We start from the raw sequence: 72,089 nt of genomic DNA on the forward strand, positions 1-72,089 counted from the left end.
TGATTAACCTTTAGCCAGGCTCATTAAGAAAAAAAGAGTGACCAAATCAATGAAAACAAAAATGAAAAGTAGTGCTACCACCAACACCACAGAAACATAAAGGATCAGAAAAGTGTATTATGAGCAACTACACACCAATAAAAGGGACAATTTAGCAAAAATGGACAAGTTAATAAAAAGTTTCAATCTCTCATGAATAAATCAGGAAGAACAATATGCAGGTTCCTTCAAAGACTGAAAATAGAATTATCATAAGATCCAGCAATCTCATTCCTGGACGTATATCCAGACAAAATATAATTTGAAAGGGTACATGCACTCCAATATCCATAGCAGCACAATTTACAGTAGCCAAAGCATGGAAGCTAAATGTCCACAAAATATTAATGAATAAAGATGATGTGGTGTATATATACATTCAATGGTATATCACTCAGCCACAAAAAAATATAATGCCATATGCAGCAACATGGATGTACCTAGAGTTTATCATGATAAGTGAAATAAATCAGACATAGAAAGACAAAAATCATATATCACTCATACATATAATCTAAAAAAAAAAGGTCAAGAGAACTTATTTACAAAACAGAAATATACTTACAGATATAGAAAATAAACCTATGGTTAACCTAGAGGAAATGGAGGAGGGATAAATTAGTAATTTGGGATTGACATAGATACACTACTCTATATGAAATACATTTACAATGAGGATCTTCTACATAGCACAGAGAACTGTATTCAATACTTATTATTTAAACAAATCTGATAATTTGTACATATAAATTTATATATACATAAAACTGAAGCAGTTTGCTATATATTTGACACCAGCAAAAATTTTTAATTGACTATGCTTCAGTTAAAATTTGTTTAAAGAAGAATTAACAACAATCCTCTAACAATTCTAAAATTTGAACTGAAAGAAACAGTTGGAATGCATTATATGAGGCCAGCATTACCCTGATACAAAAGCTAGATGAGGATACTAATAGAATAGAAAACTATAGTCCAATATCCATGATGAATATACATGCAAAGATTCTCAACAAAATACCTGCAAGGTGAATTCAACAGAATATTAATAAGATCATATAGCATGATTAGTTAAGATTTTATACCTCAGATAAAAGCCTCTTTCACAAACACTCATCAATAAATGTGACATATAACATTACTAGAATTAAAGATAAAATTTATATGATCATCTCAATAAATGAAGAAAAATAATTCGACAAAATTTAATATAATTTCATAATAAAATTTTCAACAAATTATGTGGAAGGATGTACTTCAACATAATAAATTACACATAAGACAATGCTAACAACATATTCAATGATTAAAGATTAAATTTTTCCATTTAAATTATGAACAAGATCAGGTTACTTCTCATATAACTGGTATGTAGCATAGAATGGGAAATTCTAGAAAGAGCAATGAGGGAATAAAAACAAAGGCATCCAAATCATAAAGAAAAAATGTAAAATTTTCTCTGCAGATATTATAATCTTATGTATGGAAAATCCCAAGGGATATACTAAAAATCTGTTAGTATTTACAATAATTCAGTGAAGTCTTTAAATAAAAGTCAACATACTAAATCACTAGTTCATTGACATACTAATAATAGGACATTTGAAAAGGAAAGAAATTATGTCATTTACCTTAGCATAAAAAATAAGACTTTGCAATAAGCTTAAGAAAGGAGGATTACACTGAAAATACAAAATGTTGAAAGAAACTGAGGAGACAAATAAACAGGAAGATATCCTGGGTATTTTTTGGATCAAAAGAATTAATATTGTTAAATATCCAAATACAGGTATTCATCTTTAGATTCAATAAATACCTATCAACTTTCTACTGGAATTTTTATTGAAATAGAAAGCACAATTCTGACATTTATATGCACCCATGAAAGATAAGATAAAAATAACAGTGGACTAAGTAATCCTTAGAAGGTACAACAAAGCTAGAGGCATCATAAACCCTGATTTCAAATTTTATCAAGGTATAGTAATGTAACCAAAAGACTATAGCACTGGCATAAATACACAAATAGACAAATGGAACAGAATTTAGATACCATAAATTAACTCACACATGTACAGTCTACTAATATTTAACAAAGAAGCAAGAATATTCAATGGGAAAGACAAAAAATTTAATAAATTGTGAGAGGAAACTATATAGTAAATGCAAAATGATTAAATTGCATGAAAAGGATGAAATCCTATATATGTTAGGTATATTTCCTCTGTGGAGCCTCCCAGACTTTGGTTTCTGAGAGTATTTTGATTACTAACTCAATTTCACTACTAGTGATCAGTCAGTCAGACTGTGTGTTTCTTTTTTATTCTGTCTTTGAAGACTGCATTTTTCTATAAATTCATCCATTTCTTCTCGGTTGTCAAAATTTTAGAGTATAAGTTTTCATAGACAAAGAGGAGGCCACATCAAGAGGTAGGAGGGGCGATTTCACTATATTAACAACCTCATACCACCCAGATGGGAAGACCCACAGACTGGAAACTAACTGGTTCACAGAGACTCACCTACAGGAGTGAGAGTTCTGAGCCCCACAACAAACTCTCACATGCGGGGATCTGGCACTGGGAGAAAGAGACCCTGGAGCATCTGGCATTGAAGGCCAGTGTGGCTTTTGCTCCTGTGCAAAAGCTCCATGGGACTGGGGGAAAGAGAGATCCTATTCTTAAAAGGTGCACACAGACTTTCACATGCAAAGCAAAGTCTCCATAGGAATCTGGGTTAAACCTGACTTCAGTTCTTGGAGGACATCATGGGAAAACAGGGGTGAATGTGGCTTGTTGTGAGGGAGGGACATTGAAAGCAAAGCTCTCGGGGATATTCAGCAGCGTGTCTTGCTCAGGAGGTGGCCATTTTGGGAAAATCTGGCCCCAACCTTCAGTCAGTCAGTGGCTGAGAAGCCCCAGAGCAAACAACAATCAAGGTGGGATCACAGCCCTGCCCCTCAGAAAACAGGCTACCTAAAGACCCCTCAGGCACACAGCTTCCTCTAATCCCATCCAGAGACTAAGCCCACCCACCAGAGGGATTAGAATCAGCTCCACCTACCAGGGGGGAGGCATTAGCCCCTCCCATCAGGAAGCCTACAGCAAGCTCCCATATTGACTTCAGCCACAAGGGGGGCAGACACCAGAAGCAAGAGAGGCTACAACTCTATTATCTGTAAAAAGGTCACCACACCAAAAACCTATAAAAATGAAAAGACAGAGAACTATAGCTCAGATGAGGGAGAAAGGAAAAACCCTAGAAAATTAGCTAAGTGATGAAGAGATTCTTAGCCTCCAGGAAAAAGACTTTAGATTGTTGATGCTGAAGATGATGCAAGACATTGGGAATAAACTGGAGGCAAAGATGGATAACTTACAGGAAACACTGAGCAAAGAGATACAAGATATAAAACTTAAACAAGAAGACATGCAAAATACAATAACGGAAATAAAAAATTCACCAAAAGCAGTTAACAGCAGAATACAGGAGGCAGAAGAATGAATAAGTGAGGTGGAGGAGAGATTAGAAGAAATTACAGATGCAGAACAGAAAAGAGAAAAAAGATTGAAAGGAAATGAAGAGAGTCTCAGAGAACTCTGGGACAACGTTAAAGGCACCAACATCCATATTATAGGGGTGCCAGAAGGAGAAGAGAGAGAGAGAAGGAGACAGAAAAAATATTCCAAGAGATAATAGCCAAAAACTTCCCTAACATAGGAAAGGATAGGAACCATTCAATCAAATCCAGGAAGCACAACGAGTACCATATAAAATAAACCCAAGGAGGAATACACCGATACACATACTAATCAAATTGACCAAAATTAAAGACAGAGAAAATCTTGAAAGCAACTAGGGAAAAGAAACAAATAACATACATGGGAACCCCAATAAGGTTATCAGCAGATTTTTCAGCAGAAACTCTGCAGACCAGAAGGGAGTGGCATGATATACTCAGCATAATGAAAGGAAAAAACCTCCAACCAAGATTACTCTACCCAGCAAGGCTCTCATTCAGATTTGAAGGAGAAATTAAAACCTTTGCAGATAAGCAAAAGCTGAGAGAATTCAGCAACACTAAACCAGCCTTACAATAAATACTAAAGGAACTTCTCTAGGCCGAAAAGAAAAGACAGCAACAGGAAACAAAAATTCCACAAATGACAAGGCTCACCAGTAAAGGTATATATACAGTAAAGATAAAAATCATCCATGCACAACTATGCCACCAAAATCAGAAATCCTGAGAAGAGGTGGGTACGAATGCAGGACACTGGAGATGAATTTGCAATTAAGACAACTTAAAACAATCTCATATACATATAGACTCTTACATCAATACTTCAGAATAACTTCAAACCAAAAATTTACAATTGATACCCAAACAAAGAAAAATCAACACAAATACAACACTAAAGATATTCATCAAATCAGAAGAGGAGAGAACAAGAAGAGAAGGGAAGAAAAAAGAGCAACAAAAACAAATCCAAAGTAATTAATAAAATGGCAATAAGAACATACATATCAATAATTACCTTAAATGTTAATGGACTAAAAGCCACAACCAAAAGACATAGACTGGCTGAATGGATACAGAAACAAGACCCATATATATGCTGTCTTCGAGAGACCCACTTCACTTCTAGGGACACATAAAATTGAAAGTGAGAGGATGGAAGAAAATATTTCTCACTAACGGGGATCAAAAGAAAGCTGGAGTAGCAATAGTCATATCAGACAAAATAGACTTTAAAATGAAGACTATCTTAAAGGACAAAGAAGGACATTACATAATGATCAAAGGATCAATCCAAGAAGAAGTTATAACAATTTTAAATATCTACACACCAAACATAAGTTTACCACAATATGTAAGGCAACTGCTAACAACCTTAAAAGGACAAATTGACAATAACACAATCATAGTGGGGGACTTTAACACCCGACTTACAGCAATTGACAGATCAACCAGACAGAAAATCAATAAGGAAACACAGGCCCTGAATGATGCATTAAACCAGATGGACTTAATAGATATTTTTAGGACATTCTATCCAAAAGCAGCAGAATAGACGTTCTTATCAAGTGCACATGGAACATTCTCTAAGATGGATCAAATCCTGGGCTACAAATCCAACCTCGGTAACTTTAAGATAATTGAAATCTTATCAAGCATCTTTTCTGACCACAATGCTATACGACTGAAAATCAACAACAAGAAAATAACTGCAAAAACCACAAACACGTGGAGACTCCACAACATGCTACTAAACAACCAATGGATCACTGAAGAAATCAAAGAGGAAATTAAAAAATTCCTATCAGCAAATGACAACGAAGATACGACACTCCAAAACCTATGGGATACAGAAAAAGCCATTCTAAGAGGAAAGTTTATAGCAATACAAGCCCACCTCAGGAAACAAGAAAAAGCCCAAATAAACAAGCTAACTTTACATCTAAAACAGCTTGAGAGAGAACAGACAAGACCTGAAGTTAGTAGAAGAAAAGAAATCATAAAGATCAGAGAAGAAATCAATGAAATAGAAACAAGGAAAACCATAGAAAAGATCAATGAAACGAAAAGCTGGTTCTTTGAAAAGATCAACAAAATTCATAAACCCCTAGCCAGACTTATCAAGCAAAAAAGACAGAGGACTCAAATCAATAAAATTAGAAATGAAAAAGGAGAAGTAACAAAGGACATCACAGAAATACAAATGATCATAAAAGACTACTATATGCAACTATCCACCAACAAAACAGAAAATCTAGAAGAAGTGGACAAATTCTTAGAAAAGTACAAACCAAGATGAAATAGAAAAGATGAATGGACCCATCACAAGAACTGAAATTGAAACTGTCATTAAAAAACTTCCAACAAACAAAAGTCCAGGACAAGATGGCTTCACAGGCAAATTCTATCAAACATTTAGAGAAGAGCTAACACCTCTCCTTCTGGAACTATTTCAAAAAATTGCAGAGGAAGGGATACTCCCAAACTCATTCTTTGAGGCCACCATCACCCTTATGCCAAAACCAGACAATGATACCACAAAAAAAGAAAACTACAGGCCAATATCACTGATGAACATTGATGCAAAAATCCTCAATAAAATACTAGCAAACTGCATCCAACAATCCATTCAAAGGATTGTACATCATGATCAAGTGGGATTTATCCCAGGGATGCAAGGGTTCTTCAGTATCTACAAATCCATCAGTGTGATACACCACATTAACAAATTGAAGAATAAAAACCATATATATGATCCTCTCAAAAGATGCACAAAAAGCCTTTGACAAAATCCAACACCCATTTCTGATCAAAACCCTTCAGAACGTGGGCTTAGAGAGAAACTACCTCAACATCATAAAGGCCATATATGACAAACCCACAGTGAACATCATTATCAATGGTGAAAAGCTGAAAGAATTCCCACTGGGATCAGGAACAAGACAAGGATGTCCACTCTCACCACTACTCTTCAACATAGTTTTGGAAGTCCTAGCCACAGCAATCAGAGTAGTAAAAGAGATAAAATGAATCCAAATTGAAAAGGAAGATGTAAAACTACCACTATTTGCAGAGGACACGATACTATACCTAGAGAATCCTAAAGACTATCAGAAAACTATTAGAGCTCATCCACAAATTTGGCAAAGTCTTAGGATACAAAATAAATACACAGAAATTAATGGCATTTCTATACACTAACAGCGAAAGATAGAAAGAGAAATTAGGGAAGCAATCCCGCTTACCATCGCATCAAAAAGAATAAAATACCTAGGAGTAAACATACATAAAGAGACAAAAGACCTGTTCTCTGAATAATATAACACACTGGATGAAAAAAATCAAAGATGACACAAATAGATGGAAAGATATACCATGCTCTTGCATTGGAAGAGTTAATATTATCAAAATGACTATACTACCTAAGGCAATCTACAGATTCAAAGCAATCCCTATCAAATTACCAAGGACTTTCTTCACAGAACTTGAACATAATAGTTTAAACTTTGTTTGGAAGTATGAACGACCCAGAATAGCCAAAGACATCCAGAAAAAGAAAAATGGAGCTGGGAGACTCAGTCTCCAGGACTTGAGACTATACTACAAAGCGACAGTCATCTAAACCATATGGTACAGGCACAAAGACAGAAACATAGATCAGTGGAACAAGATAGAAAGCCCATAAATAAACCCACACACCTACAGCCGACTCATCTATGACGAAGGAGGCAAGAATATACAATGGAGAAAGGACAGCTTATTCAATAAGTGGTGCTAGGAAAAACTGTACAGCCACATATAAGAGAATGAAATTAGAACACTTCCTAACACCATACACAAAAATAAGCTCAAAATGGATAAAAGACCTAGATGTAAGACCAGACACTATAAAACTCTTAGAGGAAAACATAGTCCAAACACTCTCTGACATAAACGACAGCAACATCTTCTCAGATTCACCTTTTAGAGTGATGACAGTAAAAACAAAAATAAACAAATGGCATCTAATCAAACTTAAACGTTTCTGCACAGCAAAGGAAACCCTAAACAACACAAAAAGACAACCCAAAGAATGGGAGACAATCTTTGCAAGTGAATCAACTGACAAGGGATTCATCTCCAAAATTTATAAACACATTCTGCACCTCCATACCAAAAAAAATCAAACAAACCCATCAAAAAATTGGCAGAAGATCTAAACAGACAGTTCTTCAAAGAAGACATACAGATGGCCAAAAAACACATGAAAAGATGTTCAACATCACTCATTATTAGAGAAAGGCAAATCAAAACCACGATGAGATACTGTCTGGTGTAACCAGCCAGAATGGCTATATCATCAAAAACTCTACAAACAATAAGTGCTGGAGAGGGAGTGGAGAAAAGGGAACCCTATTACACTGTTGGTGGGATTGTAAATTGGTGCAACCACTGTGGAAAGCAGTATAGAGATTCCTCAGAAAACTAAACATAGAACTACCATTTGATCCAGCAATCCCACTCCTGGGCATCTATCCAGAGAAAACCACAACTCGCAAAGACACATGCACTCAGATGTTTATTGCAGCACTATTTGCAACAACCAAGACAAGGAAACAACCTAAATGTCCATCGACAGAGGAGTGGATAAAGAAGTGGTCCATATACACAATGGAATATTACTCAGCCATTAAAATGAATGAAATACCAGCATTTTTAGCAACATGGATGGACCTAGAAATTATCATGTTAAGTGAAGTCAGCCATACAATGAGACACCAACATCAAATGCTTTCACTGACATGTGGAATCTGAAAAAAGGACAGACTGAACTTCTTTGCAGAACAGATGCTGACTCACAGACATTGAAAAACTTATGGTCTCCAGATGAGACAGCTTGGGGGTGGGGGGATGTGCTTGGGCTGTGGGATGGAAATCCTGTGAAATTGGACTGTGATGATCATTATACAACTATAAATGTGATAAATTCATGTGAGTAATAAAAAAACACACAAAAATAAAATTTTTGACAATATATTTTAATTAATTTGATAATATAGATATATAAGGCGTAAATAGCAATTTTAGCTAATCTTTTGTTTAATCATGCAAGAGATTTAGGTGTTTTTAGAGAATTATTACAACTTACATGAATATTGAAATTAGCAAATACATTTTCTTATTAAGAAGTATGCAATTTAATTTTATATGAATGGATTATATATATATACATATTTAAATATACATATATATTTTTAAGGTGACGTTAAAGTTTAATAAATCATTACGGACCTAATTGACTAGTCAGTATGATTTTTTTTGCTTTTTTTTGTTAGTGCTGCAGGTGTGGCATGTGGAAGTTCCCATGCTAGGGGTCAAATCAGAGTTGCAGCTACCAGCCTAGGACACAGCCACAGAAACATCAGATCAAAATCACATATGCAACTCACACCAGAGCTCATGACAATGCTGGATCCTTAACCTACTGAGAAGGGTCTGGGATCAAACCTTTATCCTCATGGATACTACATGAGTTTGTTACCTCTGAGCCACAACGGAACTCCGTCAGTATGATATTTTATTTATAATACTTAATGGTAAGATCAACTAAAGTTGTCAATTAAATAAAATGAGTGGTAAATAATTATATTTCTCTGCATTAGGATATGTTAAATTATTTATTTTATTAAAATTTCCATATTTTCCTATTATACAAGAGAGATTATATTCCAGAAATGAAAAAGAGTGTGTAAGGTACAAAAATATAATTCTGAGAAATAATTCTAACAAAAATGGCTATGGATACAAAGTGGGATTGAAACTTAAAATTAAGAATTAACTTATCTTGCAAATAAAATATATACACTGGCATTGAATGAAAGAATGAATTCTCAACATTGACTATTGCAGTGTTAGGAAAATAGGCTGCTATGAAAAAGAAACATTCTTTTGATTTTATTATAGTTTCAAAAAACTGGAGAATTTCTAATTATCTTTTCTTCTATTCTCATTGTGTGTTTACTCAGAATAGTGCTAAAATTGTGATATATTTAATTTAAACTACAAAAATCATCATTTTGCAATTCTATTAGAAGACAAATATATTCCTTCCTCTTTCTTATAATTATAGAAAATTTAAACATTGGCTATAATTTTCCTGTCTCTATTTTTCCGGTCACTGTTCCCTTAACAATGTTAAAACTGTAAATCTTTTTGCCCAGGGTACTGTCTTGGTTAATCATTTAGTCCTGCAAAAATGAAATAGTTAACACCCGTATAATATATTTAACCAAATGAAAAGTTATTATAAATGATTTAATTTATGACTTTGCCACCTAGCATATAGAGTTTTAGATAGTGGGATGGATAAAAGAAAGAATTTTATTTTCACAACTGTAAAGAAGAAGTGCTATAATTGTAGCTTTTTTGGAGTTCAAAATTCATAAGTAAATTACTATTTACAAAATATATTAAGAGTTAGCTGGACATAGCAATATAATATAAAAGTGATGAATCCTAACAGGGTAAATTTGAATGTTCTCTGAGTAGCATTATCCTGACGCAATTCTTTTGATGGAGGAAAGCTGTTTTATACTTTTTGATTCTATTCATTTCTGTCAGTATCTAGCATCTCTATCAAGGGGCATGACCTATTGCCATCTTTTGATAAAAAATACTATCTCAGTAATATGTCAGAGCTACCTAGGCATGAAGCTTTGGATGCTAAAGATTTTCAAGGACGTTTTAAAGATTCACATAAATTTAATATACTTCTCTACATTGTTTCAGAAAAATGTGATTCATTAAAATAAGAGAGAATCATTTACAAGCAAACAAAAACTATAAATAAATTTCCTTGGAAAGAAATTATGATTTATAAATGAATTAAAGGATAAATGAATTGGAAATTTCCATCATGGCTCAGTGGAAATAAATCCAGTGAGTACCCATGAGGATACAGATTTGATCACTGGCCTTGCTCAGGGGTTAAGGATCCAGCATTGCTGTGAGCTGTGGAGTAGGTCACAGACACAGCTTGGATCCCACATTGTTGTGGCCATGGAAAAGGCCAGCAGCCATAATTCCCATTCGAACCCTAGCCTGGGAACTTCCATATGCCATGTGTACAGCCCTAAAAAAACAAAGCAAAGAAGAAGAAATGAATTAGTGTGATTCTGGCATCACTTTTCCATGCTTTGATAAGGAAGGAAATTGTGAGCTTATTGTTGAGAACACACATATTGTCTAACACAACATTTGAAATAATAAAGAACATCATAGAATCCAGCTGTTTTTCCCTCGAAATAAATTTGAATGAATCACTCTGTGTTATAATTATCAGTTTGTTTTTATTTATGTTACTGCATTTTATTTTAGTTTAGAATTTATGTGTCTGTATGTAAATAATAAAGTCTGTGATAATAGCAACAACAGTGAAAGAAGATGGCATATGACAAATCCAAGCACTTTGCACTGGAATTATATCTGGTAAGCTTGCCAGAATTCATGCTTTGTTATATTTTGTTTTTAATATTTTTAGTTTTATGGAAAGCTTGGGTCTTAACTCCTTATTTTATGTAGTCTAAGAACACTTGTAAATACCAGGTTCTATAAATACACCAAAAAGAAAAGAACACTTGTAAATACCTGATTCTATAAATATACCAAAAAGAAAAAAGCCCTCTCTCAGAGAATATCTTATGGGAAAAGCTGCCTCTCTAAAAATATATGATATTGTAATTGTGCAAAAGAAAAGAACAAACCTGATTTCATATTGAATCTATTCCTTTAGTTCCAAACTTATGATCTGTTGTCTGCTTAGTGATTCTGCCTCTGCAAGTAAAAGAATACTGCCTATTCTCAAGGTTCTGCCACACAGGTTTGACCTTTAAAGGTATAACACTTTTGTATAGAGATAAAAATTTGCAGAACAGTAAGTAACATTTGCCTTGTTACAAAAGACAGATGTTTTTCTCTACAAAATAGAGATTTCCTGTAAACCTGTATTTACAGAAACATCCTGACCAAACCTATATGGGCAGCTGTAAGAACAAAGGATTATCACATCCCCTCAAGGGTCTGGTCAAAACCAAGAAGTTTATAACAACCAGCCTCAAATCTTCCCCTTTTATTATAAAAGAAGCCCAAATTCTAACTCCAGTAGAATGTTCTTTTGGTATACCAACCCACCATTTCCTTGGCCTGCTGCTTTTCCAAATAGTCACTATTTCCTGTCCCAACACCTTGTCTCTCAATTCATTGCCCTGTCATGCGGTGAGCAATATTAATTTTGACTTAAATTTTGAATTAGCAATTGCTTAACCCAGGTGAGCTTTAATAATTATGATTTAGTTTAAGAAACGGAGTGCATCCTAGATTTCAGTTTCAGTTCTTCCTTTGAATATTGAATCTTATTAAAGTGGAAATCCTACTCTGATTTTAGAACATGAATAATCACCTAAATGAAAGCTGTATTATTTCCTGAGTAAACCTCAGGCTCCTAGTTAACTATATGCAGTGCAACATGTTAAATAGGTTTCCAGCAAAAAGTTCAATAAGAGAGTAATTGTCATTTTCAATAAAGTTTTCATCTTCTACTGTTTTGAGTATTGCTCTGCCTGGGCTAATAGGTTTGTCAGAAGGATTCTCTAATAATACAGGGTTGTCATTGTCATTGTCATTGTCATTGTCATACTTTGTCCAATGTAAATAAAATACTCTGTGATATCCAGAAGATGTTAGAATGAATACCAGATAGGCTTCATGTCAGAGGAGAAAATGGATATAACACTCAGAACTCCATCAGAAAACTGAAAGTACAGTGAATTTAGGTGGCTGAGTTGAGATTACTTATGGAATATTTATTAAAATGTGGGCAAGATACTGGCAAACCAAAGTGAAGTTTTGCCAAAATCTATGCTATCTAGAACAAATTTTTTCCCCCTACTCCTCCTTCTGAAGTCATTTGGGGATAGAGTAGTTTCCAGATGTCTTACAGACAGACTATATGAAAATGGCTATCTAATAGGTGTTATGACCCAGCTGGAGTGCAAAGGCAGCAAGCCACATACCAGCAGGCAGGAAGCAGGAGAAATAAATATCCCTCTTCTCTGTCCTCCCCAATCCATGGAAGTGAGGTAGGAGACAGTTGGGATGCAGGCTGAGCAGCAAAAATTCTCCTTCAGATACTTCCAGATAAGACACCAGCAGTAGCATTGGATCCTGACTGGTAAAAGACAAAGCAACTACATTTCTCTAATTCTGTTTTTTTTTCTTTCTTTCTTTTTTTTTTAAGGGCCACACCTGCAGCATATGGAAGTTTCCAGGCTAGGGGTCAAATCAGAGCTACAGCTGATACCCTACACTACAGCCACAGCAACACCAGATCCAAGCCATGTCTGCAACCTACACTGCAGCTCACAGTAATGCTGGATCCTTAACCCAGTGAGTGGGGCCAGGGATTGAGCCTGTGTGCTCATGGATACTAGTCAGGTTTGTTACTGCTGAGTGACAACAGGAACTCCACATATTTTTCTGATTCTCGTGGCCAAGGGGATTCCTCCAACTGACAAATGTGCATAGATTTAGGATATTTGTCTCAGGTTTTTCAGTCTAGGGAAGGTGCTGGAGGAGGTGGAAGAACCAGCCCATAATATGTCCTGCCAACCTCCCAGAAACCATTGCGCTGAAAGATGCATGTACACACCAGGTAAAACCCTGAGTAAAGACGAAATGTGGGCATAAGCAAGATGATTGTTGAGAAATAACCTGGAATAACCAATGTTATATAAGTGATATAAGAAACACTATTGGGCCCAGCTAATTCTGGAAAATTGACTGTGCACACTTCCATATTATGTTTCTAATAACTTCTGCATCTTTTTGTCCATTCTGGTCTCCTTGTTGAATTCTTCAAAGAAGACAAAGACCAAGAACCACTTAACATCAAACTTATCTTGGGTCCCCAAAATAGAGATACACTTGGTAATTCTTTGGACAGAGACTCTAAGACAGAGATGGGCATTCAGGAAATTTATTGGATAGTGTTCTTTGAATCAATACCCCTAGAGTAGAGAAAGCAGAATTGGGCCCAGTGAGAAGCTGAACTGTGATATAGTCACAACAAACATCACAGCTATCACAGAAAGAATTATGAGTAGGCCCTTCCAAGTTATCTGGCAGTTTTGAGGTTTCTTTCTACTGTCCTCCTACTAGGTATTGATTGTATACAGCCTGCCCCCAGGAACGGACATGATCCTAGGCTCAGCAGTTTCCTCAACCTAGAAAAATGCCTTGAAAAGACTTTAACAAAGAGGTGTCAGATAAAAACATTCCTAGCAACTGGGGGAAAAAGTACTGCAGTCCTGAGAATGGAAGTGCAATATATGAGCATAGAATAATACACAGTACCCTCCATGAACTACATTCAGTCATTCAATTAGAAATCAAAGTGAACAGGCTCTGTGGATGCCCTTCACAAGTTGGCTTCCTGCATCATAGAACAAATATGTCATATGTTTGGGCACATAACTAGATTCCAGTTAAAAGGAACTTACTATGTTGCTGATAGAAGCATCACTCCTAAACTGGGAATCTGGACCACTATCCAAAAGAGCTTAAAATAGAGGTGATGGAAGGAACAAATTCCCCCTGTGGGTGGGCAGGTATATTGAGGAGAAGGGCACTCTTTTATCAAATTCTGCTACTGGTAGCTATGAAAAGGTCTCAGAATTAGTTCATACAAGTAGGGCTCTAACCCAATAAGAAAGTATCCTTATAGGAATAAGCAGAGACCAGAGTTCAGATTCCCTCTCGTCATGAGCAGTGAGAAAATGTCTTGGGAACACAAAGCTGTCAGTCTTCTGCAAAACAGGAAGAGAACCAAATCAACCAGCAATTTCATCATACACTTTCCAGCCTCCAAAAATGTGAGAAAATAAGTATCTGTTGTTTAATCTACCCTGTCTATGATATTTGGTTATTGCAGCTCAAGTCAACAAATATACCCTGGTGTATGGCTCAAGTATATTTGGAAAAGAATTGGGATAAGAAACATGTGACTACATTGACATTTTAAGATATTTATGTCAAGTGACTAGATCTCTCATTAGATTAAACTCTCAAAAATGAAATTGACTCTTTATTTTTCTGATAGTGCCTGGCCTCAGTCTTTCATTTCCTACAATTTTGTTAGTTCTATAAGTTAGAAAATATCCTTAGTGCCTGCACATGTATCTCATCCTCACAGAGACTATGTTGGATTCTTAACCCACTAAGCCACAACAGGAACTCTGAAGTTTCTCTTCTCTCTCTTTTTTTCATATTGCAATCTTTGGGATGAAGTCACTATGCATGGGGAAATTTTAAGGAGTCAGAAGTTACATTCCTCCTTACTGAGGCAAGGTATATATAAATTATTTAGTGTTCTTTCACACTGGAATAAGTCCCTCCCCCATCATCAATTTGTTCATTAAATTGTTTTTATTCAGTATGAACACATGGATATTTATTTTATACAATAAGTTGTAATCCAGCATCATTTTAATTTCTTACTCAAATCATTCCAGCTTTGGTTTGGGGGAGATCTTGTAGTTGATTCTTTCCCTTTGACAACCACCAAGTATTTTTTTTTTTGAGAATTTCCTTAATTTCTGAAACCACAAGGTGCTACAGTCCATATGAATATTTCCAACCACCATAATAAAATTTGATATTTTGTCAATGAAGTCTGGTTACTTTTATTAGAGAAGGTTATTAGAAACCAAGGGCTGGACACTAAAAGTTCTTGATGGCACTGTGAGGTGTCATGGTTTATAAGCCCTCAGAACTGACAGAGAAAAAATAAATGTGCGTACACTAACAGGTGTATATAAACTGAAGACAATATGTAGCAATATGTAACATGTACAATTACTAAAATGAGTTAATAAACATGAGTTTGTAATGATTAGATTTGTATACAAATATAAGCCCTTGCCATATAGATCTTTCTAGGCTGTTTCGTCTACTTATCTGTAAGCTTCCACTGTAATCTTGTCAAATCTGGCCCCAACACCCACCATCTATATATACTTCATTTTTTTAAATTCTAATGTTTATATACACCATTACTGAATTGTTTAACTATAGCCCCATGGAAAACAATCTTATCACTACAGTATAATACATATATGCCTTATCTTTTGTCTTTAGTCTTCCAGACTCTACTCATTTCTAGCTTAACATCAGCACCTTACCTCTCTATTTCAAGTATATTATTATATATTTCTATAATTCAGTTACATTTTTGTCATAGTCAGTACTCCTTATTGAATATCTTGATATCTTAAATAAATTTTAAAAATTTACACACACTAAAGTTCAATCCTTGATTTATAATCTCCTTTTGGTTTATCAGAGATGCAATACTGTCATGTATGCACCATGATTTGGAGAAGAATTTATCCATCTTAAAAATTATTATTTTTTTTTACATAATCAACTTATTCCCACTCTCTCTTCCCCACTAGCAATTGCTGATCTTACTTCTCTTTTATGCATTTACGATTTTTAGAAAGTCACATAAGTTGGAATTTTCAAGTTAGAAACTTATGCTACTTTCACTTCACAATATGAACTTAAGATTCACTATCTCTTTCAAGATGACCTACTTTTCCTGTGTAACAGATTGTCAAGTTACTATCCATTTTATCTAGGTTATCCAATTTGTGGCCAATCACAGTGCTCCATTATTATCCTTTTATTATTCAGTATATCCAAAGTTGTGCCCCCTTTTAATATTCATATTATTAGTTAATGATTTCTCTATTTTGGGGGGAGTAACATGACTAAAATTTTGTGAATCATAGATATTTACCATTTTTGTAGATTTTTTAAAAACTGTTGCATGTTCTTTATGTCATTAATTCTCCTCCAAATTTATTATTTTTCTTCTACTTGATTTATTCATTTTTCAGGTATGTAATACATTGTTATTAACTGTTATCACTAGGCTATATATTAGATACCCAGAACTCATTCTTCTTATAAATGGGAATATGTAAAATTGACTAATATCACCCGCATTCCCCAAACTTCTGCCCCTGAAAACCTTAATTCTATGATCTGATTCCATGTGTTTAGCTTTATAAGAATCCATGTATAAGTAGTACAATGCACCTTTATCTTTTTGGACTCACTCATTTCATTTTGCATAATTCCATCAAGTTTAATCCAGGTGGTAACAAATGGCAAGACATTCTTTTCATGGATGAAATTTATGTTATGAATATTTATATAATGTATACTTTCTTCTCTATTCATGCTTTGACTGGCATTGTCATCATATGTTGGCAATTGTGAGTATTGCCAACATATATATACATAGGAGTACAGACATCTTTGTGAGATCCTGTTTTTATTTTCCAGAAGTGGGACTGTTTAAATCCAGAAGTGGGACTGCTGAATTATGTAGTAATTGCATGTTTAATTTTTTTCAGAAATCTATATATTCTTTTTCTATAGTGGTTGTGCTTATTTACTTTCATACTAACCTTTCAAAAGGGTTACTTTCTCTATATCCTTTCAATACTTGTTAGCCCCTTTAATTTTGATAATGGCTTAACATGTGCCAGGTGATAGCTCATTGTACTTTTGATTTGCTTTTCTCTGAATCAATGATATTGAATACATTTTCATGATAACTATTCAATTCCTTTACCCATTATTAAAGTGTTCTTTGTATTTTCCTTTCGAGCTGTATATGTTCTTTATATATTTTAAATAACCCTTTTTAGATACAATATTTTCACAATATACATAGGCTGATTTTTCTTTTTTCTTTCTTTTTTTTTTTTGATGTGCAGAAATTTTTAGTTTGTTGTAGTACCACTGTAGTTTTTTGTTAGTGCTTGTGATTTTGGAGTTATATGTAAAATATAGAGATATGCTGAGATAAATGTTAAGGAGCTTTTTTCCTAAGTTTACTTCCAGGAGTTTTGGGTCTCATGTATAAGTCTAATACATTTACATTTAGAGTTAATTTTGTAAGTGGTATCATGTAGTTTCCCATAGGACAGCTTTACAGGGGTGTAGAAAGAAGAGCTAATAGCCATTCTTGTTCAACTGGTCCAAAATTTGAAGATGATGGAAACACCCAAATTTATTTGAGAAGGCAAACATTACTATGATTATAAAAACCAGGAAAAAAACTACAGAAAATTACAAGCCAGTATCCTCTAATGAAGATATTTGGAAGTCTTCTTGACAAAATATAATCAAGTAGAATTCAACAATATATAAAGAGGATTATACACTGAAATCAAATAGGATTTATTCCAAGATGAAAGGATTTCTTGATACCCACAAATCAGTTAATGTGAAACACTACATTACCAAAAAGAAGGATCAAACTTGCATGATCAGTTAAATAGATGCAGGACAAGCTATTAGATAATATTCAACATTCATTCATGATAAAAACTCTCACAAAAGTTGGTTTAGAGGAAGTATATTTTAACATAGTACAGACCATTTATGACCAACCCAGAACTAGCATCATAACAATGGTAAAAAGATGAAAGATTTCCCTCTAAAATCAGGAACAAAACAAGGATTCTTAATCCTAAAGTTCCATTTAGCATACTATTAGAAGTCCTAGCAACAGCAATCAGGCAATAAAAATAAGTAAAATGCATTCAAATTGGAAGGGAAGCAGTAAAGTAGTCACTATTTGCCAATGATGTGATACTATATATAGACAACCTTAAAGTCTCAACAAAAAGACTATTAGAACTAAAAACATGAATTCAGTAAAGTTGCAGGATACAAGATAAATATACAGAAATCAGGTTTTTTTTAGTCAATGGTAATGAATAATCAGAAAGAGAAATTAATTAAAGAATTCAATTTGCAATGACATCGAATAGAATTAATTGTCTAGGAATACATTTAATTAAGTGGTAGAAGATCTATACTATGAAGACTATAAAACATTAATGAAGGAATTGGAAAATGACACAAAGTAATGGGAGGATAGCTCATGCTTTTGTCTTGGAAGAATTAATATTAGTAAAAATAGACATACTACCCAAAGAAATCTACAAATTTAAAGCAATTCCTATGAAAATACCCATGACATTTTTCACAGAACTAGAGCAAATAATCTTACAACTTATATGGAAGTATAAACGTTCTTGAATAGCCAATGTAATCTTGAGAAAAAAGAATAAAGCTGAAAGTATAACACTCCCTGACTTCAGGCTATACTGCAAAACTATAGTAATCAAAACAGTATAATGCTGGTACAAAAACAGAAATATAGATCAGTGGAAAAAATAGCCTAGAAATAAAACCAAAACGTTATGACCAATTAATATGTGACAAAAGAGGAAAGAATAAACAGTAAATATAGTTTCTTCAATAAGCAGTGCTGGGAATATTGGATGGCTATATGTAAAATAATGAAATTAGAACATTTCCTCTCACCACATAAAAAATAAACTCAAAATGAATTAAAGACCTAGATTTAAGACAAATAACCATAAAACTCTTCTGAGAAAACATAGGCAGAAACTCTGACATGAATCATAACAATCATTTTATTGAATCAGTTACCTAAAGTAAAATAAATAAGTATTGCCCCATATCTGTCAAAAATGGCCATGATAAAAAGGTCTGAAAATAACAAATTTTGAGGAGAATGTGGAAAAAAAGGGAACCTTAATACACTTTTGTTAAGATTTCAAATTGTTGTAGCCAGTATGGAAACCAGTATGGAAAGTATACACACACACACACACACATATATGTGTGTGTGTGTGTGTGTGTGTGTGTGTGTGTGTGTATATATATATATACATATATATATATGTGTATATATAACTACTATGTGATTCATCAATTCCACTTCTGAGTATATACCCAAGAAAACAAAAGTACTAATTTGACGATATATGCACCTTAATTTTTGTAAAACATTATATATTGCTAAGATATAGAAGCAAACCAAGTGTCCATCAACAAATGAATGGAATAGAAAAATGGACCAGTGGGCAGGTGAAGAAAAACAAATGGGCAAAGTGATTGTGGAAACTATGCAAACTACCCTAGGAGTCACAAACAGGCCTGAGGGTGGGTAGAGTGATCTCACGACTAGAACGAGCTCCATGATCTCTGCCAATGGCTAGACAGGGGACCATAAAATTAGCTTACATTACACAGCTGGCCAAAGGAGCTGTGAAGGGGCCACTGGTACACATTCTGCTCCATGGTGGCTATAGGGAGTGGGACCAGAGGAGCTGTTCAGATCCTACAGCTACAGACAGAGCATTTTAGCAAGTTAGGGATCAGCCCTCACCCTTGGAGTTATGGAAAATGCTCCCTAGATCAGCCAAAAAAATTAGTTACTGCAGAAAGACACCCTCACAGCTATAACACTTTCCAGAAAATAGAGGGACTGGAGGAGCAGCTGCTAACATTGCCAGCTAAGAGGAATAGTCCTGAGAGCTACCTGGTGGCAGGAGAGGTCAAAAGAGACACTGCTGAACCCTCTAATGTAAAAACAACCCATTAAACATGAACCATAGCCAACTCTCTCACAGACCCCATTCCTAGTAACCACCCAACTCCAGAGGAGGTAGCATGATGCTGGTACTCCCATCACATGCTCTGGGTACACACTAGCTGCTACCACCATTGAGAACTCCAAGGCTGGCACTAGAGGCTGCATCTACATGCCTGCTGACATTAAGAGATGACAAAGAGATAGCTTTCAGATGAAAGAACAAGACAAACACACACACACAAACAACTAAATGAAGAGGAGATAGATGATCTACCTGAAAAACAATTCAGAGTGATAATAGTAAAGATGATCTAAGATCTTGGAAAAATAATGAAAGCACAGATAGAAAGTTACAAGGAATGTTTAACAAAGAGCTAGAAAATATAAAGAATAAGAAAACTATATGAATAGCACAATATCTGAAATGAAAAATACATTGGAAGGAATCAATAGCAAGATAATGGAGGCAAAAAAACAAATAAATGAGGTGGAGGACAGAGTGATGTAAATCACTGCCACAGAAAAGAATAAAGAAAAAAAATGAAAAGAAATGAGGAGAGTCTAAGAGACCTCTGGAACAACATTAAACATACTATCATTTGTATCATAGAGGTTCCAGAAGGAGAAAAGAGAGAAAAAGGACAAGAGAAAATATTGGAAGGGAATTTACTGAAAACTTCCCTAATATGGGAAAGGAAACAATCAAGCTGAGGAAGCAAAGAGAATCCCATACAGGATAAACCCAAGGAGAAACACAGCGAGACACATACTAATCAAACTGACCAAAATTATATACAAAGAAAAATATTAAAAGCCACAAGAGAAAACAACAACAATAAACTTACAAGGTAATCCCTCTAAGGATAACAGCTGATTTTTCAGCAGAAACTTCAAGCTGAAGGGAGTGGCAAGATGAAGGTGATGAAGGGGAGGAACCTAGAACCAAGAATGCTCTACCCAGGAAGTCTCTCAGGTTGGATGGAGCAATCAAAAATTTTTTGGATAAGCAAAAGATAAGAGAATTCAGCACCTCCAAACCAGCTCTGTAATGAATAGTAAAGGAACGTCTCTAGGCAGAAAAGAAGTAAACCATAATAAGATACAAAAAAACTTCAAATGAGAAAACTCACTGGTAAAGGCAAAAGCAGTAGAAAGGTAGAAAATCTGCATTAATAACTATGATGTAAAAATAGTAACCATGAGAAGAGGAGAGGACAAATTAAGAACATTGAAAATACATTTGAAATTGAGACCAGCAACCAAAAAAAAAAAAAATGTGTACATAGAGATGGTTATAGCAAAATCTAATGGGAACAACAAACTAACAAACTAAAATAAGCACAAACATAAAAAAGAAAAAGCAATCCAAACATAACAGTAAAGATAGTCAACAAACCACAGGAGACCTAAAGTAACAATCCAAACAATTAAGAAATTGGCAGTAAGTATATACTTATCTATAATTACATTGAATTTAAATGGATTAAATGCTCCAACCAAAGACAGAGACTGGATGAATGGATATAAAAACAAGACCAATATATGTGCAGTTTACAAGAGACCCATTTCAGACTGAAGGGAACAGATTGACTAAAAGTGATGGGGTGTAAAACATATTCCAGTCAAATGGAAATCAAAAGAAAGTGGGAAGAGCAATAGTCATATAAGACAAAATAGACTTTAAAATAAAGTCACAAGAGACAAAGAAATACATTACATAATGATCAAAAGATCAATCCAAGAAAAAGATATAAAATTGTAAATTACTATGCAGCCAATATAGGAGTACCACCATATATGAGAAAAGTGTTCATACCCATAAAAGGAGAATTCAAAAGCAACACAATAATAGTGGGAGACTTTAATGACCATCTTACATCAATGGACAGATCATCAAGACAGAAAAGCAATAAGGAAAAACAGTATTTCATTGACACTCTAGACCAGATAGACTTAATTGATGTTTATGGAACATGCCATCCCAAAGCAGCAGAATATACGTTCTTCTCAAGTGCACACAGAACATCCTTCAGGATAGGTTACATCTGGGCCACAGATCAAGACTTGGTGAATTGTAAAAAGTTGAAATTATTTCAAACATTTTCTTTGACTACAATACTATGAGAAAGAAAATACTACAGTTATATGGCAACAAATTCAGCAACCTAGTAGAAACATACAAAATTCAAGAACTACACAAGTTTCCAAGACTTAGTCAGGAAGAAAGAGACAATTTGATTAGACACTGCAACAAGATTAAATTTGTATATATAAAAAATCTCCCAGCAAACAAGATCCCAATATTTGATGGCTTCACAGGTGAGTTCTACCTGTAAGCATATTAGGAAGAGTTAATACTTACCATTTCTACACCATTTAAAAAAATAATTGAAGGCGGCAAAACAATCCCAAATTCACTCTATGAGGTCACATTTACACTGATGTGAAAACCAGATAAAGAAAATACAAAAAAAAAGAAAAGTCACTATCTTTGATAAATACAGATGCAAATATTATCAACAAAATATTAGCAAACCAAATCCAAGAAAACATAAAAGGATCACACAAGATGATCAAAAGGAACTTATTCCAGGGATGCAAGGATGATTCATTTTCACAATCCACCAATAAGATACACAATATGTTTTTTTTTGTCTTTTTGCCATTTCCTGGGCCATTCCCATGGCATATGGAGGTTCCCAGGCAAGAGGTCAAATCGGAGCTATAACCACCAGCCTACACCAGAGCCACAGCAGTGTGGGATCCGGGCTGCATCTGCAACCTACACCACAGCTCACAGCAATGCCGGATCCTTAACTCACTGAGGAAGGCCAGGGGTCAAACCCGCAACCTCATGGTTCCTAGTTGGATTCGTTAACGACTGAGCCATGATGGGAACTCCAAGATACACAATATTAATAAAAAAGATGAATAAAAACCATGTGACCATCTCTTTAGTCACAAAGAAGAAATTTACAATATTCAATATCCATTCGTAATAAAAAGTTATCAAAATTCATATATAGAAAACATATTTGAACATAGAAAGTCCATTTTTTTTTTTACAAACCCATAGATTACATCATACTCAGAGATGAAAAGCAGAAAACATTTCCTTTAAAATCAGGAAAAAAAGACTAGGATGCCTACTCATTCCACCTCTTTTTTGAATGTCCTAGCTGTGGCAATCAGAATGAATTATTTGAATGTTTATTGACTGTTCTAGCTGTAGCTATCAGAAAGAAAAAATAAACAAAAAGGCTTTCAAATTAGAAGTGAAGTACAACTGTTCATATTTGCAGATGATCCAGCAATACTGCTTCTGAATATATAACTAATGAAAATGAAAAAGTGATATTGAGTAGTATTCCATTGTGTATATATACCACATCTTCCTAATCCAATTGTATGTCAATAGGCATTTGGGCTGTTTCCACATCTTGGCTATTGTGAATAGAGCTTCAGTGAACATGTGAGTGCATGTCTTTTTTAAGGAAAGTTTTGTTCGGATATATGCCCAAGAGTGGGATTGCTGGGTCATATGATCGTTCTATATATAGATTTCTAGGGTACCTACATACTGTTGTCCATAGTGGTTGTACCAACATATATTCCCACCAACAGTGCATCTGGGTTCCCTTTTCTCCACACTCCCTCCAGCATTTGTTATTTGTGGTCTTGTTAATGATGGCCATTCTGACTGGTGTGAGGTGGTACATAATAGTAGTTTTGATTTGCATTTCTCTAATAATCAGAGATGTTGAGCATTTTTTCATGTGCTTGTTGGCCATTTGTAGCTCTTCCTTGGAAAAATGTCTATTCAAGTCTTTTGCCCATTTTTCAATTGGGTTGTTGGTTTTTTTGATGTTGAGTTGTATAAGTTGCTTGTATATTCTAGAGATTAAGCCCTTGTCAGTTGCATCACTTGAAACTATTTTCTCCCATTCTGTAAGTTGTCTTTTTGTTTTCTTTTTTGTTTCCTTTTCTGTGCAAAAGCTTGTCAGTTTGGTTAGGTCTGACTGATTTTTATTTTTGCTCTTATTTCTGTTGCTTTGGGAGACTCCCATTTGCAGCAACATGGATGGAACTAGAAACTCTCAAACTGAGTGAAGTAAGTCAGAAAGAGAAAGACAAACACCATATGATATCACTTATATCTGGAATCTAATATATGGCACAAGTGAACCTTTCCACAGAAAAGAAAATCATGGACTTGGAGAATAGACTTGTGGTTGCCAGGAGGGAGGGAGAGAGAGTGGGGTGGTTGGGGAGCTTGGGGTTAATAGATACAAACTATTGCCTTTGGAATGGATTAGCAATGAAAGTCTGCTGTATAGCACTGGGAATTATGTTTCGTCACTTACAATGGAGCACGATAATGTGCGAAAATAGAATATGTACATGTATGGGTAATTGGGTCACCATGCTGTACAGTAGAAAAAAATTTTATTGGGGAAATAACTATAAAACAATAATAATAATAAAATTCCAAGTATTCAAAAAAAGTGATGTTGAAAAGATATCTGCATTCCCATGTTCATTGTAGTAGCATCATTCACAATAGTCAACATGTGGACAAGCCTAAATCTCTGTTAGTGGATGAATAAAGTAGGAGTTATATATATAGAATATTATTCTGACATGGAAAAGAAGGAAGTCCTATCATTTGCAATAACATGAATGGCTCTTGACATTATGCTAACTCAGAGAAAGAAAGAAAAATACTGTATGGTATTCCTTTTATGTAAAATATAAAAATGCTAAACTGGTAGAAACAACATAATGGTAGTTATAAGGGCCTTGTGTTGGCAGTTAGAGAATTGGGGAGATGTTGGTCAAAGTGTACACTTTTGCAACAAGAAGATGAATAACTTCTGGAACTCTGATCCACTTCATTGTGTTTTATGTAAAGGGTCTATGAGAAATATCATAAGTTCTTTCACCACAAGATAATTAATCTGACATGACGTAGGTGTTAGCTGATTGTAATCATATTGTAATATATAAATGTATTTAATCAATACATTCTATACAAATTTGTAAATTGTTATGTGTTAGCTATATCACAATAAAATATTTTTAAAAGACCATTATTTCATTATTTAATATGTGTTACTCGGAATATTTATATTTCCACACAATATTTTTGAAGTTTGCATATTCCCAAATAATATTCTACACACAGTTTTTATACTGTTCCATCTCAATCTGTAAAATTTCCTACAGTCATATTTCTGTACAAATGTACATGGTTCCATAGTCTCCTCATGGCCCCCATTACTTCTTTATTCCTCAGGCTGTAGATAAAGGGATTAAGAAGAGGTGTGATAATGGTGTAAAACACTGCCACCACCTTATCCTCTTCAGGTGAATGCAAGGTGTGTGGCCTTGTATAAGTGGAGAGAGTGGTCACATAGAATAGGCTTGCTACAGTCAGGTGAGAGGAACAAGTAGAGATAGCTTTGGTTTGTCCTTTTCCTGAACTCTTCCGGAACACCACAGTAAGCACATAGGCATAGGAAGTGAGAATGGCCATGAATGGTAACAAAAGAATTATAATGCCACTCAGGAGAACTGTATATTCATACTGGGAAGTGTCCTGACACACCAATGGAACCAGAGTTGGAATTTCACAGAAGAAGTGGTTAATGACTCGATATCCACAGAAGTGAAGTTGAAATATATGTGCTGTATGTATTAAAGAATTCAGAGAACTACTGGTCCATGCACATGTGACCATGAACCAACAGAGCTTTTTGCTCATGAGTAAAGGGTAACGTAAAGGATGACAGATGGCTACATAGCGATCACATGACATGAAACCAAGAAGAAGAGCTTCAGTTCCACCAAGGACCAAGAACAAAAATGTTTGAATCTTACAGCCTAAAAAAGTAATGGTCTTATTATTGGACAGAAAGTTAATTGCCATCTTTGGCACAGTAGTAGAGATGTACATCATGTCAATGAAAGAGAGTTGACTGAGTAGAAAGTACATTGGACTGTGAAGTCTGGTATCCAATTGAATAAGAAGAATCAGTCTAATGTTACCCATCAGAGCTACTAGAAATAAGATTGCAATGACAACAAAGAGAAAAGAGTCCATTGGACCATACTGGAAAAGACCAAGAAGTATAAAATCTGTCCCAACAGTTTGATTTCCTGTTTTCATGGCTTCAAGAAAATATCAAATTGGTGTTATTTGAGTACTCTGTGTAACAATACTGACTGCCCTTTAAGAGAAAAAGGTGATGATTATTAAACACAAGAAAATTTTCTTGAATCACCTTGGGTGACTATATCTCTTTCTGTTTCAACATAAGTCTGTATCTATTGAATTTGACAAATTGTAAAATAAAACTAAAATATTTTACTGAGTGTAGAATTGAATATAATTTGAAAATCAAAATAAAATAGACATTGAAATTACTTGCATACAAACTATTTTCCTCTTTTGTAAATGTCTCTAAATGATATATTAGAGATGTGTTCTCTTGTTACAAGAATAGTCTTCACACAAAGATAAAATGATCAGGATAGATTTGGCTAAACATATCATTTAAAAATATTTACTGCATTTCTACATTTTGAATTTATATGGGATATTAATTAATATAAAAGTATAATACACTTACCATGTTTATTAATTATTACTTATTTTCCCTGTATTGTAGGAGTTTAATTAATTGAGCAAAAAATGCTTCAGACATTTTTAAAAACTTGAGAATGAATTACTAAAATATAAACTTAAGACTTAAAAAGTATCATGTTCAAAATGGTTAATTTAAAGGTAACAAATATAATTTTTCTTTTATTTTCTGACACAAACCTGGTCTATGTATTTTCAGAGCAAATAATGTCTTCCTAAATAGAGGCCTCTTGTTCTAAAAATATTTAAAAGTATTAAACAGCATTAAGTCTTCTCAGCATTTATTATATTTCTCTATTGTGGGCACAGAACACATATAACTTCTGAAACTCTAAATATGAACCAAACTGATTTTCTTCATCAAAAGTTTACATGGGAGTTCCCGTCGTGGCGCAGTGGTTAACGAATCCGACTAGGAACCATGAGGTTGCGGGTTCGGTCCCTGCCCTTGCTCAGTGGGTTAACGATCCGGCGTTGCCGTGAGCTGTGGTGTAGGTTGCAGATGCGGCTCGGATCCTGTGTTGCTGTGGCTCTGGCGTAGGCCGGTGGCTACAGCTCCGATTCAACCCCTAGCCTGGGAACCTCCATATGCCGCGGGAGCGGCCCAAGAAATAGCAACAACAACAATGACAAAAGACAAAAAGACAAAAAAAAAAAAAAAAAAAAAAGTTTACATGACTATATAACACTGCTAGGCTTTCTGCATACCAGAATGGGAGGGATTAGGCAAAGTAAGTAGACTGGAAGATGTATTAAAAATAGTCTGCTATACTAGGGTATTTTGATAAAATATTTTAAAAAAGGTTAATAAGTGAGAATCTGTAACACAAATTGAGAAAAGTTTGGAAGAACTTGTGAATATGTCATCATGAATACAAGAATTCATGTACATCTTCTTTCCAATTTCTTAAATTATCATGAAATATAATCTGAACACAAAAATAAAAACATACAATAATAATAACCTAAAAGAGAAATAATAAAATATCCCAGATTTATCTGAAATTATCTACATGTGTAAGACTGTATTTGAACATAACATAAAATACCTCCCAAGATCAATAGAAAAATCCAGAACAAGAGGGAAGTATATGTTTAGGAAGCACCTGGCTCCCCACTGAAAATTTGATAGTACAATCTGAATATTCCAAATGGAATAGCTGGATAGAAAATAAAAATTCGTTTCCTTAAAAAAGACACATGAACCTGCATGTTCATTGCAGCACTATTCACAATAGCCAAGACATGGAAAAAAACCCAAATGGCCATCAATAGATGATCGGATTAGAAAGAGGTGGTATATATACACAATGGAATACTACTCAGCCATAAAAAATACCATTTGCAGCAACATGAATGGAACTAGACACTCTCATCCTGAGTGAAGTCAGTCAGAAAGAGAAAGACAAATAACATATGATATCACTTATATCTGGAATGTTAATATAGGGTTAAAATGAACCTTTCCACAGAAAAGCATGGACTTACAGAATAGACTTGTGGTTGCCAAGAGGGAGGGGGAGGGAGTGGGGTGGTTGGGGAGCTTGGGGTTAATAGATACAAACTATTGCCTTTGGAATGGATTAGCAATGAGATCCTGCTGTGTAACACTGGGAACTATGTTTAGTCACTTACGATGGAGCATGATAATGTACAAAAATAGTACATGTACATGTATGTGTAACTGGGTCACCATGCTGTACAGTAGAAAAAAATTCGTATTGGGAAAATAACTATTAAAAATTAATAATAAAAAAATGAAAAAAAAATTCCCATGGGAGTTCCCATTGTGGCTCATCTTGTTAAGAATCCCACATAGTGTCCGTGAGGATGCAGGTTCAGTCCCTGGCCTAGTTCAGTGGGTTAAGGATATGGCATTGTCACAGCTGTGGCATAGGTCACAAATATGGCTCAGGTTCTGCATTGCTGTGACTGTGGCATAGGCCAGCAGCTGCACCTCCTATTTCACCCCTAGCCTGGGAACTTCCACATGCTACAGAAATAAAAAAGAACAAAGTATGAAAAAGAAAGAAAAAGGAAATTCCCATGAAGTTCTTCTCCTAAGTAGTAGAATTCCAGAGACCCATAAAATTACTCGATCAAAATGAATGCTTTTCAACATTCTCCTTCTCTCTCAGAATCCAAACTGTTTTACTTTGATCTTGAGTGCGTTCTTTAATATTGACAGGAAGATTTTTAATTTGAATTATGTATGAAAGAAATGACAGAAAAAGCTATCATTTCTCAATCAAGATAGGGACTGAGAAAACAGGTTAATTCAAATTTGGAAGTGTTAGATAAAGTCTCATTATAAAATATAGATAAAACATAAAATGTATATAAAACAAAGATAACAAATTCAAAATATTTTCAATGGACACTTCGGAAGAGGGTGGACAAAAACTCTTCTGAATAAAGACATGCAAATCCTAATACTATTATGACAAATAGAATTCCATTACCTACCATAAAGTTGTAATTATCTATAATCAGACAAATTTATACAAAATGAAAAGTCCTACTAAAAAATAAAGATATTGGTAAGTTTAATAAGAAAGATATACACACTTTAATGTATTACGAAGCTGGTTTGATCTAATCAAAATCAGTGATTAATTCAAATACTATTAAACATTCATATTATTGTATATTGTTACTCAAACTGTGTTTATATTTGAATCAGTAAATGCATTGACAAAAATAAAATGGATGTGTGTTTAACTCAGAAAACAAAACCTACTAGGCATTCTAACATCACTATTACAATTTTTTGAGTGTCCTAGCCCAGGAAATAAGATGAAAATAAACATGATAATAATAAAGTATGACCGAGTTAATGATTGTGTTTTGAATATTACTGAAACTAATGACATCCCTGTATACTATTTTTCTCCATGAAGTAGTCTAAAATACTTTTACATCAACAATAATGATAATTAAATATTATAATCTATTTATTATAAAACTGGTTTATGTTTTTTAACATAAACACAATAACACATACTTTGTGATTTATGGGATAGAATAAATTCATCAAATAGTATTTCTTAGTAAACCAATTAATGGAAATCCAACCTAAATTTCATGGTCCTATATTTCAGAGTCTATTGTGTTTCTGTTAATAAACACCTGGAATAAAATGATCAAGCTCAGGAGTTCCCACTGTGGTACAATGGTATTGGTGGCTTCTCTGGAGGCCTGGGACTCAGGTTCAGATTCCTGGATGGCTCAGTGGATTGCCACAGGCATAGGTCACAACTGTGCTTCGGATCTGACTCCTGGCCTGGGAACTCCATATGTCATTGGATGGCCAAAAAAAAAAAAAAGTCAAGCTCCAAAAAGCTGAAAAATGCTGACAAGAATGTAAGAAGAGGAAATACAATGTACTAAAGTCTATGGAGATAAATTATTAAAATAGTGGTGATTTGGTCTGATATAGGTCTATTTTTACTTTCAGTGAATAAGGCATGGATATTCTGGGTTTAATTAGAATCTTTATACACACAACAAATTTTAGAGAATATATATAGCTACTATCCTCAGCTCTGACTTGCTTTTGGCCAACCGATGTTTTAATTACATTTGACTCCCCATGATTTTGTGCCGTATTGAACATACTTTAAATTTCTGTTGAGTTTAAAAGGTATACCTGTCATTCTGCCAATAAGGACATAATTCTGAGGACTTTTGTTAAGCATATATATATATATATATATATATATATATATATATATAAAACTATTTAATCTGGTTATATCTCACCTCCATTTCCAGAGGTAACATGAATTGTGGTAAGTATTAAAAACATTGAATGGTATAGAAACCTCTCCATAATATTGAAGAACACAATCTTATTCATGACCCTATTATATGTTATTAGAAATAGCTGATAGATGAAGGAAAAGTGCTAAAATAAAATGTTCAGAAGAACCCCAAAACATTCTGCATCTCCTTTCAACTAAAGGAAATCTCCCAAATCCCAGCCTCCTCTTCCAACATCCAAAGTCACTTCCCCGATTTTGATAAGATTCCCAATGAAATTTTGATAAGATTCCAAATAAGAGGCTAAATTGACATTTTAATATAAAAGAAATATATTGAAAACTGAAAGATTTTACGATCACCAATAGATTTAAACAAATCACAATCCTAAAAGTGTCTAATTACAATGTAGCTGCAGTGCATGAACTAATAGATTGGACCTTCAATATGAGCTAATCCAATTAAAATAATATCAATGTAAAGTGTGCTGTAAACCAAAACCAAAACCTTTGGCAGGGGGAGATAAGCAATGCTAATATTTTTATTTAGTGTGGTAGATTTGAGAACTTGTTACCTATTATTAGATTCATAAATAAAAACTCACAAATTTCTGTCTAAACAGCTTTATCAAAGAAGTAATTAAATGTCTACTTATTTTTATCATAATACAGCCTCTTCAGATTCTTATCCTCACCCACATTTATTTTTCCATTGTTGCTCTCTAACTTACCTTTGAATTTTGAATTCTGTTTCTTTAAAAATATTTATTGTAGAGTCAATTTACAAGTATGAGTAATTCATTTCAAGAGATGGATGGAAACTGGGGAAATACGTATAGTTGAAAGCCATGGATATAGAAAATGTGTTCTATTCTCAATATTGCAGGTATACAATAAAATGAAGTTTTAAAAAGGGAAGTGTTAATAATTGCTAGCACTGCTATGGAGCTGTACAACCAAATATTTTACTTTTAATAGAACTGCATAAAATTTTCACTATGTATTTGTATCTTTTGAAATCCTCTGCCTGTTTTACATGCATTGCTCAAATCCAAAATATTGTTGAAAACAACACTTTGGATAAAATAAAGAGGAAACACATGTTTTCTTTCCTTAGTTAGGAAAACAAGCATGTTTTAGGGCCATGTTCTTTTAGTTATAGGATAAAGAGGACTACAGAATATAGGTCCTAACTCACTGCACCAAGATGCTTCCCAGAACCTTTGCCCTTGTAATCCTAAGATGATTCAAATTCAATGTAAGAACAAGCACATCTCAAATATATACCTTTACATTCTTTTTGCAGAAATCATATAATACCTATATAACCTACTGAGCCCAGAAATAGCCCACATTAAAAAAATAATATTAAACTGTACATAGTCTTTTAAATAAATGTAATATTTTACATATAACATCTGAGTGTAGACAGATAATTCAAACATGACTCACCTATGAACTATAATGTCTTCTGAACTTCAGAGGAATCAGCAGTATAAACAATTATATGATATTAAATAATTTTAATGTGAATGAGACTTCTTTGTCTTTATTGATCCACATCCTTAATGGTCACCTAGAAAGCAAATGATTTCCATTAGTTAGACATATCAATGTCTTTCATTTCATAAAAGAAAGTTCCTTTCCACTGAGATACATTGCCTCTTATACAGAGATAAAGCTATTCTTCAAGGATATTTTACTCAAAATAAAATAGTAATCAACAAGCTGGAGATGGATCTGAAAAATTAGGTGTAAAAATGATTCTCTGTTCTACCACTGTGTGGTTATAGTTACAGCATCACAGCAATTCCTCTTTTGATATTTAGTTAGTTAGTTAGTTAGTTAATTTATTTTTAGGGCCATACACATGGCATATGGGGGTTCCCAGGCTAGGGGTTGAATTGGAGCTCCTGGCCTGTGCCAGAGTCACAGCAACACAGGATCCGAGCTGCATCTGCTACCTACACCACAACTCACCACAACGCTGGATCCTTAATCCACTGAACGAGACCAAAAATCAAACCTGCGTCCTCATGGATGCTAGTCAGATTGGTTTCCGCTGAGCCATGGTAGGAACTCCCTCTTTTGATGGTCCTTTAAAATAAATTTGTATTGACTGAGCATCATAGAAACCATGATAATATAGAAATTACTGCAGATAGTCTTAATAATTAAGCTATTTAATGTGGTGCTACTATAGAGAAGCATAAAACAGATCTTGAAAATCCAAATTATTTACACTCTTGAATTTGAAACACTCTTTAGGAACTATTACCACACTATGAATTTGTAGGATTATTGTTTTTTTTTTTTTTTTTTTTTTTTGTCTCAGACAATAAGCCTTCAATCATTTAGCATGAAAAACTCAGCTTGGAGAATAAATTTTAAATAAAAAGTTCACCTTCTCAACTTTATGCAGTTCTTTTAAAGGCTCAGATTAAATGGTCAGACTGCCTAAACATGAAGGAACTTAATATGTTGTTTGCAAAAATCCTTTTGGGAAAATTTAGTCTCTTGTCTAAAATTAAACACATTAGCCACCTTGAGGATGATGGTTTGTTGGAGATGTTTTCTGCTCTCAAAATAAATAAAATAATGTGAATATTGAAACTAGGTGTGATCAAATGAAAACATTCAGAAAACCTATTTAACTGATAGGTTTTTATAAAATATCACTTAACTCTTTCTCACTGTTTAAAAATATAGAGAGGAGTTCCCATCTTGGCTCAGTGGTTAAGGAACCTGACTAGCATCCATGAGGATGAGGGTTCGATCCCTGGACTCGCTCAGAGAGTTAAGGATCCAGTGTTGCCATGAGCTGTAGTGTAGATCTTGAAGACATGGCTCAGATCCTGTGTTGCTATGGCTGTGATGCAGGCCGGTGACCACAGCTCCGATTGGACCCCTAGCCTGGGAACCTTCTTATGCTGCAGCCACAAAAAAGTCAAAAATAAAATAAAATAAAAATACATAGAGACTAGACTATATACGATAATAACTAGATGATACATTTTTGAACAAAAACATATGATCTTTTGAGGAATTTCATGACTTAGGAGATGTACTATATTAAACAGATCAATGACTTTTTTTTTAACAGCCACACCTGTGGCATATGGAAGATCCCAAACTAAGTGTAGAATTGGAGGTGCAGCTGAGGCCTACTCCACAGCCACAGAAACACTGGGTCTGCATTGCCTCTGCAATCTATGCCTTAGCTTGTGGCAATGCTGGATCCTTAACCCACTGAACAAGGCCAATTATTAAACCTGAATCCTCACTGAGACTATGTTGTGTCCTTAACCTGCTGAGCCATGATGCATTGATTTTTTTCTAAAAAAAATCTTAAGAATATTACATCAGTCATGGGAGTGGGATACTCAACAGTTTTGAAAATCCTACAGGTACAATGCAAATGCTGTAACCACTTAAGTTTCATTTTTTCCCAGTTTCATGGAAACTTAGACAATTTAAGCAAATAAGTCTCAAAGAAAATAGATTAGATGATTAATATGGCAGTTGTCCTTTAGGCATATAGTGAATGTGTTAGCACTTTTTTCCTTTAAAATTTAGGAAAATTTATACTTCAGTATTGAACTGAACTGGAGTACCACAAAAAAAAAAAAAAAAAAACAGTGTTAGCATGAAGCAAAAATAATTAAAATCAAGAACATTTAAGTTTGTTTTTGATGTAGACCTGTACTCTGAATTAGATTTTGCATTATAATTCACTTAGTTTTCAGAGAAAAAATTATAAATCATTTATTGGCTCATTAATAAATTACAACTTTTGCTGATTACAAAATATGAACTAGAAAGAATGTTAACCTTCATATATAGATAGACATATGTATATATGTATGTGATATATACATACACATGTATGTGTTATATGTACACATACACACACATATATATCACATACATATGTAATAGGAGTACATATGTGTATATGTACAAGTAATGTAGCCACAAGACAGAAAAGTTTAGGAACCATCCAAAACTAGAAGAGACAAGGAAAAAGATTGTTTTCTGTGTCCTCTAGAAGTAGTGCAGACCTGCTAACATGTTGATTTCAGACCAATGGCACTGATTTTGGATTTCTGGCCTTATGGAATGTGATAAAATATATTTCTGTAGTTTGAAATTATAATTTTTTGTAATTCATTTTTCTTTTTTATATTTATTTATCTTTAATTAATGATTTTCATTTTTCCATTATACTTGGTTTACAGCATTCTGTCAATTTTTTCTTCACAACAAAGTGACCTAGTAACATATATATTTTTTTCTTTTTTTTTTTGGGGTTGAATACAGAGCTTTTATTTATTTAATTTTTTTATTTCTTATAAACATTTTTTAATTTACAAAGACATTTCATGATTGGCGCTTTTTTTTCTTTTTTTTTTTTTCCTGCTGTACAACAAGGGGATCAAGTTACTCTTACATGTATACATTTTTTTCCCCACCTTTTGTCCTGTTGCCATATGAGTATCTAGACACAGTTCTCAATGCTATTCAGCAGGATCTCCTTGTAAATCTATTATAAGTTGTGTCTGATAACCCCAAGCTCCCGATCCCTCCCACTCCCTCCCTCTCCTGTCTGGAAGCCACAAGTCTATTCTTCAAGTCCATGAGCTTCTTTTCTGAGGAGATGTTCATTTGTGCTGGATATTAGATTCCAGTTATAAGTGATATCATATGGTATTTGTCTTTGTCTTTCTGACTCATTTCTCTCAGTATGAGAGTCTCTAGTTCCATCCATGTTGCTGCAAATGGCATTATGTCGTTCTTTTTTGTGGCCAAGTAGTATTCCATTGTGTATATTTACCACCTCTTCCTAATCCAATTTCCTGTCGATGGACATTTAGGTTGTTTCCATGTCTTGGCTATTGTGAATAGTGCTGGAATGAACATGCGGGTGCATGTGTCTCTTTTAAAGAAACTTTTGTTCAGATATATGCCCAAGAGTAGGATTGCAGGGTCATATGGAAGTTCTATGTATAGATTTCTAAGGTATCTCCAAATTGTTCTCCATAGTGGCTGTACCAGCTCACATTCCCACCAACAGTGCAGGAGGGTTCCCTTTTATCCACAACCCCTCTAGCACTTGTTGTTTGTGGACTTATTAATGATGACCATTCTGACTGGTGTGAGGTGGTATCTCATGGTAGTTTTGATTTGCATTTCTCTTATAATCAGCAATGTTGAGCATTTTTTCATGTGTTTGCTGGCCATCTGCATATCTTCCTTGGAAAACAGTCTATTCAGGACTTTTGCCCATTTTTCCATTGATTGATTGGCTTTTTTGCTGTTGAGCTGTATAAGTTGCTTAAATATTCTAGAGATTAAGCCCTTGTCAGTTGCATCATTTGCCACTATTTTCTCCCATTCTGTAAGTTGTCTTTTTGTTTTCTTTTGGGTTTCCTTTGCTGTGCAAAAGCTTTTCAGTTTGATTAGGTCCCATTGGTTTATTTTTGCTTTTATTTCCGTTGCTTTGGGAGACTGACCTGAGAAAATATTCATGATGTTGATGTCAGAGAGTGTTTTGCCTATGTTTTCTTCTAGGAGTTTGATGGTGTCCTGTCTTATATTTAAGTCTTTCAGCCATTTCGAGTTTATTTTTGTGCATGGTGTGAGGGTGTGTTCTAGTTTCATTGCTTTTTCCCATTTTATGTTCTTGCTTCCCTTGTCAAAGATTAATTCACCATAAGTGTCAGGGTTTATTTCCAGGTTCTCTATTCTGTTCCATTGGTCTGTCTGTCTGTTTGGATACCAGTACCATACTGTTTTGATGACTGTAGCTTTGAAATATTTCTTGAAGTCTGGGGAAGTTATGCCTCCCAGACTTCGGGATTGGTTTGTATATCTCAGGATTGCTTGGTTTTTGTTTCTCAGGATTGCTTTGGTGGTTCTGGGTCTTTTGCTGTTCCATAGAAATTTTTGGATAGTTTGTTCTAGTTCTGTGAAAAATGTCATGGGGAATTCGATAGGGATGCATTGAATCTGTAGTTTGCTTTGGGTAGTATGGCCATTTTTACAATGTTGATTTATCCAATCCATGAACATGGAATATCTTTCCATTTCTTTACATCTTCTTTGATTTCTTTGATTAAAGTTTTATAGTTCTTGGCATAGAGTTCCTTTACCTCTTTGGTCAGGTGTATTCCGAGGTATTTGATTTTGTGAGCTGCAATTTTATTTTATTTTATTTTTTTGGCATTTCTTGGGCCGCTCCCACGGCATATGGAGGTTCCCAGGCTAGGGGTCTAATTGGAGCTGTAGCCACCAGCCTATGCCAGAGGCACAGCAACGCAGTATCTGAGCCACATCTGCAACCTACACCACAGCTCATGGCAACGCCAGATCGTTAACCCACTGAGCAAGGGCAGGGATCGAACCCGCCACCTCACGGTTCCTAGTCGGATTCGTTAACCACTGCGCCATGACGGGAACTCCATGTGAGGTGCAATTTTAAAAGGTATCGTATTTTTGTATTCCTTTTCTAATATTTCATTGCTGGTATACAGAAATGCAACTGACTTCTAAATGTTAATCTTCTATCCTGCTACTTTGCTGAATTTATTAATCAGTTCAAGTAGTTTTGGGGTTGAGTCCTTAGGGTTTTCTATGTACAGTATCATGTTGTCTGCATACAGTGACAGTGTTATCCCTTCTCATCCTATTTGGATGCATTTATTTCTTTTGTTTGCCTAATTGCTGTGGATAGGACTTCCAAAACTATGTTGAATAGCAGTGCTGAGAGTGGGCATCCCTGTCTTCTTCCAAATTTGAGTGAGAAGGCTTTCAGTTTTTCCCCATTGAGCATTATATTTGCTGTGGGTTTGTCATAAGTGGCTTTTATTATGTTCAGGAATGTTCCCTCTATGCCCACTTTGGCAAGGGTCTTGATCATGAATGGATGTTGGACTTTGTCAGATGCTTTTTCTGTGTCTATTGAGATGATCATATGATTTTTGGCTTTTCTTTTGTTAATGTGGTGTATGACGTTGAATGATTTGTGAATGTTGAACCATCCTTGTGAACCTGGGATGAACCCTACCTGGTCATGGTGTATAATTTTTTTGGTATGTTGTTGGATTCGGTTGGCTAAGATTTTGTTGAGAATTTTTGCATCTATATTCATCAATGATATTGGCCGATAGTTTTCTTTTTTGGTGTTATCTTTGTCTGGTTTTGGAATTAGGGAGATGTTGACATCATAGAATGTCTTTGGGAGTATTCCTTCTTCTTCAACCTTTTGAAAGAGTTTAAGGAGGATGGGCACCAGATCCTCTTTATATGTTTGATAGAATTCGTCTGTGAAGCCATCTTGTCCTGGACTTTTATTTGTAGGGAGTGTTTTTATGACTTCTTCAATTTCCTTTCTAGTGATTGGTCTGTTCATTTGGTCTGTTTCTTCTTGATTCAGTTTTGGGGGGCTGTAAGATTTGAGAAAACTGTCCATTTCTTCCAGATTGTCAAATTTGTTGGCATAGAGTTGTTCATAGTATTCTCTTACAGTTTTTTATATTTCTGCAGTATCCGTTGTGATTTATCCTTTTGCATTTATACTTTTGGTTATTTGAGTTCTTTCTCTCCTCTTCTTAGTGAATCTAGCCAGGGGTTTGTCAATTTTGTTTATCTTTTCAAAGAACCAGCTCTTAGTTTTATTAATTTTCTCTATTGTTTTTTGAATCTCTATTTTATTGATTTCTCCTTTGATCTTCATAATTTCCTTCTTTCTGCTGACTTTAGGTCTGATTTCCTCTTTTTTGAGAAAGGCACGTATCACTATAAATTTCCCTCTGCGCACTGCTTTTGCAGCATCCCATAGATTTTGAGAGGTTGTATCTTCATTATTGTTTGTCTCAAGGTATTTTTTAATTTCTTACTTGATTTCCTCATTGACCCATTGGTTTTGTAGTAGCATGTTGTTTAGTCTCCATGTAGTAGGTTTTTTCTCATTTCTTTTCCCATTGTTGATTTCTAGTTTCATGGCATTGTGGTCAGAGAAGATACTTAAAATAATTTTTATGCTCCTAAATTTGTTGAGGTTAGCATTGTGTCCCAATATGTGGTCTATTCTTGAGATTGTTCCACACGCACTTGAGAAGAATGTGTATTCTGATTTTTTTTTTGGATGTAGTGTCCTGAAGATGTCAATGAAGTCTAACTTTTGTTTCCTTTAGGATCTCTGTTGCTTTATTGGTTTTCTGTCTAGAGGATCTGTCCATTGATGTGAGGGGGGTATTAAAGTCTCCTACTATGATTGTATTCCCATCAATTTCTCCCTTTATGTCTGTTAATATTTGTTGTATGTATCTGGGTGCTCCTGTATTTGGGGGATATATGTTGACGATAGTAACATCCTCTCCTTGGATGGATCCCTTAATCATTAAGTAGTGTCCTTCTTTGTCTTTCTTTATGTCCTTTGTTTTAAAGTCTATTTTGTCTGATATGAGTGTTGCGACTCCTGCTTTTCTCTCATGTCTATTGGCGTGAAATATTTTTCTCCACCCTTTCACTTTCAATCTATATGTATCCTTTGTCCTAAGGTGAGTTTCTTGTAGGCAGCATATTGAAGGTTTTTGCCTTTTTATCCACTCAGCCACTCTGTGTCTTTTGATTGGAGCATTCAGTCCATTGACATTTAAGGTGATAATTGATAGATGATTATTTATTGCCATTTTAAACCTCGTGTTCCAGTTGATGCTATAGTTCTCCATTCTTCTTTTCTTATTTTGGTTGGATGGCCTCTGGTTATTTCCTGCTTGAGTGTTGTTTATTTTTTTTTTCATTTTTTGCAAATGCAATGTTTGGTTTTGGCTTGTGGTTGCCTTGTTTTTTAAGTATGTAACCCCTTCCTATAATTGTGTGTTTTAGCCTGATGGTCCTTTAGGTTCAAGCACTGCATTACTATACTAAAATTAAGAAGAGAAACAAACAAACAAACAAAAAAGGGTCTATTTATTTCCTTACTTCCCTTGCCCACGTTTTATGATTGTGATGACTCGTTTTTTCCTTTTTAATTTTATTTTGTTTGAAACATGTTCATGATTAAATCTGTATGCTGGCTTATTTGAGTGACTTCGCTCTGATGTGGTTTCCTCCAGCATAGTTCTTCCTCTTTTTTTTTTTTTTTTCCTTTTTCCTCCCTTTCTTTCCTTCTTTTTTTGGGGGGTTTAGAGAAGCCCTTTTAATATGTCTTTTAGCCTGGGTTCTGTATTGATGTATTCTTTTAGCTTTTATTTGTTGGAAAAATTTTTATTTCCCCTTCTATTTTAAATGATATTCTTGCTGGATAGAGTATTCTAGGTTGCATTTTTTTTTCCTTTTAGCACTTTAAATATCTCTTGCCATTCCCTCCTGGCCTGTAGAGTTTCTGTAGAGAAATCAGCTGATAATCTTATGGAGGTTCCCTTGTAGCTAACATTTTGCTTTTCTCTTGCTGCCTTTAGGATCCTCTCTTTATCACTAAATTTTGCCATTTTTATTATAATGTGTCTTTGTATGGGTCTTTTGGGTTCTACTTGTTTGGGGCCCTCTGTGCTTCCAGTATCATGAACTCAGTATCCTTTCGATTTGGGAAGTTTCCAGCAATAATTTCTTCAAATATATTTTCCATCCCCCTATCTTTTTCTACTCCTTCTGGAATTCTTATTATGCGTATATTGGCCTGCTTTATATTATCCCATAGATCTCTCATATTGCTTTCCTGTTTTTTTATTTGGTTTTCTGTCTGCTGACCTGATTGGGTGATTTCCATTATTCTATCTTCCATATCACTAATTCGTTCTTCTGCATTATTCATTCTGGTTTTTACTGCCCTAAGTTCAGTTTGTATCTCTGCAAATGAATGTTCTAGTTTTTCTTGGCTCCTCCTTATATTTTCTAGTTCCTTTCTGAGGGTGTCTGTATTACTGTTCATATCTTCTCTTAATTTCTTTAGTATTTTCATTATTTTTCTTTTGAATTCCATGTCTGTCAGGCTGCAGAGTTCTGTTTCATTGTTGACTGCTTTAGGTGAGTCTTCTGTTGATATAACTTGGAGTGGTTTCTCAGCTTCTTCATCTTGCTTGTTGTTTTCTTTTTCCTGGTGGAGATGTACTCTCAGTGGCCAGGCAGTGTTTGCCTTGGCACTGCTGTGGAATGTTTCCTGAGGGCTGTGTTGTTGGTCAGTCTTCTTTGAGGCAGTGTGGCTTTTCTGGAGGGTGGGCAGGGCTGACAGGGTGTCTCTGAAGCAAAGGAGGACTTCCTGAGGGCAGACAGGACTGGGAGGTCCGTACCTCAGTGGAAGCAGATTTCACTCGGCTGGGCCAAGCTTGTTCTAACTTTTCTGGGCTGTGGGGGCTCTTGCAGGGGACTGGCGGTGCTTGGCAGCTGTTCCATGGGAGTGCAGCACCCCTCTGAGGGCTGGAGCAGCTAGCTGGGCCACTGAGAACCTAAGAGGCTCTTCCTCAGGGCAGCCCAACTTGGAAGTACTGCCTGAGAATGTAGGCATATTTTTCATGGCCTGGCTGAGCTTGTTCTAGATTTTCACGGCTGTGGGGGCTCTTGCAGGGGATTGGCAGTGCTGGGCAGCTGTTCCATGGGAGTGAAGCACCCCCCGAGGGCTGTAGCATCTATCTGGGCCACTGAGAATCCATGAGGCTCTTCCCCAGGGTAGCCCAACTTAGAAGGACTGCTTGAGAATACAGGCAGGTTTTTCACAGCCTGGCCAAGCTTATTCTAGCTTTTCTAGGTTGTAGGCCTTTTCCCGGGGGGTGGTGGTGTTTGGTGCTGCTCTGCGGGGGTGTAGCCCCTCCAGAGGGCAAGCAGGCCAGAGCAGGGAAAGCCCCTGCAGTGGTAGGCTTCTGGCAATTGTTGGGGCATGCCCTTTGGGATGGCAGGCAGCCTCAGGTCTGGCATGTGCATGAGGTAGGGGGAGGGAGGATGCACTGGGAAGAACAGCTTTCAAATAGCTGGTGGGCCAGTGAGCTTGCTGTGGCATGGGGAGTATTCTATGGGGGCCCACCCCTTCTTCTCTCCCCTCCCCAACACTGGTGCCTTGTCTCTCCTGCAGTTCCAGCTCTTCTCCCAAGTTCCCTCTGATGTGGCTTTCCACTTCACAGCCCTTAGCATATTCCCCCCACGATGCTCTGCTTTCTAGTCTCCCAGGCAGTCTCTGCCCCATCAAACCTGACAGACCAGTTCCTAGACCTCCCCAAGCAGTCTCCACACTGCCCACCCCAGCCCCTTTCAGGGGACTAACCTCTGGAGACGAGGTCTTGGTGCTCAGCCACCACCCAAGCATCTCAGTCTCTTGGTGACTATGCCAGTAGTTCAGATGATCTGTTTGGTTCTCACTCTGCTTTTCAGAACTCTGACTTACTGAAATCTGCATCGGGAGATTCTTCCAATTTGGTTGCTCTTTCCATTGAGTAGGTGACTTTTCAGGGTGTGGGGTCCCTTTCTCCTCCACAGGTCCCTTTAAGGAGTGCCTGTCCAGTTTGGATTCACCTTCTGTCACTCTCTTTTCTCTTGTTTTACCCAGTTATGTCATGAGATTCTTGCTGTTATTGGATTTTAGGGTCTTCTGGCAGCGATTGATTGCTGTTCTGTGCAAGTTGTTTAACCTGTGGATGTGTTTTTTTTGTTGTGTTTGTGGGAGAGGGTGAGCATGTCCCCCTACTCTTTCACCATCTTGCCTCCATCTCTCATTTCTCCATTCACTAGAAACAGTGAATCTTGACAACCATTTAACATCTCCAACTGACCAATGTCAATTTGCCACTCAGCATGTATCACTTCCAAGAGAGAGAATGAAAATATACATATTCTAATAATAGATTACATATATAAATACATATTTAAATAATTTATGCATGTAAAGAATTTACATATAATAATATATAAATCTATATACACATCTATTGGCATAAATAATTACATAAGTCCATATACTTCAATCTGTGTATCACTCAAGTATACTCTCGTAAATAATTTTCAAGTGATTAAAGACTAAAGCATGTAATTGCCCATGGCCTGGGATATAGTATTAGTTCCTTTGTTGTATATATTTAGAATGAATTATGTAGGAAATTGATGTGTGAAGTCAGATATTGACATAGTGTTTTCTTGTCATACTCTAATTCGTTAACTTTAACGGAAAGAAAGATTAAGTGTAAAATTCTAATCTAGCACTTCAGCTTTAAGGATCTGACATTTTATTAAGAGTGAAATCATAATTATTGTACCTATGGAAATGTCTGGTTTTTATCCTTGAAAATCTAAAGATGAGGTGTTTTATTTAAGTTTATATAAGATAGCTAAATGAATGAGATGTGTTAGTTCATTCAAATGTTATTAAAATTTACATTTTAATAAGTTTTGTCAGGAGACCCTTTTTTCAAAAAAAAAATTCATTTTTTCTTTTTCGGTACACACCTGCATCATATGGAAGTTCCCAGGCTAGGGGTCAAATCACAGCTGAAGCTCTGGGCTGGCTTACATAAACCCCAGCAACTGCAGCTCAGAATCTGAGCCACATCTGCAACATATGCCTCAGATTACAACAACTCCAGATCCTTAACCCGCTGAACAAGGCCAGTGAACAACCCACATCTTAGGGATACTATGTTTGGTTCTTAACCAGCTGAACCACAATTAGGAACTTTTCAGGAGACTCATTTAATTTGATTTTCTTCATTTCTAAATGGACATTCCTTACAGCGGAATTTGGCACAGCATGTAAATCAAATATATTTTAATTAAAAAAAAGAAAAAAAATAAACTGACATTGCCTTCAAATCAAATTGTGTACAGTATATGTCTTTCGTGTTTCTTTCTTTCCCTCCTTCCTTCTCCTTCTTTCCTCCTTCCTTCCTTTCTTTCCTTCATATTTTCCTCCCTTTCTTAAAAATAAAATATCTTAAAGTTACCAATAGATCATGAGTATAAAACTTCTCCAATAATATTAACTTTCTTCCATTAACCATAAAAAATTGAAAACTTCAGGTAGTCTTAAGGCTTTCCTTGTGCTCAAAGATGTTTATTTAAATCTTTATAATATATAGTAGAAATTAGATATTCTTTGTATCAAGTGAAAAAATACTTTGACTTTTTCCTCTAAGTACTAGTGTGAATAAATGTATTATCTATAGTAATTTATGTGATGATATTTATCACATATTAATCGAGTTTTAATTAGTGTTATTTCATCTCAAATTATTGACTACTTCCTATCATAATCACTAAATATTTTAACAATACCTAAATATTTCTAGTCCAATCTGCTTATCTTTTACCTGAGGATTTCTTCTAAATCCTGTGTTATAGCAGATAGTTCTTACCTTGAAACAATTTTGACAAATATTTCCTGTATCTTCCTTATACAGATGTCTTTATATTCATGTTGTTTATTTATTCATTTGAAATTTATTTTATGAAAATTATAAAGTTAGGTCCACATTTCTTTCTTCAAAATAATTATGCACTTTTAAAATAATGCATCACCAAAATAATAAATGATTTATATCACAAAAAATGCAAATTATATGGTTGATATCTAGCGTAGCTTGTGCTATAGTGACTCAGTCATTTACTCTTATGGTTGGAGTCCAAAGCTCAGAAAACAAAAATACTACCTCTAAGTACAGTAAGCATAAGTATAATTTTTTATTAATGTATCAAATTTAAAATAATTTGAAAGAGAAATGCAAACAGGCAAACTGAAAACAAAACATATTAACACAAAACAAATTCTGTAATCTTAATTTAATTTTGGTGATGAAATTCTGTCAAATAATGCTCACTACTGAGGCCACCAAAAATGTTTCTCCAGCCACTTTCTCAAAGCCCCCTTAACTTCTTTATTGTTCACACTATATATAAGGGGGTTCAACATAGGTGTGAAAATTGTATAAAAAACAGAGACCACATTGTCATAGGCCACTGAATGGTAGGATTTGGGCCACATGTAGATAAACATGATGGTGCCAAAGAAGAGCCCCACCACAGCCAGGTGGGAGGAACAGGTGGAAAAGGCTTTTTTCCTGGCAGCAGTGGACTGCATGCGAAGCACAGCAGTCAGGATGAGACTGTAGGAGGCCAAAATGAGAGACAGTGGGATCAAGAGCATCAAAATGCAACAGACATACATGAAAAACTCAAAAATCGTAGTGTCTGAATAGGCAAGGCGCATGAGTGACAGTGCCTCACAAAAGAAGTGGTTGATTTTCCAAGAGTGGCAGTAAGGGAAGCTCAGGGTGGCAGCAGCCTGCATCAACCCATCTACTCCTCCCAAAACCCAGAAGCCTGCTGTCATGTGCAAGCAGAGCTTCTGATTCATGAGGATTGGGTATCGCAGGGGGTGACAGATAGCCACATAGCAATCATAGGCCATGGCTACTAAGAGGAAGAACTTGCCCCCTCCCAGAGTGAGAAACAGGAAGATCTCCAGCCGGAGAAATGGACCTGGTGTTCATCAGGTAGTTGACTGCCATTTTGGGGATAATAGTGAGGACCAGCATCATGTCCATGAGGGAGAGCTGGCTAAGCAGGAAGTCTATGGGTGTGCACAGGCGGGGATCCACGTGAATGAGCAAGATCATGAAGACATTGCCCATCAGGGAGTTGAGAAAGGTCATGAGCACTATGGAAAAGAGGAACAGATGGGTCTGTGTGTGGTTAATGAGCCCTAGAAGAATGAATTCCTGTGGTGTCATTTGCATTTTCCATAGCTCCAGTTATTCCTGGAAGAAAGCAGATGATTAGGACATGAGATCTGCTGAAAAGGAAGCTTGGGCATTTCCTTAAGAAAACTTGTTCAAATGCTGTTGGAAAAAATGGGACTTGGAGGAATAATTATGACTTTAATCTTTCAATTCACAACATGATTTTTGCCCTAGCATCCTATCACCCATGACTTTGTAATTATGCATTAATTTTGATCCAAATATATTATATAACATGTATTAATAATAGTACAAATTACTTTTCTATTATCTCTCTATATTTTGTCCATATGTCACATGTAATTTACTCATGGTATTAGGAAATGTTATTATAGAATCAAAAGTTTCTGTAATTTGGGGGCTTCTGTATTGAAGCAGCTACAAGCTCTTCATCCATTTTAGTCACTATTGATGTGAAATTCTGATGTTATAACTATTGCATGTTTCCCTTATATTTGTTTAAATTAGTTTCACAAGAGTTCTTTTGACGTTAAGATGTCTTTTTGATTACAAAATTACACACAAAAAATGTAGAACTATTCAAACTCAGTTTCCTTGGGAGGAAATGTGGCTAATCTTCCCTGTTTCACAATTGCAGGGAGCCCATGATCTCAGTACACCATGTTTCTATTTACTGCAGATACTACTCAGGGGCACTCATCACCATATGCCTCATGTAACCATGCCTGGTCTTCCTGATTACATGGACATTTACTCGGTTTAGAGACCTCTCAAAATTTAACATTTACCTAATGTAATCACAAAATGAGACTGAGTCTTATGCATTACAAAAAGTTAATACATTCATATAAAACATAATCTAAAGGAGCATAAAGAAATTGATCTTACTTGCAATCTTTTACATTTTGTGACCAGTAATCACATTTTCTTAACTGTAGAACTATATTAATTTATTAACCAATTCAATTATTAATTAGAAGATTTCTTACTATACTCTTTTAATTGATTAATTAGGTATTTAGGTGATCAATTAAGATTTAGCCAAAAAATTTATCACTCAAATTAATCTGAGATATTGCTTTGCCTATACATAAATATGAAACATTTTGGTTACTTCCAGGAATTACTTACCTTTTCAATGACCCTCTAGCATCCATGTTTGTTACCTGTGGTGTCTATGGTAATTGAAGTGGACTTATATGAAAATTAATTTCTCTCTTATCTGACGTTTGTCTTTTTCTTTCAGAGCAAACTTTATTTTTTTATTTTTTATTTTTTTTGTCTTTTTGCTATTTCTTGGGCCGCTCCCGCGGTATATGGAGGTTCCCAGGCTAGGGGTCCAATCGGAGCTGTAGCCACCGGCCTATGCCAGAGCCACAGCAACGCAGGATCCGAGCCGCGTCTGCAACCTACACCACAGCTCACGGCAATGCCGGATCGTTAACCCACTGAGCAAGGGCAGGGATCAAACGCGCAACCTCATGGTTCCTAGTCGGATTCGTTAACCACTGCACCACGATGGGAACTCCCAGAGCAAACTTTAAAAGGGAGCTGAAACTATTCATTAACCTGTTGGATTACTTCTCCAAATTCACTGTGAACATCTTCCGCCTATATATTCTATTTAATTGTCTGAATTTTCCCTATGGATATATCTTTCTTTGTGATACTGTTCTGACTTTATATGCATGTTAAATATCTTCTCCAGTCTATTTAAAATATTAACAATTTTGGAATTGTTATAGAATAAAATTTGAAGCAAAGTTTACATTGAGTATTACATATATTTGAGAAACTCATATGTTATTATTTATTTAATAATATTGACAGGCTAGAGCAACTTGGTAGATTTTATCATGTTAAACCATATGAATATTATTGTAATAAAACTGCTGTCATTGATGCATAAATTGTTTGAATTTCTGATCATGGTAAGTTTGGTATTATTCTTTAACTATCTTTTGCATCTATGATTATGAAATATATTAACCATATAAATGTTTAAAGTTCATTTTTGTTATTACATGATATGGATAGATGGGGATGTCTTTATGCATTTGCTAAAATACATGTAACAGAATACAAAATTCCTCCAATTAATCCAGCCCAGAGTCAGGGCCAATATGGTAGATGTGAATAATAGAATACTTAGACAACATGAAGACAAAATTCCAAACTCTCAAAAATCACTTAGAAAGTATTTGTGAGATTTGAACAAGTTACCACAATCCTTGTGGGGTTAGTTTCCTTATTTCCAATTTGGAAGTTCATATTTTACAGTACTGTTCCAACACCATCTTCATTTGTTCTATTAGGGCTCACTGTGTGTTCTCTATTAGAATCTAAACCATCAACTAATGCTCATGCTTAAGACAAGTCTCAACATACTTTTTATATTATGAGGTACTTGAAGTATGATTTTGAAAGTCTTATATGAGTTTAAAATTTAAGGAGGCATTATTTTAAACAAATAGTTATTAAAGAAAGATCATTGTGGTAACATCAGATAATTTATTTATATCTTATGTTTCCAAATAAAAAGTCATGAAAAATACCTATACATTTCAAATTTAAATAGTAGGAAATTTAAAGTCCTGAAATTTATGTGAGTCACTAATAAGGCGCATTAAAATTTAGATAACCGACAGCAGTATTTGCATTCCTGGTCCTTAAATAGAATTTTCCTCTTTGATTTTATGGGATAAAATTACAGAATTAAGGTATAGGCTTCTTGAATTTGAATACCTATATCACCAAAAACTAGTTGGAAGAATTTAAGCAATCTAAATGGAAATCTGTTTAAATATAAGTTTCATTATGTACAAAATTGGATGAAATGTATTATTGATCTCAGGATTAATTGTTGATTAGAAAAGAAAATATATACAAGTGCATAGCAATATATATGGCACAATATAATACCGCTATACAAATTATTAACCTTAATAATTATTTACTATTATTATTAGTATTACCACCAAACATTTTGGAAGTAAAATCAATATTTATTTGAGAATTAACAATAATATAATTTTAGTTATTTTTAACATATGAATAATTTAGGTGACAAAATATTTACAATATCTCTTTGGGTAGGACTCTACACTCCATCCAAAATTTATGAAAATTTTGAACACAGAGAAAACATACCCAATCATTGTAAATTCAATCATTCTAAGGCTTTATCTAGAAGCTTTGATTACTACTATTTTTGAAATTTTTTATGTGTTTAACACAAAATAGATTATAAGAATTTCAATATGTCATGGAATTTATCATGCATAAAATAACTTATTTCCTTCTTAAAAGTTTTAAAGAACTAGGATAAAAAGATGATATCCCATTATTATTATTATTATTATTATTATTATCCTCATATCATAATGGCTTCTTTACCCAAGGGGATTCAATTCTCTGCATTTCAACAGGTTCAAGTGCAGGATAGATTTGCAAGTCAAAGCATAGTAGTCATCTATGTTGTTTCCCTACACATAGAAGACAGTATAAAATCACATGTCATTTATTTTCTAGTTTTTATAATTTGTCCTTACATGGGATAAAATTCCTTTTACTGTCATTTTTTAAATTCCTAGCCACACTTAAAAGTGTTTTGTTTGTTTGTTTTCCCCTTCAGGATTATCAAAGCTGCATCCTTTCCAACTGGGTGCTTTATGTTAGACACTGGTGGACCAATAAATTATCCTGGCTCTCACTTGGCATTTTTCTTAAATTTGACTCTACATTTTAAAGGAAATATGAATCTGGTTCCATATCATGCTATAAATGTGGCATCTCAGACATAACAAGAATCTTAATTTTAGAAAATATTATCCCAAGGACTATACTAACTCCTCGATATGTGTTAGCTCATTAAATGTCACAATAACTAGATAAAGAAGCCACTGATACTATTTTTGAACCATACATGAAGTTGATTAGAATTAGATTATGTTGCCCTGGAGAATCAAGAGGAGAAATCATATAGTAAAGGAAGCATGTTAAATCCAGAATCCAAATTCTGGAAGTTAAGTTCCCATGTTAAATAAGGTTTTCTGTTTGTTCCAGCTAGCATCTGAGAGTGAGAAGATAGACAATTAAAAAACCAAAATAAAATACTCTCAAAGTTTTAGACTGGAATAAATGATTATATTCTATGTAATTAATAAAGTAATTCAAATTACACTAAATATTTGTCACATCCACTATGAGCAGATGTACATCCTTTGATCCACTTTTCTAGAAAACGAATCTCATTGCAGAGACAAAATATGAAATGAGTATTTTGAAGATATATTTATTTATTTATTTTTATTTTGTTTTTTTTTTTTGTCTTTTTGCCATTTCTTAGGCCGCTCCCATAGCATATGGAGGTTCCCAGGCTAGGGGTCTAATCGGAGTTGTATCTGCCAGCCTATGCCAGAGCCACAGCAACATAGGATCTGAGCCGGGTCTGCAAACTACACCACAACTCACGGCAACACCGGATCGTTAACCCACTGAGTAAGGGCAGGGATCGAACCCACAACCTCATGGTTCCTAGTCGGATTCATTAACCACTGCACCATGATGGGAACTCCAGTATTTTTTTTTTAAGATATATTTAAAAATACATGAAAAAAATAATTATAGGAACTTAAATTTAGTTTAAAACAGGCAAAGGTATGTGTAATAGGGATTCCAGAAGAGAAAAAAAAAAGCAAAATGTTTGAAAATATATTTGAAGAAATTATGTCTGCAAACTTTTCAAATCTAAAGAAAACAGATATCAAGACACAGGAAGCACAGAGGGCCCCAAACAAGTTGAATCTAAACAGGTCCACACCAAGACATATTATAATAAAAATGGCAAATTTAAAGATAATGAGAGGGTTCTAAAGACAGCAAGAGAAAAACAAAGCATTAAATATAAGGGAACACACATAAGACTATCAGTTGATTTTGTTATAGAAATAGGCCAGAAGAGAGTGGCAAGATATATTTAAAAATCTGAAAGAGAAAAAATTGCAGTCTATAATACTCTACCCAGCAAGAACATCATTTAAAATAGAAGGGGAAATAAAGAATTCCTCCAAGAAACAAAAGCTAAAATTGTACAGCAATATTAAACCCATTCCAAAAGAAATACTGAAGGAACTTATCTAAAAAAAACAGAAGAGGAAATAAGGTGGAGGAAATCACAATTGGAAAACAATTAAATAAACCAGTCCACAGATTAGAAAAAAAAAAAAAGCTATTGTGAAAGTGATCATAAACACATCAGCAAAAGTACAAATATGAAGATGTTAAAAAAGGACTTCAAAATCATAAAATGTGGGGAAGGAAAGTAAGAAAATCTATACTATTTTTTTTAGAATGTGTTTGAGCCAATATGACAATCAGGCTAAGGCAATCAGTTATAGGAAGGGTTAAAATACTTGGAAAAGGGGGGCAACTACAAGTCAAAACCAAACATCACATTCACAAAAACTGAAAAGATAAGGACACAGGCACAAGAGAAATCAATCAACCAAATAAATAAATAAGTAAATAAAGTAACAGGATAAATAAATTATAAAATGGAAAAAAGGTTTAAAATATCAATAAATACACATTAATTAAAAATTACCTTAAATGTAAATGGGCTGAATGTTCTAATCAAAAGACACAGAGTGGCAGATTGAATTAAAAAGCAAGAGCTTACAATATACTGTCTACAAAAGGTACACCTTAGGGCAAAGTACATCTATAAGTTGAAAGTGAGGGGATGGAAAAAGATATTTCATGCCAAAGTACTAGACAGGAAAGCAGGAGTTGCAATACTCATATCAAACAAAATGGAATTTTAAAAATGGGCCCTAAAGAAAGACCAAGAAGGATAGCATTTAATGGTAAAAGGATCCATTCAAGAAGAGGATATTACAATTGTCAATACATATGCCCCTAATATAAGAGCACCTAGATACATGCAACAAATAATAACAAACATAAAAGGAGAAATTGATGGAAATATAATAGTTGGAGACTTTAGCATCCCATTTATAGGAATTGATCCTGTAGACAGAAATTCAATAAGGCAAGAGAGATTCTAAATGACACAATATAAAAGTTTGACTTAATTGATATTTTTAGGACATTGCACCCCCAAAATTATAATGCATATTTTTTTCAAGTACATGGAACATTCTCAAGGATTAACCACATAATGGGGGAAAAACTAATCTTAACAAATACAAGGTTATAGAAATTATTTCAAGTGTCTTCTCTGACCACAATGGCCTTAAACTAGAAAACAACCACAGGGAAAAAACAACTACATGGAGACTAAAAAAACATCCTACCAAAAAAAAAACCAATGTGTCAATGAAGACATCAAAATTAAAATTATAAAATCCCTTGAGACAAATGATAATGAAAATGCAACCATTCAAAATATATTTGATGCCACAAAAGCTGTGCTTAGAGGGAATTTTGTAGTGATAGAGGCCTTCCTCAGAAAATTAAAACAAAAATCTAAAATCAATGACTTAACTTACCACCTAAATTAGTTAGAAAAGGAAGAAAAAAAAATGAAACAAATTCAGCAGAAAGAAGGAAATCATAAAGATCAGAGAGGAAATCAATAAAATAGAGATTCAAAAACAGTAGAAAAAATTAATAATACCAGGAACTGGTTCTTTCAAATAGTAAACTAAATTGATAAACCCCTGGCCAGACTCACCAAGAAGAGGAGAGAAAGACCTCAAATGAACAAAATAAAAAAGGAAAAAGGAGAAATCTCAATGGATACTGCAAAAATCCAAAAAGCATAAGAGAATACTGTGAAAAATTGTAGGCCAATAAATTTTAAAATCTAGAATAAATGGACAACTTTCTAGAAAACATATAGCCCACAAAAACTGAATCAAGAAAAAATAGATCATTGAACATACTGATGACTTAAAATGAAATTGACTAATTCAAGTTGTGAAATTGTACCCCTGTGATTAATTCTTAGTTTTATAATTTTAGCTCATGCAGTTAGATCTATGCTTTATTTTGAGTTAACATTTGTTATAGTAGAAGATAAAAGTCTATGGTGATTTCATTGTTTTGCTTGTGGATATTCATTTGTTTTTGCACAGTTATTTGTTAAGCCATTTCTGTTTCCAATTAATTGTCTTGGCATACTTTGTGAAAATCATCTGATATAAATATATGGATTTTCATTTCCATTCCATTGATCTACATGTTCATCTTTATTTTAGCATCACAGTGTCTCAATGACTGTAGTTTTGTAGTGGGTTTTGAAATCAAAAAGTACAAGTTTTTCAACTTATTCTTATAGTTTTAACAGTTTGTTAATATACTCTTCAGAATTTTTTTATTGGCCACATGTGAGGCATAAGGAAGTTCCCAGGGTAGGGTTCCAGGGGTTTAATTGTAGCTGCTGCTACTGGCATATGCCATAGCCACAACAATGCTGGATCTGAATTGCATTTGCAACCTACAACCTGCACCGCACCTTGTGGCATCAAGTAGATCCTTAACCCACCAAGGCCAGTGATCATACCCACATCTTTATGAACACTACATCAGCTTCTTAACCTTCTCAGCCACAGTGACAACTCCTAGATTTATTTTTAATTGAATATATTTGGCATATAACAAGATGTATAACATGTTAATTTAATAATTTATAAATTATATTATGATTGCCATTGTATCAATAATTAACATCTCTATTATGTTACGTAACAATCACTCCTTTTAATGGTTTCACTAGCTATGTTCCAGTATCAACAAATTTGAGTATAATATAATATTGTCATTTATATTCACTATATTCTGCATTAGATCACTATCACTTATTTACTACAAATTGCAAATTTCTACCCTTAAAATCTGTTTGACCACCATTCCTTATGCCTTGATGACCACAATTTTATTTTTATTTTAATCAGTTTGACTTTTTAAAATTTGACATGTGAGTGATACTATACAGTAATTATCTTTCTCTAATTTATTTCAACATGCATAATATGTTCAAGGTCCATCAATGTTGTGGCTATTAGCAGAATGTTTTTTCTATCTCATGGTTGAATAATATTGATTATATGGATTATATATATATATATATATATATATATATATAGCCACATCCAGCACTGCAGGGCAATTGGAGATCCTGAAAGAGGAACAGCATGGCATAACAAATCATACAAGACTCCTTTGCTTCTAGAAAGTGGGGGACCAGGAGTCACTCTGTTCTGCAGAACAAAGGCACCTAGGCTTTATCCCATATGATTTTATTAGGGAAGGTGATGTAGGTTAATGAGCAAAATCAGGTTCAGGCCAATGATAAAGCTCTCCTTATGGTTGTGCTTTTGCACATGCACCAAATTTGTTTACTGCAGAATTCAGCATTTCATTGGTCTCCAACATCTCACCCTTTTTATTTATTTGTTGCATAAGAACAGTCTTAGCACATTTTGATTGCCAAGTGTTCACCCAGTTTCTATGGATCATCTGATTCTGCAGACCATATCTACAGCAGGTCTCCAAGTTGAACAGTCACATTCAGGGGATGGTGGTCTGTCTCCATTCTCTTGGGAAGCTATTATTCCAGCCTTTGGTTATATGGGGTAGGGGTGATGGGCCTCTCTTCTGTAGCTGCTTCCTGCTGGCTAGGGGTGATGACTATTGGGTAGCTGGACATGGTATGTTCCTATTATAGAGATTGGGAAGAAAAGAATTATAAGATTAAACAGAGGTTTGGAATTTAGGTTGATACAGGTACTGTTGAAGGAGGAGTGTAGATTTTAATGTTTGATGTGTTATTAAGTCATAAATAACAGGAGCTATTTGTCCTTATACATGTTGTCTCCTTTCTGTTGTTAGGAGACCTTGAAAATGTAAGGTTGCAGCTGCCAGCTGATGCTACTTTGAGAACAGCTGGTGGCATCAAGTCTGACAGGGCACATAAACCTTAAAGTTCTTAGCAATACAAAGACTTGTCTAAAATTACTTCTATAATATTTCCTAGTGTTACCTTGGTTATCTGACCCACAGCTACTCTATTCTGCCTTTTTTCTCTACTGGCTAATGCAGATGCCACTGTTAATGATTTTGGTTTTTCTAGATTTGAAAAGATGCAAGAATTTGGGTCTATAAAAATCCTTACCTGAAATCTAACTACCTGAAGGCCTGTTCTGTCAGTTTTCCCAGAGAATAGAGTGTGCCACCCCTGGCCTCCATGCTGAACTCTGCTCAGGGTGTGCCACAGGCTGGCATCCACAGTGGCCCATGCTTTACCCCATGTACAGGCTGATGGCAAGTGCCAAACTTCAGTTCACAGTGTTTCCCCATGGTCATAAATTCAACCATAGTTTTGGGAGCATATCATCACCACTTTGTCCCATGGTGCTAGGAATGAACAATCCTAGATCTGGCAAAGATTTTCCTGGTAGGCAACTCAATGTGCTATTACTGGACAAGCCTTATTAACAGTAGCCAAAATTCTCTGGACCACTATCTTTCTCATCTGTTATGGTCCAGGAAAATATTCCCCCTTGTTGCATCTTCTCATATCCAGAGATCATTGACCTCATATGGAACTGTATATCATTTTATCAGAGACTCAGTTACAAATTTTGCAATGCAGAAAATAGAAATTTTGTGAAAACAGTTAATTAAAAATATAGCAGTATTAGTAAAGATATAAACAAAAAATTAAGAGTTTTCACCCTATTCAGCTGGCTTAGTTGTATCTTTCCTTTAAAGGAAATTATATACTGGCTTTGTCCATTCAGCCCAATTTCCTAGTGTTATCAGGTTGGTTATCCCTAGAGGGTTTAATTGTTCCCAACATAAAGGAGTCTTTAGATTTAAATTAATATAGCCTGGAAAAGTTATAGACCTTGGCTAAATAGTCTCACTTGTTGCTAATTGATCTTGAGTAACATTAGAAGAAAACATATTTATGGCCTGGGTCAGAGCAGGTATTAACTGGACAGGTGAGGGGATCCCACCTTGTAACATCAATAATAAGAGCCTTGGAGGGGAGAAACCCAGGATAAATAAGAAGTAAAACAAATAACCATATGAATCAGGTATGAAAATCTTGGGATAGTGGTCTGCTTCTAGTGTTTTCTTTTTGTCCAGACATTGGTGTTCTTCTTACTAGAGGAAGGGTTTTAGGGTGAGTTTGAAGTCACTAGTTCTTTCTATAGACCAGTCAAATATATAGGCCCTTCTTGAGTGAGAAGTATAAACTTAGGAGTTAATTTTCTTCACTTTCTTTGTGCATATGTCACTTAATTCCTGATAATGATACTTTTCCAGAATGTATATATAGCCCCTGGGAATCATGGGATATCTGATATTTGCCCAGAGGCAGACTACAGCAATCAGCTTCAGAAAAAGCTTAGATTATTTTTCTTAGTAACTCAGTTAAAGTTTATAATAATGTAACATAGTAAAGAACTATTTGGGAGGTGAATTTTAGGCAGTAAACACTAATATCAATACATAAAACTAGAATATGAATAAAAGCACTCTTTTTCTTTAAAATTACTCTCATTTTTACCAAATATAGCCAAATTAGGACTGTAGAAAGTCTTCCCCAAATGGAAAACATGTTTTCTAACCATTTCTTTTTCATTATTGGGATTGCCAGGGAACCAGGAATAACCAAGCAGCTTCCTCGGACTTCCCATAGCCCTGACTTAAAAAAACCTTCTTTTAGGAGTTCCTGTCTTGGCTCAGTGGTTATCGAATCTGACTAGGAACCATGAGGTTGTGGGTTCTATCCCTACCCTGATGTTTCCGTGAGTTGTGGTGTAGTTAGCAGACACAGCTCTGGTGTAGGCCAGCAGCAACAGCTCTGATTAGACCCATAGCTGAGGAAACTCCATATGCTGTGGGTGTGGCCCTAGAAAATACAAAAAAGAAAACCTTATTTTAAAAGAGGTTGAATCTAAATTCAAGTTTTGCACTAGCTTACTTTTAAAATTAGTTAACTGAAATTTTAAACTTAGTCCAAACCATGTGCAAAATTCTTTTCTCATTGTCCATTTCCCACAAACATTCCATCACATTATGTATCCCTATTATTCTGTCCCCCATCATTCCATTCAAAATAACAAGCTATAAGACAATTTTCTCTTAATAAAATGCAGTTACATTCCTCCATTAAACCTAGGTACAATAAGATATTATACTTGATGACTCTAAAGACATGTCTATATTATTAGTTAGATCAACAAACTTTAATATTAATATGTATTAATTAATATTGAATATTGAATTTTTTGCACTTCACATGAACCAAAAAGTAATTTACTTTAGGTATTTTGAGAATTTATGTAAGCGGTTAATTCCCTTTAAGCCAATTAAGGAGAGCTCTTTTATGAATTACTTTTGGCAATGCCATACATGTACAACACACACAAACAAAACAGAGACCTCATGATTCTCATTTTGAAGCTTTAGCCATGATAGGTATATTTGTGTAAAGCCTGTCAGTTACAAGGGAGATTAGATTCAAATTTATGCTCTTGCAAGGGTTCCAAAACACGCTTTACTACACCCCATGTGGAAGAAACAGAAGGAGAAGCCCCAGACTGATGGGCACACATTAAATTTTCTCTTACATGATGCCAACACTCCAGGTCCACAGTACATTTGCCTGGAAACCAAGGGTTATATTTGACCACAGCTTCTGACAATTCCTCTATCTTAGACTCTGTTACCCAAGCCCCTGACTATTTTATTATACATTTAAGTAACTGAATATAATGTTTAGTTTCTTGTGATTGATTCTTCCCCATTGTTATCCTGGTTTAAAGTTTCTACTTGCCACTCATGGTCACAACTCTGTTGAGTGCTAGGCTATCATTTCCACCATCTGTTGTTTTACATTTTCCTGCTTGTGGCAGACCATCCTTTTTTTCTCTGCTCATGGCAGACCTTCTCTTCCAGGCCCATGTTGGGCACCACCCTACCATGTCCAGCTCTTCAGAGCAATGGGAGGTCCTGAAAGAGGGATGACATGACATAACAAAACACACAAGACTCTTTTACATCTAGAAAGTGGGGGACAAGGAGACACTCTGTTCCACAGAACAAAGGCACCTAGGCTTTATCCCATATGACTTGTATTAGGGAAGGTAACATAGGTTAAAGAGCAAAATCAGGTGCAGGCCAATGATAAAGCTTTCTCTGTGGTGCAAGCCAATGATAAACCTTTATTTATATATATTTATTTATATATATATATATATAAAGGACAGAATGCCACAAGCAGGAAAACGTGAAACAGATGGCGGAAGTGGTAGCCTTGCACTCAACAAAGTCACAAGATATATATCACATCTTCTTTATCTATTCATTTGCTGAGGGACAGTTTTTGTGTACCTACTTGCCATGTAAATATCTTCTTTGGAAAAATATCTGATTAGTTTTCTGTTTAGATTGTTTGCTTTTACTGAATTGTATGAGCTCTACATATGTTTTGGATATTAACCCATTATTCAAAATTTGTAAAATTTTTAAGAAATTTTTTCATTTTTTAGATTTTCTTTTTAATGTGTTGTTTCTTTTGCCCTACATAAGGTTTTAAGTATGCTGTAGTCCCATTTGTTAATTTTGTTTTTGTATATGTACTTTTGGTTTTATACATAAAAAATTTCTAAGACCCAAGTTGACCTGATGTAACCAATTTAACCAATCTTCTCTCTCTAGGAAGCTCTAATTTTATAACCAACCACTTTAAACACTAAACCATCTCTGCAATTTCATTCTCTATAACATCTTACAACAGTATACCCCTGAGCCTCATTTGATTGTTAGCTTAAATGCTTCCAGGTAAGAAGTATTTTTATATCTATAATAAATATGAATTACTATTTTAATAATCCAGTGCTTTTACTTCTGTTAATTCCTAATTCTGACACATTGAACATAAAGTAGCAAACAAAAATAAACACAATTCCAATATGCAGACAAAATAATATAATATGTTCAATGTTAAATAAGTAATCTACCCATCAAAAAATTACAAACAATTTAATAGAAAGACTGGTAAATTTAAAGACCACAAGGTTAAAAATGTAGAAAATTGCATTATAAATTTGTCCTTCTTGGTGAAATGTAATTAAAATATTTTTTTAAGTTAACTAACTGGACAAAGTTAGCAAAGCAGGAAGGATAATGCGAATACCTGAACATTGGTAGGTGGATTATAAATCTATATACAAATTCAGTTTTCTTATATATAGGTATCAAAAAATATTAACATTATATATATGGTGGCACTGAGTAATTAAAATATATGAATGGTTAATAAGGACATAGTAAAATTTTCTCTTCAGAAGTATAGCAAATGTTGGCGTTCCCATCATGGCTCAGTGGTTAATGAATCTGACTAGGAACCATGAGATTGCAGGTTCAATCCCTGGCCTTGCTCAGTGGGTTAAGGATTGGGCATTGCTGTGAGCTGTGGTGTAGGTTGCAGATGTGTCTTGGATCCCTCATTGCTGTGGTTGTTGCATAGGCCAGTGGCTGTAGCTCCAATTAGACCCCTAGCTTGGGAACCTCCATATGCCATGGGTGAAGCCCTAGAAAGACAGAAAGACAAAAAAAAAAAAAAAAAAAAAAAAAAGGTATAGCAAATGCAGTATTCACAGAGGCCTGTCTGCTGATGCACACAAATAAAGATGTGCAAGTAAGGATGGTGGCCAATGGTAGAAAGCCACCCCCGAGTAGCTCCATTTGATGGTGAAGGGAAAATGAATGTTTGTTGTTTTAAAATCTAAGGGTTTTTCTATTAGCTTTAATATTTGTACAGGACAATTAATTTTAAATATACATTCAATTGATTTTCAAGCACTGTGAAGAGTTAACAAAAGTCTGCTAAACTGAGTAATTAAATAAGATAAACTTGTGACTTCTTGATTTACCAACTACATTAATTTTTAAAAATCTAAGAAAAAGGAACAGGTTATCCTGACTTGTATGTATGCTCATTGCTAGGTCAGTATTTGGGGCCAAATAGATGAAGTAATACTCTCTTGGCTCAATCACATGCTTGTATATATCACAATGGGTTAGGATGCCATGATCAACAGGCCAGGCAAGATCATGACATGAAAATTAAAATGTGTAAATGAGGAGGGTGGCCAATGGTAGAAATAAATAATCTACCACTTAGTTTATTATTCTGTTTCTGAATAAACAGATGTATGGTTACCACAGGTATTGCAACAATGGGTTATCTTTTCGATGTACACAATTTTTATCTTTCATTTTCCTGAAATAGAATCCATATAGGTTAAATTTATGGGGAAGAAAAAGTTTTACCTATAGGGTGATGAAAGTACTGGGACTATTTAATGTATATTAGTTTGTGCAATTTTGATTTATTGTTATCTGAAAAAGATCATAGTTTAAAAATATAGTGAAAATTAGAAAAGAAAAAAAATATTTTATAAAAGAAAATAAGGGGGTTCCCATTGGGACTCAGCAGTAATGAACCCCGACCAGGATCCATGTGAATGTGAGTTCAATCCCTAGCCTTGCTCAGTGGGTGAAGGATCTGGCATTGCCATGGTGATGTGGTGATGGTCACAGTCACAGCTAAGATCCAGTATTGCTGTGACTATGGTGTAGGCTGGTAGCTGCAGCTATGATTCAACTTCCTAGCCTGGGACCTTCCATGTGCAGTGAATGCAGCCCTAAAAAGACAAAAATAAATAAATTAATTAATTAATAAGAAAGTGAACCAAGATGGAGATCTAGTACAAAAGAACAACTTTTGCATACACAGTTTTATAATCATTTCAGTACATTTTTGCTCTATTTATTAAATACCTCTTGTGAGATTTTCTCTACTGAAGAAGCATTATTTATTCTAGGAAATCCTCATAGGGCCATTTATCATGAAATTAATAAGCCATAGGATGTATTTGTTAAAATATAAACAGGAACAAAATTTTCAAATATTAGAGTGTATTATGAAACTATAAAAATGAGACAAGTTGGTATCACTGAAAAACATAGTTTCATTGTTGTAGTGAATCAAGTCTAGATGAGAACATTATAAATTAAGAAGTCTTTTCAAAATTAGACACAATTTATTATTTATTAAATACAGCTTTTATATAGACACAAGGATGAAATATTTTTATCTAGCTGAAGACGTAATTATAATTTACATTTAAAAGACCTAAAGCAAGCAGTGAAAGATAAAAGTATAAAACAAATCATGTAGAGTGATAACAATTTTTCTTTTATTTTATTTTTTCTGCTTTTTGGTGCTACCCCTGTGGCATGTGGAAGTTCCCAGGCTAAGGTTGAATTAGAACTATAGCTACAGCCTACACCACAGCCACAGCAATGATGAATCTGAGCCATATCTGTGAACTACACACCAGCTCATGGCAACACCAGATCCCTGATCTACTGAGTGAGGCCAGGGATCAAACCCAATTTCTTATGGATTCTAGGCAGATTTGTTTCTGCTGCTACATTAAGGGGACTCTGAGTGGTAATATCTATTTATTTTTTTGTTGTCTTTTATCTTTTGCAGGCTGCAACTGTGGTACATGTGGATTCACAGACTAGGGGTCAAATCTGAGCTGTAGTGGCCAGCCTACACCACAACCACAGCAATGCCAAATCTGAGCTACATCTGGAAACTACACCACAGCTCATGGCCATGCTGGATCCATAACCCATTGAGTGAGGCCAGATATAGAATCCACAACCTCACCGTTCCTAGTCAGATTTGTTTCCACTGCACAATGACAAGGATTCTGGTAATATTTCTTAATAACCAAAATTACTCAGTGAAACTTGTATAAATTCAAATATATAATTTATGGACACAGCACTGAATTACAAATAATAGATAGGCTATGTTTTAATAAATTTTTAAAGGTAAGAAATAAATCAATTATGTAAAAAATATAAACATCAGAAATAATAAATGGGTAATTATAATATTAAAAATTCCAAATCAAGAATGTTAGCATATCATATACACAGAAGAAAAGTTTTCAAAATCAATTGAAAATAATGAGTCCATATATTATGATTATAATGAGGTTTCTATCATTTGTTAACTTAATAAAATAAAAGGCATAAAATCATATAAACTAATTTCTATAAATTTGCATGTATAAACATATACTACACATACACATATACACATCTATTTATTATGTTATAAATTTACTTGACTCTTTAATAAGATAAGAAAGATCAAAAAATAATCATTCCCTGGATACATTACTTTTACTTTTAAAAATTTATCAAAAAAAAAAAACCATTTCAAACAAAATGGAGTCCCTCACAGTTAGAAATCTATAAATTGAAAGGAAATGCAAGATAAATTTAAAAAATAAGTAGACTATTAGAATTAGTAAAGTCAAACTAGTATAGTTAATTAGATAAGTATTATCAAAGCTATAGTATTGTGGTTTCAGCAATTAGTAAAAGAACACTAAAAACAAAAATACAACATCATTTCCAATATAAAGTGATAATAACAAGAAAGTTTTGTGTTTGTGGGACATACTTGAATAATAGGTTCAAAATTAAATATATTATCATAAGAATTAGAAAACTAAAGTTCTGAGGACTGTATTATAAATATTGACTTAAATAGTGTTACAATACAATTGTTTAGGGAAATTAGTTTAAAGTGTAGTATAGAGTCGATATTACTTAGGATTCACATTATTTCTCTCATCTAATGTTTTTTTAAAGTTTTTTTAATTGATTTCTGACTGGAAGATTTCTGACTTAAAGAATTTTGTTTAATAAATTTATGAAGATCTTATGAGGCATAGAAGGAAGGCCTGCTCTAATTTATTAGTAGTCCACCAAGGGTAGGATGAAGTGCTTTGGCCATACAATGTCTACAGAAGGGCACTATTTACTTGCTGTATATCATTCATCTCTGTTATAGTAAAATCCTTCTGCAACCAAAGTCCACTCTTTCTTCTATTCTCAATAATTATTTTTCTTCCAAGGACTTTCGTTAGGGCTCCAGTCATTTCTTTGTTTCTCAGACTGTAGATAAGGAGATTGAGCATAGATGTGAGGATAGTGTACAAGATAGAGACCAGTTTGTCCTGCTCAACAGTGTAATAGGATTTGGGGAGAAAATACTTGATGATGGCTTTTTCATAAAAGAGAATTGCCACAATAATATGAGAAGAACAAGTTGTCAATGCCTTTCTAATCCCCATATTTAATCCTAATTTCAAAATACTAGAGAGGATCTGCCCATAGGAGGCCATGATGGCAGATATTAGAATGAGGAAAAACACAACGCTGCTAACAAAAAGACCATTTTCATAAAGAGAAGTATTAGCACAAACAAGTTTCAGGAAAGCTGGGATCTCACAAAAGAAATGATGGATTTCCCTGGACCCAAAGTAAGGGAGATTCAGAATATAGACAACATGGGTCAAGGCATTGAGAAGTGTACCCAGCCAAGTGCCAGCCACCATGAAAGCACAAACTGTAGGGCACATGAGAATTGAGTAGTGAAAGGGATGGCATATAGCCACATAGCAGTCATAAGCCATGACTGGCAGGAGAAGTCATGAAGAGGAAGAGTTGAATCCCACAATTAGTATAGGAAATGTTTCTTCCAGACAAAAAGTCAATGACTATCTTTGGGACAAAAGTAGAGATATACAAGAGGTCCATCAAGGAAAGTTGACTGAAGGAAATACATTGAAGTATGGAGGTGAGTTCAACCAAAGAAGAATTATCATCATAATATTGACAATAAAGCCAAGAGAAAAACCATGAAAATGAAAGTAAAAAGTAGTTCTGGGGGCTTCATATGGTGAAACAGACCCAGGAGAACAAAGTCATTTCCAGTGGTCCTATTATTCCACTTCTCTATTTTCACCTTCCCAAATCATTACCTTGGATAGAGTAGACAAATATCTTTAGATATATTATCTATCAATTTTGATACAACCAATATTTTCCAATATTTGCCTTTCTTTTTTTAAATGTTGTATATATAATATGTTTTGGCTACATTTAATTCTATCACACAATGTTGTCTATCACAATATTACTGCAACATTTATTAAGATGGTTTTACAAGTAATTCTGAAGATTGGTTGCTTTCAGGATTTTAAGAATATGTAATCTTTGAAATTTTCTAAGTATAGTTTAAAATACTTAAAATAAAGTAGATATATTATCTATCTATCTATAAAAATACCCCATTACTCATACTTAAAGCCATTCCCTGGTCTCGTATTGTTCTGACTTACTAGCACTAGAGAATAAATAAATAAGCCTGCAGTCTTAAGTAAATAAGTAGCATTATATATACCTGAACAAAATGTGTTCAATGTTTTACATATGTCTTTTTGGCCATTATAATGGTCTTTGTCTTCAAGATATATATTTGACTCTTAAATAGGGTCAAAACCAACTAATGTATGCAAAGATATAGAGCAAGTGAACTAGAAATGTAATTAGATCTATATGGTTGCAAATATTCTGATCTACTCTAAGCACATTGACAAAAGTCTCTAAAAAAGAAATAAGGTTGAAGTGTTTTATCTATTTATTTATTTATTTTTAGGGCTGCACCTATGGCATATGGAAGTTCCCAACTAGGGGTCGAATCAGAGTGGCAGCAGCCAGCTTATGGCACAGCCATAGCAACACAAGATCCTAGCCGCATCTCTGACCTACATCACAGATTATGGCAATGCTGGATCCTTAACCCAGTGAATGAGGACAGGAATCAAAACTGCATCCTCATGGATACTAGTCAGGTTCTTAATCCACTGAGCTACAACTGGAACTCTTGAAGTATTTTCTTTTTAAATAGAGAATGCATAAGATTGTTTTTACCTTTTATTTATTTATTTATTTATTTATTGAAATTTGATGATTGACAATCTATGACCACCCAGAATATATGGGAAAAAACTCAATATTAAACAGTCTGCTTGCTGGGTCAGATTTCAAATCCACATAGGCTGTCAAAATTATGAAAAACAAACATAGAAATGCAACAGCGAGACAACTGGTACTGATCTATCTTAGCCAATGGGCTTGATAATTTTCTTCATCTGTATTGTAATTCAATAAAATTCTGAGCATAAGAAATCATATAGACCACCTAATCTAAAGAAGATAAAACCTAGTCTGAGGAGGAGAAAATGGTTTTCCACTTTGACAATTCAAAAATTATGATATCAGGATCTCAGTTCAGAATTTAACAGTTATGACTATAGCATATTTGTCATTTAAATCAAGAGCAAGTGGGTTTGTTTCCTGACTTCTCCATTGTTTAGTGACCTCATATATGTTACTTGAACTTTAGTTCTTCATGTATAAGTGGAATAATAAGAGGATGGATGTATAGGGTTTTGTGAGTATAATGTTATGGATTATTGAAAATTTATTTGGACAGAGGAAGATGTATAGGGGATAACAGACTTATCATCATATCCAGCTGAGCTTTAATCTTATGGCAAAATATAGTTAGGACTACTGAATTGACCTATGTAGTTTTATTTTACCTTCTGGTCATATCAAATACACAAACCAGAGACTTATGTAATAGTCTACATATATTTTTAATTGTGTGCCTCATTTCCTGAATATCATATCAACCATGTAATCAATATCCTGGGTCTTTTTCAGCTAACAATATGCATCTATCATTGTTAACTTTGCACATTTGTGATGTCAATGCACATATTTATTAAAGTATTCCTAAGCAATTACAAAATTATTCCCATTTTTCTATATACAGAGGATGGACACACATATTTCTCAGAAGTTGAGTTTGATTTGGGAATGATATATATGACTAGGTCGGGTTATGGGGAGATATTATGTCACATCATGAGGTTAGTCAGGGTTAGGTCACATGCTGAGATTAGTTTGGCATAGTATTAATTTTAGGATGAGACAGAGATTTTTCTAATACGTACAAACATATCAAACACAAAAATTCTATAGCATATCAAACTAATGTTAGCATTTATTGACTCCTTCCTTTAGAGATCTAAATATTTTGTACATAAATTAAATCCTTAGACCTGCTAATGTTAAGTATAAATAAGGCACTGTGAATAATATTTCTTCAGTGCTTGTGATCATATCCACCACATTTTACATCCACACAACTTAAATGTCACTGAAGTTTTGGTTTAGCATTTGTATGAATCTACTTAGAAAAATGTAAATATAATGTGAAAGTCTAAATTCATCAGAAATCAGCATTTGAAAAGGATTTCAACACACCCCCAAATATTATGACAATCATATGCTTAAAAAGTTCTCATCTCTCCTTTCACAACTGTACTCATTTGTGTAAAGGTTACCAACATATTTAGAAAAAGAAAAACTAATTTTCACTATTATGATTAATAAATAAGGAAACTGTAAAAATTATTTTGAAATTAATATTTTTATCTTAAATTCCGTCTTTTTGGTTAAGTTTTCATTTGGTCTTTAAAATAGCATGGGTACAATAATACTTCAGAATTTTTTGGAAGATAAAGTTTATCTAGTTTTTGCTATCAATGGAAATAAATGGAGATATAAGAACTATTCATTAAGATCTCCTTTCTGATTCAAGACAAGATGGCAGAGGAGTAGGGGGACACGCTCGCCCTCTCCCACAAACACAACAAAAAAAGCACATCTACAGAAGAAATGACTCGCACAGAACAGCAACCAATCGCTGGCAGAGGAACCTAAACTCCAATAATGGCAAGAAGTTCGTGACATTATTGGCAGAACGGGAGAAAAGAGGAGAGTGAGAGAAGGTGAATCCCAGCGGGACGGGCGCTCCCGAAAGGGAACTGCGGAGGAGAAAGGGATCCCGCACCCTGGAAAGTCTCCTACCGGGCGAAAGATCAAATGAACCGGAGGAATCCCCAGATGCAGAGAAGAGTGTAGCAGTAAGTCGGAGTACGGAAAAACGGATCAAGAACCCAACGGACCATCTGAACTACAGGCACAGTCACCAAAAATTGAGACGCCTGGGTGGGGGCTGGGCACCAAGACGTCGCCTCTGAAGGTTGGTCCCCGAGAGGGGGCCGGGGGACGCCTGGGTGGGGGCTGGGCACCAAGACCTCGGCTCCAGAGATTAGTCCCCGGGCTGGGGGGGGGGAAAGAGCGGAAACTGCTTGGGAGGTCTCTAAACCATTTGACGGGGCAGAGACTGCCTGGGAGACTAGAAAACAAAGCTGTCGCAGAGGAAGGGAGCAATACTCTAGGGGCAGGGAAGTGGAAAGCCGCCTCAGAGGGAACCTGGGAGAAGAGCCTGGTCTGTGCCCGTGCTGGGGAGGGGAGAGAAGAAGGGGTGGGTTCCCATAGAATACCCCCCATGCCACAGCAAGCTTACAGGACCGCTAGCTAGCAGAAAGCTGTGCTTCCCAGTGCATTCCCTCCCCCCACCCCTGCCACCCCCTACGCTCTCGTGGAACCTGGGGCTGCCTGCCATCCAGGAGGGCTGGCCTCAACAATTGCCTGAAGCCTACCACCGCAGGGGCTCTCCCTGCACAGGCCTGCTTGCCCTTTGGAGGGGCTACACTTCCACAGAGCAGCACCAAACACCACCAGCCCCCTAGAAAAGGCCTGCAGCCCAGAAAAGCTAGAACAAGCCTAGCCAGGCCGTGAATAGATCGGCCTAATTCTCTGACGGTTTTTCTGAGATGGCCTCCCCCGGGGAGGAGCCTCTTGGGTCTCCAAGGGCCTTGCTACCCGCCCAAGACCCCAGGGGGTGCTAAGACCTAGTGGACCAGCTGCATAGGACTGCCAGCTCCAGGCAGGACCCCCTGCAGCTCAGAAAAGCTGCAACAAGCCTGGCCGAATCGGGAAAAGATCTCAGACGGTCTTTCTGAATCGGGCTGCCCTGGGGAGGAGCCTCTTGAGTCTCCAAGGGCCCTGCTACCCGCCCAAGACCCCAAGGGGTGCTGAGACCTAGTGGACCAGCTGCATAGGACTGCCAGCTCCAGGCAGGACCCCCTGCAGCCCAGAAAAGCTGCAACAAGCCTGGCCGAATCAGGAAAAGATCTCAGACGGTCTTTCTGAATTGGGCTGCCCGGGAGAGGAGCCTCTTGAGTCTCCAAGGGCCCTGCTACCCGCCCAAGACCCCAGGGGGTGCTGAGAACCAAGTGAAATCTGCTACCATCGTGGGGTGGACCTCCCAGTCCTGTCTGCCCTCAGGAAGCCCTCCTTTGCTTCAAAGAAACACTGTTAGTCCCATCAACACTCCAGAAAAGCCACACTGCCTCAAAAAAGATTGACCAACAACGCCAGCCCTCAGGAAATATTCCACGGCAGTGACAAGGCAAACACTACCCGATAACGGAGAGTACAACTCCCTCAGGAGAAAGAAAACAACAAGCAAGATGAAGAAGCTGAGAAACCACCCCCAGTCAAACCAACAGGAGAACTCACCTAAAACAGTCAACAATGAAGCAGATCTCTGCAGTCAGACAGACCTGGAGTTCAAAAGAGAAATACTGCAAATACTGAAGGAATTAAGAGAAGATATGAACAGTAATGCAGATACCCTCAGAAAGGAACTAGAAAATATAAGGAGGAGCCAAGAAAAACTAGAACATTCATTTGCAGAGATGCAAACTGAACTAGGGGCAGTAAAAACCAGAATGAATAATGCAGAAGAACGAATCAGTGCTATGGAAGATAGAATAATGGAAATCACTCAATCTGGTCAACAGACAGAAAACTGAATCAAAAAACTGGAAAGCAATATAAGAGACCTATGGGATAATATAAAATGGGCCAATCTACGCATAATAGGAATTCCAGAAGGAGTAGAAAAAGATAAGGGAATGGAAAATATATTTGAAGAAATTATCACTGGAAACTTCCCAAATCTAAAGGATACTGGATTCAAGATACAAGAAGCACAGAGGGCCCCAAACAAACTGAACCCAAACAGACCCACACCAAGACACATCATAATAAAAATGGCAAAAGTTAGTGATAAAGAGAGGATCCTAAAGGCAGCAAGAGAAAAACAGAATGTTACCTACAAGGGAACCCCCATAAGAATATCAGCTGATTTCTCTACAGAAACACTACAGGCCAGGAGGGAATGGCAAGAGATATTTGAAGTGCTAAAAGGAAAAAATATGCAACCTAGAATACTTTATCCAGCAAGAATATCATTTAAAATAGAAGGGGAAATAAAAATTTTTTCCAACAAACAAAAACTTAAAGAATACAGCAACAAAAAACCCAGGTTAAAGGAAATATTGAAAGGGCTTCTCTAAACCAAAAAGAAAGGAAGGAAAGGGAAGAAAAAAGAAAAGAAAAGAAAAAAAAAGAAGAAGAAGAAGAGGAAGAACTAGGACTGAGGAAACCGCAATCAGAGAACAGTCACTCAAATAAGCCAGCATACAGATTTAATCATGAACATGCCTCAAACTAAATAAAATTAAAAAGAAAAAAATAAAAGAGTCATCAAAACCATAAAATGGGGGCAAGGGATGTTAGGAGGTAAATAATCCTTTTTGTTTGTATGTATGTCTCTCTTCTTAATTTTAATATAATAATGAAGTGTTTGAACTTACAGGACCATCAGGCTAAAACACACAATTATGGGAAGGGGTTAGCATACTTAAAAAACAGGGCAACCACAAGCCAAAACCAAATATTGCATTTGCAAAAAATGAAAAAAAAAAATACACTCAAGCAGATAATAACAGGAGACCATCCAACCAAAAAAAAAAAAAAAAAGAAGAATGGAGAACCATAGACTCAACTGGAACACGAGGATCAAATGGCAATAAATAATCATCTATCAATTATCACCTTAAATGTCAATGGACTGAATGCCCCAATCAAAAGACACAGAATGGCTGAGTGCATAAAAAGGCAAAAACCTTCAATATGCTGCCTACAAGAAACTCACCTTAGGACAAAAGATACATAAAGACTGAAAGTGAAAGGCTGGGGAAAAGTATTTCATGCCAATAGACATGACAGAAAAGCAGGAGTCGCAACGCTCATATCAGACAAAATAGACTTTAAAACAAAAGACATAAAGAAAGACAAAGAAGGACACTATTTAATGATCAAGGGATCCATCCAAGGAGAGGATGTTACTATCATCAACATATATGCCCCAAACATAGGAGCACCCAGATACATACAACAAATATTAACAGACATAAAGGGAGATATTGATGAGAATACAATCATAGTAGGAGACCTAAATACCCCCCTCACATCAATGGACAGATCCTCTAGACAGAAAACCAATAAAGCAACAGAGATCCTAAAGGAAACAATAGAAAAGGTAGACTTAATTGATATCTTCAGGACACTACATCCAAAAAAATCAGAATACACATTCTTCTCAAATGCTCATGGAACATTCTCAAGAATCGACCACATATTGGGACATAAAGCGAATCTCAATAAATTTAGGAGCATAGAAATTATCTCAAGTATCTTCTCTGACCACAATGCCATGAAATTAGAAATCAACCATGGGAAAAGCAAAGAGAAAAAACCTACTCCATGGAGACTACACAACATGCTACTAAAAAACCAATGGGTCAATGAGGAAATCAAGAAGGAAATTAAAAACTACCTTGAAACAAATGATAATGAAGACACAACCTCTCAAAATCTATGGGATGCTGCGAAAACAGTGCTCAGAGGGAAATTTATAGCAATACAGGCCTTTCTCAAAAAAGAAGAAAGATCCCAAATTGACAACCTAACCCTCCACCTAAATGAATTAGAAAAAGAAGAACAAAAAAGTCCTAAAGTCAGCAGAAGGAAGGAAATTATAAAGATCAAAGAAGAAATCAATAAAATAGAGACTCAAAAAACAATAGAGAAAATTAATAAAACCAAGAGCTGGTTCTTTGAAAAGGTGAACAAAATTGATAAACCCCTGGCCAGACTCACTAAAAAGAGGAGAGAAAGAACCCAAATCACCAAAATTATAAATGAAAAAGGAGAAATCACAACGGATACAGCAGAAATACAAAAAACCATAAGAGAATACTATGAACAACTATATGGCAACAAGTTTGACAATCTGGAAGAAATGGACAATTTTCTAGAATCTTACAGCCTGCCAAAACTGAATCAAGTAAAAACAGACCAACTGAACAGACCGATCACTAGAAATGAAATTGAAGAGGTCATAAAATCACTCCCTACAAATAAAAGTCCAGGACAAGATGGCTTCACAGGTGAATTCTATCAAACATATAAAGAGGAATTGGTGCCCATCCTCCTTAAACTCTTTCAAAAGGTTGAAGAAGAAGGAATACTCCCAAAGACATTCTATGAGGCCACCATCACCCTCATTCCAAAACCAGGCAGAGATACCACCAAAAAAGAAAACTATCGCCCAATATCATTGATGAATATAGATGCAAAAATTCTCAACAAAATCTTAGCCAACCGAATCCAACAACATATCAAAAAAATTATACACCATGACCAGGTAGGGTTCATCCCAGGTTCACAAGGATGGTTCAACATACGCAAATCAATCAGCATCATACACCACATTAACAAAAAAAAAAGTCAAAAATCATATGATCATCTCAATAGACACAGAAAAAGCATTTGACAAAGTTCAACATCCATTCATGATCAAGACCCTCACCAAAGTGGGTATAGAGGGAACATTCCTGAATATAATCAAAGCCATTTATGATAAACCCACAGCAAATATAATCCTCAATGGGGAAAAACTGAAAGCCTTCTCACTCAAATCTGGAACAAGACAGGGATGCCCACTCTCACCACTGCTCTTCAACATCGTTTTGGAAGTCTTAGCCACAGCAATTAGACAAACAAAAGAAATCAAAGGCATCCATATAGGAAGAGAAGAGATAACACTGTCACTGTATGCAGATGACATGATTCTATACCTAGAAAACCCTAAGGACTCAACCCCAAAACTCCTTGAACTGATTAATAAATTCAGCAAAGTGGCAGGATATAAGATTAACATTCAGAAGTCAGTTGCATTTCTGTATACCAGCAATGAAACATTAGAAAAGGAATACCTAAATACGATACCTTTTAAAATTGTACCTCACAAAATCAAATACCTCGGAATACACCTGACCAAAGAGGTAAAGGACCTATATGCCGAGAACTATAAAACCTTAATCAAAGAAATCAAAGAAGATGTAAAGAAATGGAAAGATATTCCATGTTCCTGGATTGGAAAAATCAATATTGTGAAAATGGCCATACTACCCAAAGCAATCTACAGATTCAATGCAATCCCTATCAAATTACCCATGACAATTTTCACAGAACTAGAACAAACAATCCAAACATTTACATGGAACCACAAAAGACCCAGAATCACCAAAGCAATCCTGAGAAACAAAAACCAAGCAGGAGGCATAACTCTCCCAGACTTCAAGAAATACTACAAAGCCACAGTCATCAAAACAGTGTGGTACTGGTATCAAAACAGACAGACAGACCAACAGAACAGAATAGAGAATCCGGAAATAAACCCTGACACCTATGGTCAATTAATCTTTGACAAGGGAGGCAAGAACATAAAATGGGAAAAGGAAAGTCTATTCAGCAAGCATTGCTGGGAAACCTGGACAGCTGCATGCAAAGCAATGATACTAGAACACACCCTCACACCATGCACACAAATAAACTCCAAATGGCTGAAAGACTTCAATATACGACAGGACACCATCAAACTCCTAGAAGAAAACATAGGCAAAACACTCTCTGACATCAACATCATGAATATTTTCTCAGGTCAGTCTCCCAAAGCAATAGAAATCAGAGCAAAAATAAACCCATGGGACCTCATCAAACTGAAAAGCTTTTGCACAGCAAAGGAAACCCAAAAGAAAACAAAAAGACAACTTACAGAATGGGAGAAAATAGTGGCAAATGATGCAACTGACAAGGGCTTAAT

The 72,089-nt window shown here is 35.2% G+C and overlaps 1 protein-coding gene and 1 pseudogene across 1 annotated transcript; both read right to left on the reverse strand.

Annotated features, from left to right (window-relative positions):
• Positions 1 to 25,284: 25,284 nt before the first annotated feature.
• Positions 25,285 to 26,250, reverse strand: LOC110259601 (olfactory receptor 2AK2-like). Its single transcript, XM_021085077.1, has one exon. It carries the CDS (start codon positions 26,248 to 26,250, stop codon positions 25,285 to 25,287), a length of 966 nt encoding a protein of 321 aa, XP_020940736.1.
• Positions 26,251 to 44,286: 18,036 nt separating this feature from the next.
• Positions 44,287 to 45,100, reverse strand: LOC110259602 (olfactory receptor 2T33-like; annotated as a pseudogene).
• Between the last annotated feature and the right edge of the window lie 26,989 nt (positions 45,101 to 72,089).

The sequence above is a fragment of the Sus scrofa genome, chromosome 2, assembly GCF_054392235.1.
Source record: "Sus scrofa isolate SSC_HxYL_T2T_F1_AM1 chromosome 2, Sscrofa_HxYL_maternal_Yorkshire_Landrace_v2.0, whole genome shotgun sequence".
Taxonomy (NCBI): domain Eukaryota; kingdom Metazoa; phylum Chordata; class Mammalia; order Artiodactyla; family Suidae; genus Sus; species Sus scrofa.

What these genes read in the sequence shown, in the direction of transcription:
- LOC110259601 (XM_021085077.1), bottom strand. Translation starts at nt 26,250, where the DNA reads ATGAAAACAGGAAATCAAACTGTTGGGACAGATTTTATACTTCTTGGT.